The sequence below is a fragment of the Arachis hypogaea genome, chromosome 1 (genome assembly GCF_003086295.3).
Source record: "Arachis hypogaea cultivar Tifrunner chromosome 1, arahy.Tifrunner.gnm2.J5K5, whole genome shotgun sequence".
Lineage (NCBI taxonomy): Eukaryota > Viridiplantae > Streptophyta > Magnoliopsida > Fabales > Fabaceae > Arachis > Arachis hypogaea.
This window is the reverse complement of record NC_092036.1, coordinates 9,220,584-9,279,081: the sequence shown is the minus strand read 5'-3', so window position 1 is coordinate 9,279,081 and position 58,498 is coordinate 9,220,584. Positions and strand designations below refer to the sequence as shown.

General features: G+C 31.3%; 4 protein-coding genes across 7 annotated transcripts; 2 read left to right on the top strand and 2 right to left on the bottom strand.

Moving 5' to 3' along the window:
• Positions 1–2,569: 2,569 nt before the first annotated feature.
• Positions 2,570–5,088, bottom strand: LOC112795224 (uncharacterized). The gene is made up of 3 exons (XM_025837168.3): positions 4,841–5,088; positions 3,848–4,106; positions 2,570–3,177 (listed from the first exon to the last, which is right to left on the bottom strand). The coding sequence occupies exons 1-3, from the start codon at positions 5,067–5,069 to the stop codon at positions 2,847–2,849; spliced, it is 819 nt and encodes a 272-aa protein (XP_025692953.1). The 5' UTR covers positions 5,070–5,088; the 3' UTR covers positions 2,570–2,846.
• Positions 5,089–12,859: 7,771 nt separating this feature from the next.
• Positions 12,860–14,710, top strand: LOC112795151 (xyloglucan endotransglucosylase protein 1-like). Its single transcript, XM_025837104.3, has 3 exons — positions 12,860–13,267; positions 13,697–13,890; positions 14,145–14,710. The coding sequence occupies exons 1-3, from the start codon at positions 12,992–12,994 to the stop codon at positions 14,548–14,550; spliced, it is 876 nt and encodes a 291-aa protein (XP_025692889.1). The 5' UTR covers positions 12,860–12,991; the 3' UTR covers positions 14,551–14,710.
• A 2,127-nt stretch (positions 14,711–16,837) lies between these two features.
• LOC112795137 (mitogen-activated protein kinase 20) lies at positions 16,838–22,016 on the bottom strand. Of its 2 annotated transcripts, none has more exons than XM_025837090.3 (10): positions 21,327–22,016; positions 19,980–20,388; positions 19,687–19,814; positions 19,488–19,547; positions 19,014–19,163; positions 18,753–18,908; positions 18,442–18,653; positions 18,258–18,356; positions 17,838–17,995; positions 16,838–17,746 (listed from the first exon to the last, which is right to left on the bottom strand). In XM_025837090.3, exons 1-10 carry the CDS (start codon positions 21,348–21,350, stop codon positions 17,304–17,306), a joined length of 1,839 nt encoding a protein of 612 aa, XP_025692875.1. In that variant the 5' UTR covers positions 21,351–22,016; the 3' UTR covers positions 16,838–17,303. The 2 variants fall into 2 exon arrangements, with proteins under 2 accessions (XP_025692875.1, XP_025692880.1); XM_025837095.3 differs by having other exon boundaries at positions 21,277–21,985.
• A 5,912-nt stretch (positions 22,017–27,928) lies between these two features.
• On the top strand, positions 27,929–35,834 carry LOC112795124 (protein MEI2-like 2). 3 transcript variants are annotated; one of them, XM_072237015.1, is made up of 14 exons: positions 28,583–28,619; positions 29,498–29,570; positions 29,680–29,738; positions 29,963–30,106; positions 30,204–30,670; positions 31,233–31,391; positions 31,476–31,592; positions 31,700–31,851; positions 33,129–33,220; positions 33,331–34,255; positions 34,355–34,439; positions 34,522–34,590; positions 34,845–35,024; positions 35,217–35,834. In XM_072237015.1, exons 3-14 carry the CDS (start codon positions 29,693–29,695, stop codon positions 35,331–35,333), a joined length of 2,553 nt encoding a protein of 850 aa, XP_072093116.1. In that variant the 5' UTR covers positions 28,583–28,619; positions 29,498–29,570; positions 29,680–29,692; the 3' UTR covers positions 35,334–35,834. The 3 variants fall into 3 exon arrangements, with proteins under 3 accessions (XP_025692864.1, XP_025692869.1, XP_072093116.1); XM_025837079.3 differs by lacking the exons at positions 28,583–28,619; positions 29,498–29,570 and adding an exon at positions 27,929–28,332; XM_025837084.3 differs by lacking the exons at positions 28,583–28,619; positions 29,498–29,570 and adding an exon at positions 27,951–28,332 and having other exon boundaries at positions 29,684–29,738.
• Positions 35,835–58,498: the final 22,664 nt, after the last annotated feature.

The following is a 58,498-nucleotide window of genomic DNA, read 5'->3' as shown; positions in this document are numbered from 1 at the left end:
CTTTTTCTACCCTTCCCCTTTCTTTTTCTTCCTTTCCCCTTTCGCATGAGCAAAAACACTCTTTTTCTCTTTTGTTTTATTTTATAATTTTTTTGTTATGGTAACTTGGTCCAAAATTTTAATATTTATGTAAAAATGACGATTTTAAAACTTAGTTTTAAACCTTAGGGACGATTTTGTATGCAAAAAAAGTTGGAAACAAAAAAATTTGTCAACCTATACCTTAAGGATAAAAATCGTACTTAATCCTAATTATTAAAGTAGAGAGACATATGTCTGATTTTTTAAATTACTCAAAAAAGTGATTTATGTGGCAAATTAGTTTTTTTTTTAAATATAAATTGAAACACAAATTGCAAATTAATTTTTCTCACCACTGTCGTTCACCACCATTCACCAACACCGTCACATCCCTTCTGTCTTTTACTTCTTCATTTATCTCCTTACTGTCTCTCGCGTCCTTAGCCTCTGTGATCACGTTCCATTGCCCCTGTGTCCGCCTCCTCTACCAGCGCCATCGTGTCTCGCCACCGTCTCTCACATCCTGAGCCTTTGTGATCCTTGTGTCCGCCTCCTCCAAACCACTAGCATCATCGCGTCTTCATCACCGTTTTTCATGTCCACCCATGACTCCTGTTTGCACCGCCTTCGTCCGCCTCTTTTAGCAGTACCGTCGAGTCTTGTTGCTATTCGCCGTGTCTATTGTGTTTGCCATCTCTGTTGGAACAGCAGTTTATTTCTCCTTCTTGAGCTAGGGATACAGAGCCAACGATGATATTAAGTTATTATTATTACCAGTACATCATTTTGGAGGGAACTATTTCTAAAATTTCTATATAAGACGCATAAAATTATTTTTAAATTTTATAGTACATAAATCATCAGTTGAATTCTAAGTGTATATATATGAACACATATAATTATTATTAGAAACCAATCAGTTGAAACCAATAAAAAATCACGTAAGGCAAATATTATATTAAAATCAGTTATCAAAACCAACAATAATATAAAATATAAATTAAAATATAAAATATATATTAAAAATAAATTAAAATATATATATTTATATATAAATATATTATAATTAATTTTAATGATTGATTTTAATATGCAAATACCATTTTTTTATAACAATTAAAAAAAGAAAAGTAGGTCTATTCAATAGCATATTTAATTTTGAACCTGAACTTTAATGCAATGGATTTATAAGCCCTTTCAAAGATTGCATTTGAAAAATTTTACAAGACATAAATAAAAAAGTATTACAAAACTATTGGATTCAAGTGGTTATAGAGAACCCAAAAATTGGAGAAGTACAAATGTTGAAAAATCACTAATGGAAACAAAAATCATGACTCAAATCTAATGCAACAATGATTTATATATAGGTCTTCTTTTCCAAAAGTTCTATCTTTTTTTTAAAAAAAATAAGAATCATTGAAATAAATACAAAAAATATCTCTATTGCTCTTACATTACCTTTGGTCATTGTCCACAAAGTTGACATGTGTATGTGGATCCAAATTGAAAAGCTTGCATATATCCATAGCCACATCAATATATATTTCTTCTCTCTTTTTGGTCCCAATGTTGTAAACATGGCCAACCTGACCCTTACATATGAATAATGATCTCATCAAATAATGCCTCAGCAACATCATTGCCAATACCATGAACTTTATTTGGTATCAACTTCTCAGGGAACTGGTTAGGCCCATAATTAAACATAATTAAATAAGTCAAGTTATACAGTGCATGCATGCTTATTGCTTAGTGTGTTGCTGTAACATTAATATATCTCTTATTCACTACTAATTAATTAAGTCTAATATAGTGTAGTTTAATTTCTTTTTCTTGAGGGGGAAGGATTGGTGGTTTGATTTTATAGGTTGTAGCTATCCTTATAAATGTTCTGAACCAAACGACAGCCTTGTACCCCTTCCTTTTCCGAACAATTAAATGGTCACCAATTAGATATTATAGGGTACCCTACTCTACCTCATGGTTAGAAATAGAACACTATCATCATGCATGCATTTTTTTTTCTTCTTCACTACACACTAAGAAACAATGCAAAGCTTTTAACTTTAACATATAATGTATGTATGTGGTCCTTGCTCTATAGTGTCAAATATATGAGAAATAATTTTTATGTATTTTATTTTACAATAAATAGACTCTTTTTTGTAACTATTAAATCAAATATAATGTAACAATTAATTATTATTATTATTACAAGTCCTATATCTCGTTACAAAAAAATAACATTAAAAGTAAAGAAGAAAAAAATTACAAATATCATGAGTGATTGAAAAAGCAATTCAAAATCAATATAGATCCATCATTAATTAATTGACACTTCATTGTAGACCTATTCCTGCATCTTTGTCTGGGATAATCAGTCCATCATATAACACAATGTTTCATTTGTGGGGGATTGCTATGTTATGAAGTAGTTGGATCTTATTATGAATGAAGACAAGGTCAATATATATAGCTAGCTAGAACTATCAATTGTAACAATAAATGAACTTTATTAAATACTACCGAAAGTCCGAAACCATAATAATAAAAAAAAACCTTGCATTAAATTGAAAAACATATGATGTCCATATCTCAAAAGATAATAGTACTCGTAGATAGCCTTAATTAAATGACATAATAACAAACTAGCACAAAATCCAAAACATCAAATGTACTTAAATAACTCAATAATTAAACAGACATACCAAATTAAACAAATTTAATCTATTTCAAAAGACAAGACAAGAACCAACAATTCTTCAGAATTCGACTCTATTTAATGGGATAAGACTTAGTTACTGAAACTCGTTGTAATTGTTTTAGAAATTAGGCTTCGATCGGCCTTCGTTGGCCATCTTGAAGAGCTGCGCCTGGGCGGCGGCCGCCTTGTTGGAGGTGATTGAGGCGGCAAATTGGTCTCTGACTTGGGAGGTTGTGTATGGAAACTTGTGGTTGACAAGAGAGTTGAGGTATGAAGCAGTACCTTCCCTAAGGAGTGCTCCAATTCCATCTTTTCTTGTGTTGGAGAGTGCTTGTGGCAATGTGATTCCAGAACTCATCCCTGGAATACTTGTCACACCAAATGCATTTCCTAGAGTTCCCCACCATCCAAGAACTCCGAAAATTAGTCCTGGATGATTGCTCCAAAAGCTGAAAGTTTATTTAGAAGAAAAAAAAAATTAATTATCATGTTATTATATATATTGCCTATTTTGGAATATTACATATTACATAATACTGTACTATAAATTATTGAAAAAAAATATTGAATAAATAGTTTAACAAACAAAAAAAGTTAATGAAATAAAAAATAACTGAATATATCTTAAAAAGGTTTGCATTTGTTTTAACTTATTTTGGTAAAAAAAAAAACCCTTTAAAATGAAAAAGAGCATAGTTGTATCCTCATGTTCAATAAATCTTAAAAAATAAATAACATTTCAAAAACTTAAGTTATTGCATGAAAATAATAACTTCCTAAAATAATAATATAAAAGAAAAAGTTTCTAGTATTTTTTTTAGTAATAATAATAATACAGAGAATAATTTATTTTTAAAACAAGCACATCCTTAATCTGATTTCAGTAATTTATTATAAATGTTCTTAAATATTAAATTGTTATCTATGATATTTTAAAAAAATTATATTATATCAAATTACTAAATTAGTTATTAATATAAAATATATATTAAAAATAAATCGAATAATATATATATATTTATATACAAATATAATGACTGATTTAGTAGTTGATTTTTTGTGTCTAAAAAATATTTTTTAATAAGGTAATTAATATGTATATGAAATTAATTAGCTTACTTGCAGGTACCACCAGAGAAGGGAGATGGTGTAGGAAGGAAAGGTGGTGAGGGGATGCTGGGGGTGCCAGGGTCAATTGGGGTGGTTGGTGTTGGTGTCGACGGCGGCGAGTTGTAGTAACCACCACCTCCTGAGTGTGATGGTGGTGGTGAGCCACAGTTGCTGCTGCTTCCTCCATGTGATGGGCTTCCATGAGAGGGTGATGATCCATGCCCAGATCCATGGGATGGAGATGATGGAGTTTGTGGTGATAATGAACCTACAATTAATTAATTAACATTAATGTTTATATTACAAGATTAGGAATAATATAATATAAACATCATTAAAATAAAAATATATAGCATGCAACTTTAACTTTAAATAATGCTATATAACTAATAAAATTTATTATTTTATATTAATATTTTAAATATTAAATATTAAATTCTAATAATAATATAAAAATAAAATATTTATCAAAAATTAACTAATACTGATAAAAAGTATTGTCCTTTAAGATTTTTCTCTAACTTTTGCTAAGATAGACTTTTCAGGGATTATTTTGCAAGTCAGTGCTAATCTAGGACACTGGTTAAATATAATTAAATAGAAAAGCTTTAAATAAAATAAAATAAAAAGATAAGTTAATTCAAAATGCATTAAATAAATTACATTAAAATTTTAATCCTTTTTAGCTGTAGTTATATTCTCAATCAGTCTCATGCATTAACAAAACTGAAGTCATCATCAGAGGAGAACTATATTTTTATTTTCATGATTTTTTGAGTAGCTAGTAATGTATACTAGTTACTACTATATAATATATACATATGGTATAATAATATCTAAAATGGAGAGAAAAATGTTGTAAAAAATTTTGACAAAAAAAAAATATGACCCTTGTTATCATTTTCTAACATTTTATAGATATAAGATAAACAAAAACTTTTATATATAACATTATATTACAAATTAAAGATAGAATGTTAGAGAAAAAAAAAAGAACTAAACCTGATGAGGGAGGAGTTCCTATACTTGGATCTGGAGTAGGAGTAATGTAGTAGTTCTTGTTATCTTCAAAGGTGGTGGTTGATGATATAACAGGGACTACAATGTTGTGTGAGAAGAAACAAAATGTAGCAAGCAATGGAAGAAAGAAATGAATTGTTTTGGTCTCCATTTTTGTTGTAGAAGAAGAAGAAGAAGAAATGTGGTGTGTGGAGAAAGGGAACAAAAGCATGGAATAAATATAAAATGGTTTGAAGGTAATAAGAGAGAAGGGAAGTTAATAGTAGCAGGTGGGGTTTTATGTGGTTAGTTGATATTGGTGTACGCTGCATTTACTCCTTACTATTTAAATTATTTACTACTTACTCCAACAGTAAATAAATAAAATAATAATAATAATAATAATAATGATTTATTATTTTAATGTCTTGTCAGTGTAAATTAGTTTATATGTATAATTAATTATGAAATATTATATCAATAAAAATAATTATTTTTTATATTAACTATATCGTCTACATAAATAGTCATACAAAAACGGATGTAATTAAATGATTATCAGTCACTAAGGCTGTGCTTGTTTACAGATATAAGATATTGAGACAGAGATATAAAATTGTGTTTGACAGAAGAGATATATGGACAGAGACAATGTGTTCAGACACTGAACTAGTGTATTTTAATTTATGTCCATCCTAACAAGAAGGGCACGGAGACACTAACAAATGACATAACTTATTTTTCATTTTTTCTTTCATTATTCTTGTTAATTTCTTATAATTATATTTTTTTATTATTATATTTTTCGTCTCAAATTTTTTGAATAAAAAAAAATGAGAATAAATTAGATTTTTATAATTTGTTCTAATTTATCACCAAATAAGATATAAAAATACAAAATTTTGTATCTCTGTTTTTTATGTCTTGTTCTCAATATCTTATTTTATTCTGTTTTCAAAAACAAACGCTTAATGTATTTATGTATAAATATATGTATAATTTAATTTATTTTTAATATATATTTTATATACTAATAACTAATTTTAATAACTAATTTTAGTATATACATACATAATATAGTCCAATATTATTACATTGTTAGGATCTCAAAATTAAATTCTAATCTAAAATGTTTTATTAGTGTATTACGTTTACTTTGTAAGGATTAAATTATGTATATATGCATATAACTTTTTATTATTAAGGATTATTTTAACCGGTATCTCTTTTTTAACTAATCAAGCTTTAATTTATTAATATCCCAATTGAGTGGTTTAAATATGTTACTAATTGTTTCATAGGTATTATTTAGTCACGCCAATTTCTTTAATTTGTTATGCTTATTGTAAATTTTTGTTAATATATTGAAAAAGTTCGTTGAGAGTAACTTACATTTCTCTTTTAATATCCACTTAGATAAAATTAGGAAAGCCTTCTACTTTAGATATATACACTGTATATATGATATGATATCCATCACTTGTTGTTGACAATGAAGTGTTCAATGCCCCAATATTTATGGGAGCTGATGGAGACACACCCAATGCAAGAACATCAATTTATCCATAGTATATAGATACTCTTATTATAACATATCTGATCCAACCAACTTGAAATAAAAAGGTCGAATAATCAATTTAATCATTTGTTTAAATCAATATTAAAAATTTAAATTTTATATTATATATATAATAATTTATTGACTAATAATAAATTTTTAAATATAAAATTTAAATTTACGATAAATTAATTAATATTTAATTGGTTAGATTAAAAAATACCATAATAACAAAAATATTTTTCGGTATATATTATTCAATTAAATAGGATAGAAATGCATCAATTTCAGTACAAATTAAATTATAAATATTTCTTAAAAATATATATGACTTTTTATATATTAATTAATATATAATAAATATTCAAAATTTGATGTTACATATTATTATTTTAATAATTTGTTTGAATTTCAATGTAAATATAAAAAATATATTAATAAAAATTATTTTTTTTGGGTGAATATTTAGCTAACATTATCTTTATACTTTAAGACTTAAGTATTAAATTTTAAAATTTAAATATTAAAATTTAATTCTTAATAGTATAAAATTAAATCATTAATTAAAAATATTGATTAATATTAATAAAAAATATTTATTTTTTATTTTTTTTAAATATGTTATACGTAATCCACTGTTCTTATTACGTTCATAGGCACCCTTAAAAAAAAGTCTTTATTGATATTAAACAGTATAAAGACCAAAAGTTTTTTTTCTTTAGTCTTCTTCCATTATGTGTCAATAATATTTTGTCTGTATTTAGTATTCAATAAAACTAGACATCTAAATATATTTTGGATCAAGTATGGATGTGAGCTCTATTTCAGAGTCTGTTGCTGATCAATGGGTTGCTGCATGCATAAGGCAGGATTCGAATCTAAACATTTAGTTAAGTGAACGAGTAAACTGACTACTCGACCAACCCAAATTGATACTTCTTCTTCCTTTTTTATTATCTTTTTTTACGTTTCTTTTTTCGATGTCAGTCGTCGTAGTCGCTGCCACCTTTCTTTTTCTCCTTCTCTTTTTTTTTTCTCATCTTTCTTTATTATTATCTTTTTCTTATTTTTTGTCCTTTTTTTTATATATATATTCAGCAAAAATATCAAGCATATAAATTTTGATACACAATATAAAAATTTTAGTGCATAAAAAAGTTGGTGCACAATATTAATAAATTTATATATTATATTAAATAAATTTTTATATTATGTGTAAAAATTTATGTATTATAATTTATATCCATAAAAATTTTTTTGTATTGTGTATAAAAATTTATATATGCTCTATAATTAAATTTTTATGCTAAAGAAGTCTAGAAATTAAATAAAAAATTACATAATAGACATGCATTTTTGTTTTTGTTGAATTTATATCAATCTGGTTGAATTTTAGTTAAAAAAATGTTTGTACATATCAGGTCATAGTTAGTATTTATGTCTTAGACTTTCACATGATCTAAAATCTATAACAGATTTAGTTTGCCAATAGAATACTACCCAACCCCACCGAAATAAATAAATAAATAAAAACAAACAAGTTAAACAAAACCAGATTGGCTTTCCTCTATATAGGTAGCCAGTTCCAAACTTCCTATAAATTATGTTGATGCATGCATGGGCTGTCACTAATAATTGTCTTCTCTGTAAGAAGCAACAAACCAGCTCACACCCGATCTTTTTCTATCATACCAAACTTATCCATGATTTTAAATTCCTCATATTTAAAATTTACAATAATATAATCCAAATAAAGTGGAAAAAAAATCACAGATATATTTTAAGAAAATAAAAAGGTACCCTGAGTTCATGTATATATATTAAAATATATTTTTTATCTGTAAAATTTATTAAGAATTTTAAAAATATTTTTAGATTTTATTTTATTTAAGTTTTTTAAAAAAAATTTATTTATATCAAATATTTTTATTGACTAATTTTTGAAAAAATTTAGAACCAATTCAATAACAATTTTATAAGAACAATTATCAATACAAATAAATTAAAGATAATTTTCATATATTATTGTTGGATTAGTTTGATTTTTTTAAAAATTTTAACTGTCAGGAATATATTTAATGTAAAATAAAAAATTTTAAGATAAAATTAAAATAAAATAAAAATTAAAAATATTTATAAATTTTTTGTCAAAATTTTAAAAAAATAATATATATATATATATATATAGAAAAATATTAAAAAATAATAATAATTGAGTCCAACGGATGGCTAGCTAATAAAAGATGAGTCAATGGAAGGTTTGAATTTGATAGGGATTGAATAGATTACTAAGAGTGGCACCAAAGTTCCAACTCGTATTTACTTCTCACCCCAACATTTTTGTGCAATCTCACCTAATGTCTGCAATTCTCATTTATTTCAGAATAACAACTCAATCACTTCTTATTTGTGATTTCTGAACACAAATTCATTCTTCTGTGTCACGTACTCACACTAGATCACACCCCTTCTTTCATTAAATTTATATGAGGGTTTTGCTGAAAAAAAATTAAAAATGCTAAATTATCATCTTTATTCTAAATAAAATTGATTTTGTTATTGTTCTGATATTTTTAAAAATTAAATATACATTTAAATTATTACCTTTTTAAGAACTAAGAGAATAATTACAAAAATAAATTAGGACTCCTAATTTACTAATAATTGTCTTAATGATATTCTCAAAATTATTACCAAATTTAAAAACATTGGTTAAGAGAGTAAACTAAAAAAGAAAAGTTTTATTTTCTTCTTGTTTACCAAATACATAAAAATACTTTAAAATGAACTTTTTTTTTTCTTTTACATTTTCTATTAAGAGTACTTGTTAGAAAAGTAAAAGTTTTTGAAACTTCACTACATTATTAAATACTAATACTATTATTCCATCCATTCTCGAATACTAATTGTCTAGTTTTGAGTTTTTACATAAATAACAAAATAGTTAAATGTGCTGGAAATCTGGAATTATATTATAAAAATTAATTAAAAAGTAAATTACATAATTGCTCTTAATATCAATAATTATTCTGTTTAATTATTTTACTGTTTTTTTTTTCTCTTTCATCCTATCCCTTAATTTAGAGCTATGACTATAAAATACAAAAACAATGCTCTATTGGTTTTCTAATTAATGGACCTTTATTTGTGGAAGAAAAAAATTCTAGAAAGTAGACACTTATTTAAGAAAGGAGGAAACAGCATTTTAGTTTCATTTGGACATAAATATATAGATAAATTAATTATAAATGTCGTTTTACTTTGGTTTTTATTAATATATATATATATATATATATGTTAATATTAATTCCATTTTGACATCCCTATTACTTTCCGTTGTTACAGACTCTCTTTTCCATTGTTTAAGGCTTTAGGAGCTAAAAGGCCTGAACTTTTATTTAAGTGGACCTCTTTTTCTCTTTATTATTTCTCATACTTTTCAAAGTATTAGTCTGGGAGAACAATTGTGAATATAATGTGTTAATAATATTCTATATTGCGTATATATTTGAAATGATAATATATTTATTTATATAGTGCATAAATAAATAAAATAAAAAATTTACATATAAATTAAAGATTTTTAAAGTATTTTTATGTTATACATTTTTATATGTACAATTTTTATGTAATATATTGCATAATTTATTTAGTTGATTTCGTTAAAAATTAAGAGGAGGAAACAGAAGTTCTTAAAGGTTTATAATAAGCACCAACTATTAGTAATTTAATATAATCGAGTATTGAAACTAATTCATTCCAAATTGAAGAACACCCATCTATAATTATCATTTTAAAATGTTATTCCCACACCATCTATAGGGATTTTTTATTTTAATAAATAAATTAAATATAATAATTATTAAAATAAAATTTAAAAAATATTTACCAAAATAAATATCTTTCTCTTATCTTGTAAACAAGATAATTTTGCACGTATCTCATAAACGAGATATATGTAGCGGGAAAATAAATGGTATTTCTCAAGTTTCAATACTCAACACTTATTTAAACTAGTGAATTAACCACTCTATCGATCTACATTTCTGTGTGTATAATTGTATATGTATATAGAAATATTTATTGGGCCCAACATGCAAAAGCTAAAGTTTGAGATCCAAACATGGTAACTCTACTACAGTCCATAGGCCTACGAGAACAGCAAAATGTTTCACTGTCTCTAAATTTTGGAGACAAATTGGACAAATAGGGTCTTTACTCTTTACTCAATTACTCTTTACTGACCCAATTATACTCTCTAGCTCTATAGCTAAATTTTAAATAATTATTTCCAACAATTTTAAATTTTATGTTCCTTATTAGATAACAGAACCATTAATAAGTTTAATATGTACATATTTAACAAAAAGTACGGATTCAACATCATTCCGTCGAACTAATTTGAAAATCAACCAATAATTAGGGAGAAAAAAAAACTAAAATGAAAAAAATTAAATAAAAAATTTAAAACTCAGATGAAAGAACATTATTTGAAAATTAAACAAAATAAATTAATTTAAGGTATAAAATTTTAGATTTAAGATTTATAATTTAAGACTAAAAATTTAGAATTTAGAATTCAGAATGAAAAAGTCTAGGGGTTAACAACTTTATTAAATTTTGGCCAGCATGTAACTAGTAAAGAAAAGTGAGTCATTGGATGAAATCTCACAACATCAAAATCATCATTTATGTTGGGGGCAAAAATAATACACATTACTATCAAAATATATATTAATTTAAATTTAAAAATATAAAAATGCACATTAATTATTCGAATACAAAAAAAAAACTAAAAATTACATTAGCCACTAACTTTTAATATATTAATTCATCTCTGTCATTTGGATCATAATTTGAAATTTTGGGTCGTCGTTGTCCAGGATCAGCTACCAAACTTTTCACATTGAATTCTTTTTATTAGAAGAGACTAATGGAGTGACTTTAGATTCTAGTAGTAGCTTCTTTTTGAAATATTTTTTCATTAATATTTCTAAAAATAAAAATATATATATTCTAAATTAGTAAATTGATCAATTCACTTAAAAAATTTATATACAATATAATTACATATAATAAAATAGAACGAAAGATAAACAAATAAATAATAAGGATCACTAAATTGAGAATAAAATAGAATATATAAATTCATGAAGAGAATAAAAAAATAGATTAATACCTAAACTATAATTGTTTGAATTAAAATTTTAAATTGAAAATATCAAAAAGAGAAATAATGAAATTGGAAGATACATATAGTCATAGAGAATTATCTAAAACAAAATAGAGAATTTTAAAATTTACCTTTTGATGAAGAAAAGATGACCACTAGACAAGGAATAGAAAAAGAAGGTTGAAAATATGAACCTAAAAAAGGATTTAAGAGAATAAATGAGTGATGACTGAAATTTGAAAACAAAAAAGACTAAATTTAATTAAGTTAACTAATAGTCAAAATCATAAAAAGATAAAATGGGCTTAGACTTTTAATAATTGGGCTTAGTTTATTTGTAGTTGGGTCATTTAAAATTTAAAATGAGGGCATATTATATATATATATATATATATATATATATATATATATTTATTTATTTAAAAAATTATCAAATGGCACCGGGGCAAGTGCCCCATTAAACATGGATCCTGTCTAAATGGCTATTTGATAGTTATAAATTACAAAAATTACTAATCTCTAACACTAATCGTTTAAAATAGCGAAAATAAAAGATGACTGATCAATTCAGAGAGTATAACAAAGACTTTGCAATTGACCAAGGACAGTGATGGCTGAAATTATAATGTTTGGAGGTTGAAAAAAGAAGTAAAAAAATAATTAAAATAAAGTTAAATGAGTGTGTTTGTTTAGTTGTGGCCCAATAATTATTTTTCAGCTGAAGTCAACTTCTTAATGGGTTTAATTATTAAAATAAAAAATGTTTTATCTATTTTTATATGGTAATTTTATGCTAAGTTGACATGTCACAGAACACACCACACTTTGGCGAATTGTTGTCACTTTAATATTTTTACTAATGGTGATTAAAAATAAAAAAATGAACTAAATTAAATGTTAATACGGAATATTTGTAAAATTTTTCGATAATTGTAAAGAAAAAAAAAAATGTATCCTCGTTGAAAAAGGGTACAACTATTAAACGGTTTCTTAACATAGAATTTATCTTAATATATGCGTGTGCATGTATACCTAATTATTCTTATTTATTACAAACAACATAATCATAGTTTAGCATTTTTCTATTTAAGGAAGTACCTAATTTTGAGGTTTGACTCTTTGTCCAACGTCAAAATGTCAAGAGACACCAACAACTATCTTCATATCCCTCTCGTCATCTTTGTTAAACAAAACAAAAAGAAACAACATTTTTTTTCAAATTTTCAAATTGTTGTTTGCAACTGCAATTGCAACAGCAACATTGCGGTTGTATTCGACAGATTAGACACCTTCATTTGCAACAATTTGTCACACCCCAAATGTTTTAATTTCATACAAATTTTTTATATAAATAATCATTAATAATTCCCCTAATAATCAATTTCTCCAAAAAAAAAAAAATTGAATTATAAATTAAAAAAAAATGGCTCCTTCATGGGGTGGTTCATATTTTCTCTTTCTTTGTATGTTGTTAGGGTTCAGCACAATTGCATATGGTGGGAATTTCAGCACTGATTTTGACCTTCTATTTGGAGATGATAGGGTTAAGATTTCTGATGGTGGACAAAGCATGTCCCTTGCAATGGATAAATATTCTGGTTCTGGGGTTGCTACCAAGGATCAATTCTTGTTTGGAAGATTTGACATGAAGATCAAGCTTGTTGGAGGAAACTCTGCAGGAACTGTTACTGCATTTTATGTATGTATTTCTTTCTTTTCATTAATTCCTAATTTAATTACCTTCATATTTATATAAAGGTTTAACTAATTAAAGTGATGGTTTCTGTAGTTTTATCAATTTTGTAAATAAATTCATATATTTTAAAAATTTATAACTAAACTTTTATATTTTACAAAAATTTGTGATTAGGTTCTTGTCCCATACAAGAATATTAAAAAATAATTATTTTTAAGCATAATTTTGTAAGAATTTGACCGAAAAAGTTATTAAATAAAGATATAATCACAAATAAAAGTAATTTACAATTATATATATAATTTATAGTAACTGATTTTAGTGTACAAATAATATTTTTGAATATAAATATACTCGAAGCGTGTAGCATTACCATATGTTAGTTTTGATTATTTGACATGTAATGTGGATGTTGATGGTGCGTGCATGCAGCTAAGCTCCACAGGAGATCACCATGATGAGGTTGATCTTGAGTTCTTGGGGAACTTAACCGGAGATCCATATATGCTATCAACAAATGTGTTTGCAAATGGTGTTGGGGGTCGTGAGGTTCAATACTATCTTTGGTTTGATCCAACAGCAGATTATCACACCTATTCCATTGATTGGAGCCCTACCCGCATAATGTAAGCTAATTACACAGTGAAAACTCAAGTACAGTTGAAAGACGTTTGACGATAATTTAGTCAAATCTGTCAAATCATTTAACTACTCTTAACTATTAACTTCATATTAAATTAGGTGCATCTGAGTTTCTACCTAACAAAACACTATACATTAATTTCCATTCATGCAACTTCATCTTCTAATAATATAAACATTTGTGGATTAGTTCATACAATAATATATATCTTGTTTTGTGGTGTATTTGGGATTGCAGACTCTGGGTGGACGACACTCCAATCAGAGTGATAAACAACAAAGAAATAATCGGTGTTCCATTCCCAACAAAGCAACCAATGAGGCTGTACACAACACTCTGGAATGGGGATGCATGGGCAACAAGATGGGGCCAAGTGAAGATTGACTTGTCACAAGCACCATTTATAGCAAGGTTCAAGAACTACAATGGCACTGCTTGTGTTCCAAAGAAAGGCATAGCAGATTGCAAGGGTTTTGGTGCTTCAATGAAGAGAGGTCTTGACAATGAAAACAAGAAAAAGTTGAAGCAAGTTAACTCAAAGTGGGTTGTTTATCACTATTGCCGTGATTTGAGGCGTTATGCTCATGGATTACCCTTTGAATGCCGTAGGGACAACATGGCACACAGTGATAATAATCAATAAATAATACATTAATTTAAGGGAAATGGGAATTTTGGGGAATCAATTTATTACTTTCTTAGCCTACTAAATCCTTTATTTGGTGTTTGAGGGATATATATATATATATATAATATTACTTATATCATCAAAAGAGGATCATATTCGATTTTACTCTTTTAAATTGTATTATTGCTCCATATTTTATACTTAAAATATAATATATTTAGTTCTAAAAATTATAATATTTTTCAATCATGTTAGTATATACAAAAAATCAACTACCAATCATACTCTATCAGGTACTTCAAGAAGAAAATTGTATGTTCTATAGTTCTATTATACTAAATACTATCCACTTCAGTAATCATACTATATAAATGTATGTAGTACAAGAAGTTAAAAAGCTCACTCCATCATCACTTGACACTAATTGCAAGAAGATGACCAAAAAAGAAAAATAACAACTAATACTACAAAATTGAAGTGTGGAATGCTACATGAAACAAAACCAGCACTTTTCTCTTTTATGTATAAGCACATCTAAGCACTTTTCTTTAACACTAGTTGAGTTCTACAATTCATTTTGAAGAGTAAATCAGTTCACTATGTAATAAAAGAATGAATATAAGAATGTTTCTCATTTTTCAAAGGATTGAACGTAAACATTTTCTTACTTTGAGAGCTCGTTGAAGTTCTTGAATTTGATCAAATCACATGCAACCATGCATGCATCTATGGATCCATGCATTTCATCTTCTAGATTTGTGTCTTCCAAACCAAAAATAGATCATAGCAGCCACAGCAGCACTAATAGCTCCTGCTAACCCTAATCCCTTCACCACCACCGGCCACGGCGGCAACTCCAACTCCTCCTCTTCGCCGCCACATCGAGAACCTCTGCGGCCATCAAGCCCTGCCACTCCTATCGCTCTCTCTGCCTCCCTAACCCTCTCTCTCAAACCAATCGCAACCCACTCCATGCACCTTGCTCTCTCCTCGCAATTCCTCAACGCCTTCTCCAATTTCTCGATCTTCTCCGTTAGGATCCCAATTTCCCCCAATTTCTCATGGATTTTCTCCATCAGCGATTGTTCAACCCTAAATCTCTTGCTTCTCTCTTTGATCTCATTTATCTCTGTGACTATGAGCTTCCGCTCCAGCTCCCTCGCCTTCATCTCACTCCGCGCGTTCTCTTGCTTCAACGCCTTCCTTTCTCTCTCTAGAACCTCAGCCAGAGTTTTTCTCTCTTCTAGAAGCTTCCGCAGCTCCGCTATGGCTTCCGACTCCGCCTCATCCTGAACCTCGTCCTCTATAATCTCCGCCACCTCCGGCACCGATTCCAAGGTCAAGTCCGACATGGAATGGTGGCGGCGAAGCGTCATTGCCCTCGCCACCTTCGCCACCGCCGCAATCTCCGGCTCCGCCTCCATCATCTTAGCATCGTCGATCTCGTTCTATCTTATTGATGCGTTTTCTCGATCGATCACGATTTTCACGAATTCTTCAACTGCTGCAAACGAACGGATTCTGCTGCGGCGACGCGAAGGAGCGCTCTTACGATCGAAAAGTGATATATCAGAGATCGGAAAAAAAAAACTCGGCGTTTGGTTGCCGAGAAAATCAAAAAGAAAAAAAAAATGACGGAGGAAACTGTAATGTAGTAAGTTTAAGTTCTTGACTTTTTATTTTTTCGAGTATTAAAAAATGCGAATTTTTTATTTTCGATACATAAAAAGATAACAATTCATATAAAAAAAAAAGAGAAAAATAATTTTTTTTTGATATGGTACTCTCTGTATATTTTGATAAGCATGAAAAAGAAACAATTGTAGGTTGTATCTTCAATTTCTTTTTATCCAGACATATTTTTTATATTTTTTATTTAACTATCATATACTTTAATAATATATTTTAAGAGTATAATAAAAAAAGTACTTTTTTTGTATTTTATAAGTTCAATACATTGAAAAATGAAAATATAAAAATATTTTTTAATAAACTATTTGTTTTTTATATACGTTAACAAAATCTTTTTATTTATTTATTTTTTGTCTATTAGAAACACACAGCATTTCAACAGAAATTAAAGCAAAATTCTGTTGAGAAACATAGGTTTGACATCTTGTCGGTCCACACTACTAACTATATCAATACATTGAAATTCCAAATGTATTCATAATTTACCAATACAAGATACTTTGACAATGAATCAATTTGATGTGTTAAGTTCATAGAACTTCATTAATCTTCCAGAGATTTAGGTCTCACTTGAAATCAACAGCACTCCAAGGAGGCAAATAAGAAGAAGAAAGGAAAATAGAATGGTATGGATTAACTTGCAAATTAGGATTCTGTTTCATAGTTACAGTTTGCTGACAATTGTAACCAAAGTTTACAGCTTTTAACCACAGAATGCTGGCTCTTCATAGGGAAAGCATTGCCTCATTATGGCCCTTACCATCCCTCATATTATACAAACCACAAGAGACTAAGCATTTTTTTCCGCAGATACGAATACGATTCCTTTAGTGTATAGTTTCTCCCTAAGGATGTGTTTCTGAGTTGGATTTCTGAAGCGAAAGAATGGAACGGTTCCATTTCTCTCTCTCCAGAACCCCAACTCAGGAACACCCCTTAAAATGAGAAAATAAGAATATATCCACCTTAAAGTTAAGTCTTCTCACTTTAGAGATTCAGTTCAGTTTAGAGGGGGAACTTTTCTTTTTGCTCTACAAGAGATTGCTCTTTCCATATTTTGAAATCTTACTTAGAAGTTAGAACATTCTTGTCATACCATACTGAACAGGTCCAACTTTTCTATGAGCAGTGGCTCCAGCTGCAGCACTAATCCCACCATATTGAGCCTTAGATTGCAGCAAATTTGTTTCTATGGCTATTTGATCATCTTGTTCTAGCTTGTTCACTCCGACACGTGTCATGAAAAATGGGTTCTTGTCGATATTGATTGCTATATCGGGCGCTATCTTGGCATTAACTCCACATTGTTGACCATGTGTTGTTGCCTGCAAAGGAACGCCCTTATCGGCTTCTGTTGCCGGTCGATTACTGGTGCTAGAACTATGGTAATAGAATGCTGTGGGAACAGGTTGAGAAGGAACCACAGAACCTCTTACTAATGTTCTTGGATCATAAGAATCCTTGACAACACTCGCATACTCATATGGTCCAACCGGCCCAACAACTTTACCAGGTTTTGCTGAAAATATAAATGCAAGTATAACTTATTATAAATCATGCATGTAAAACTATAAACTTACTTAAAAGGAACAATGATGACAAATCTATACCTAGTGGAATTCTTTGGGCACCTGGCATCGGCCGTGGCACTGTAATTTCTGTATCTCTCGAGCTCTTGTTATAGTCTTCAGCTGTTTGCCGGTTTTTCGAGGAAGCAATACTCGTCTGCTCTTTGGTGGGTGCAATGTTTGAATGAATAATTGTTGACCTGTCAAAATAATATCAGAGCATGATGAAGTGAAAATCTGACTATGCCTCCTTGTTGATGTTAAACATTCATAATCATAACATATATGCAAACAAAGACAATGCTGCGGTGAACCGAAGATAATGTTGGTTTATGATGCACTAGGTTAGTGATTATAATTCTGCAAGATTCAATTTTATATATGGTTACCACAACTACAATGGCAATGCATAAAATGCCTAACAAATGCAAATGAGAAATTGCAACTATAGATTAGAATTACCTTGGAAGAGAAACATGCTTTCTATCAAGTGGCACTGCTGGTCCATTTTTACCATTTTCCTCTAAATGAGCAAACTGCTTCCGGAATTGATCAACGGCACTGTACAGAAATTGTAAAAACTATCAAGAGAGGAAAAGAGAAAAGATGGCGAAAACAGTTGAAATGCAATGAAGAAAATAGAAACCTTGGATAAAGAAAATTAGTTCTCTCTGTTCCATTCATGTAGTCTTTCAATAATTGCGGATGATACTCTAGAATCTCACGGAAAATCAGCTCACGAATTTCCTCCTTTGTGACTCTTCGCCTTTCGAATTCGAACTCCATTTTTGTGATTGGCTGGCAGGACGGTTCTCTCTCAACTTTAGCCAGTCCCTTGAAGTAAGGATCAGCCAATGCCTGAAGACACCAAAAACCATTATATATCTCAAGAAAGAAGGTCAAGATAACATATTACAGATCGTTATACATGATCTACAATGTCACAATGTCACAAACCTCTGCAGCAGTAGGTCGGTCTTTCGGATCAAAAGCCAGCAATCTCTCTAGTAGTCGTAGCGCTAAAGGGTCTGCATTAGGAAACTTATGTGCAAATGGCACAGGCTGTTTTTTCCTCATGCTAGTAAGGTATCTCCGTGCCTTCTCATTGCGTACCTGCATCCAACTCAAAAAATTTGATGCAAGCCTGTAAGCTTTGGTTCAGAATTGTGCTTATAGTGCAATAGATGGTTTCGTGCACAACTGCAAGGAAGAAGTTACCCGTGATATGGTATCCAGTGAGGGTGTCCCAAGCAGATCTGTCATCAGATCCAACTGGTGGACAACATTTTTTCCAGGAAAAAGTGGCTTTCCTGTGAGCACTTCGGCAAAGATGCACCCGATGCTCCATATATCAATTGCTGGTGTATACTGCACCAAGAATTACAAAAGGAGAAAAAAGGAAAAAAATGTTACAGCTGCAGAAATCTCAAAATCCAAAGCCAACCAGAAAAATATCAAAATGAACACAAAAGTGATAGTTCAACATAAGAAGCAAAGAAAACAAATGCATATATGACTACACTATTAGTAAGACAAAACATAATGATAACAGTCTTCAATCTTAAGTGATAACCAAATAAATGTATCATTGGCGTAACGCAATTTAAATTAAGGTGTGGTAAGTAGGCTAGAGGCATTTTTATACTATCACCAGTTTCTACAGATGTCCAAAAGAATCTAGAAATGCCATACCTTAGAATAAAATGATCCACAAAGCTCCGGAGCTCTATACCACCTTGTTGCAACATAATCCTACACAACATGCAATAAGCAAAGCTCGAAACATCAGTCCCTACTTTCCAAATCAAGTGATAAGTTTAGATAAATAAATGAATTAAAAGCAAAGCTGGTCGCGAAAAAAAGGTATAAAGGAGATGTATTAAAGGCGTACCGTCCAAAAAATGGTAGTTGGTGTGTCATTGAAGGCAACTCTAGCTAACCCGAAATCACAAATTTTAAGTTTACAGTTTGCATTTGCTAGTATATTCTTTGGCTTCAAATCTCTATGATAAACGTTTGCTGTATTGTGTAGCAAATTATTAGTTAGAATAGGCAATATTGAAATCAATATCAACAAAATCACTAAGAAACTTACAAGACAATATATATTCAAAAGTACTTTTTTCATAAAATAAGCACAGAAACACCCAAAATCAGTAAGCACGGCTACATATGGATAATTACCGGTGTGAATATACTTCAATGCTCGAAGTAATTGGTAAAGGAAAAACTGATAGTGCTCTTTTGTTAAGTCATCATTGGCTTTGATGACTTGATGAAGATCAGACTCCATAAGCTCAAAAACAACATAAATATCTTTGAAGTCCTTCCTAGAAGGTGGCAGCATGATGTGTTTGATTTCAACTATATCAGGATGTCGTAGAAGCCTAAGAAGCTTTATTTCACGGAGGATACGCGCGGCATCAGATATATGCTCGAAGATGTCATGAATCTTCTTAATCGCCACTTTTTCACCTGTATGAGTGTCAATGGCCGAACAGACAACACCATAACTTCCTTTCCCAATGACTTCTTGAATTTTGTACCGGTTGGCATCACCATATTCGGAGAAAAAATCCATCTCTGTTGAATTCTGTATCAAAATCAGGAAAGTTAGCTTTTATGGTGTAAAACAAGTTACAAATTGGCCCCGAAGCATCAAATAAATACAAAAAGGAAATTAGATCACAGGTAGAAATATAAATTAGAAACAAACTTGAATTTTCTTTGTTGTCTTAAAAAGATAAATTTACATTAGACATATTTCAGAACTCATCAATAAAATTAATAGGCATAATACAAATTCGTATGTTAACATAAAAGTCAAATCATGGAATTATCATAGTAGCAAAGATTCAAAAACTCAACAAAAAGATGAGTTCAATTATATTTATAGGACTATGATTATTAGTATGTCACAGATTGAAATAAAGCAATCAAGCAAACAGATAATAAACATGAAGTGACATATTGCCTCCATAAGAAGGAATTATATTAGAAGACAAAATTTGATTTGTTAACAGAGGACAAAGGAAACTAAAATACCAATAATATCACACAATCACAAAAAGTCTGATCTGATACTGTATGCATTTAGATTAGGAGTTCAATCTTGAACTGAGACAGATTGCATAAATCACAAATCAAGAGGGGCAGAAAAGATTATTTAAAAAAGAAAAGAAAATATCTTGCCAAACCATGCCGTTATGCTCTCATTAGTAACAGATGCATACAGAAACCAAACCACATGAAGGACTAAAACTGAAAAAATATGAGTCTCAAGTTAACAGAGTTAAGAACAAAATCAACGCATTAATAACTCTCAGTAACCACCATTCTCCAACATAATCTTCATGATCTCATTAGGGTGGTGCCTTCATCATAACTCTCACCAATCATCACAACCACAAAGATCAATAAATAAGCCTGATAGATTCATTGATGACATAATAAGTTATGAACTAAATCATGATTACTTTACCAATCTCAATTGCACAATTTTCAGAAATGATGAGCTGAAAAAAAATCCACCTTTTTCCTGTGATCTTGCTGCATTTTCTGCTGAGCCCAACAAAATTATTGACACCTCTTGAAGATCAAACACAAACTGAACAAAACAAAGACCTTAGAATTTTCAAAAAATTCAAACTTTGACCATTCAAATCAGCCACATTTATCCCCACCTACCCTCTCTCCTTATCACAAATCCACAAGAACAATCCCAGCTTATTATTATTATTATTATCCTTCTCTTCACCAAACATAGAAGAAAAATGGAATCACTGATAAACAATTAAACACACACACACACACTGGCTCACTCTTCTCCAAATCCCACAAACACCAACCTCACCAAGTTTTTGGAAGAACCAAGATTTCTAAAGCCACAAATTTCCAATTTGGCAACAAAAAGTCCTTATTTTTTTGAATTTTCTGACAACCCCACCAAAGATCCCGAGGTGGAAGAAACACACCGCTATAGCTTTGTTGATTGAAGTTAAAAACCAAGTGATACCCACGATTTGTTGCAGGTGAATAAGCCGAAATGAGAAGAATAGTGACACAAAAAGAAGAAGAAGAACGTTGGAAGTGCGCAAGATCTGTGTACACCGACAGGGAGAGGAGAGAGGAGAGAGAAAATAGAGATACGTGAAAAATAAAATATTGAGAGGCTTAAGCCTTAAATCTAGGTTGGTGCCTTTTTTGTGTATCTTCTTATCCTTAACGTATATTTAGTGCTGCATGTATACTCTCTACGGATAGGGTATTTTTATACGAAATTGGCGTATATTTTTTGTTTCTTCACGGTATTTACTAATTTCACATGTCAAGAATTAATAAAAAGATAACTAAATTTTTTATTTTTTTTACAAATATTTAAATTTTTTAAAATTTAAAAATATATTTAAATTTTTAATTTTTTTTAAAATAAACATATCAATTTTTTTATTCATTTGTGTCTGTTAAATCTAATAAAAAATTAAATATAATTCTAATTGTACTAATTTGGTCTATACAGATGTATATATATAAGAGAATTTTATAAATAAAATAAATTAAATTAAGAGATTAATATATTCAATTTTTAAAAAGATAAAAAATTTAAATATATTTTTAAATTTTTATAAATTTAAATATTTATAGACCAAAATGTTAGAGATTAATTTATTATTTTTTTAAATTAATTTATTACGAATCTGAGTTTTAATTAAAAATTTATTATTAATTAATAAATAAATTATTATATATAAAAAATAGAATTTAAATGTTCGATATTTATTTAAACAAATTGACTATTTGATCTATCTAAATTAATTAATTACGTATGAATTATTTTAAGAAATGTATAAGAGCGTGTTTTGCACTTTTGCTTGGATTTTTTTATTTTAAAGAGCATATATGATGCCTCTTGATGAGTTACTTCAAGTGAATTGATGAAATTTAGAAGGTTAAATTGCATAATTAAGATGAAAAGAGTTGTACATTTGTAAAAAAAGGAATGCAGACGAAAATTAAAATGCAAAAAATTAAATTAAACTTTTAAATATTCGGGTCCATTTGCAGTTTTGCACTCCATTTTCCTCATGTTATAATCAGTGTGTCTGGGAATTTGTGTGTGTTATATAATTAAGTGGAAATAATTGTAGTTTTACTTTTAATAATAAAGAACATATTCAATTATGATACATTGTTAATTCGCTCGAATGTTTATTAGTCAAAGTACTTATATAACAGAGATCATCAGTTAAGTTAATTTATTAAATATTAAATAAAATTTTGTAGTAAAATTCATTTGTTTAATTAATATTCAATGTGCTTTATTATCATAAGCATAATCAAAGTTTAAGACTAAGTGTTGAGTTGAATTTAAACATATACTACTAGCTAGCATTTTGGATATTAACACTACTTAATTAAATAATAAGAACTAAATATTCTAAGAGCCACCTAACCTCATTGTGGGAATTAACTTAGTTTTGTTGTCCATTAATTAATTTAGAATCATAAAGAATATCATTAACATAAAAATATTTTAAATATTTTTTGTAAAAGTTTTAAAACCAACCTTTGTAAAAGAGAAATATATTAACAATACCTTACTAGCATTTTTTTTTTTGGTTTGGAATTTCCTGTCCCATCTGTGAATTACAAATTTGTGAACAAGAAAATTTTAGTGTGACGTGGGACCGGGATTGTTCAACACGTGGCATGTTTATAGAGGTTAACCGTGATAGTTAGGTGGCCCACGTGGCAGTGCCAAAATGTTTGGAGTAATTGTACCTTGTTTCAGTGTAATGTTATCACCTTATTGTGTTATTCACTTATCATGATCTTATCATTTGTTTTTTGTCTATATGTAAAAGTTTGTGGTACCACCGGAGATTCTACCTCTTTTTTAATTAATATTATCATACAATTAATTAAAAAAATTCACGTTAAATTTTTTATATATGAAATTGATAATAAAAAATTATTATATAATTTAATATATTTGATTAAATTATTATTTAATAATTTTTAATTATTAATTACTTCACATAAAAATAATTACATTTAAATTTTTATTTTAATTAAAAGAAAAATGATGTTTATGTAATCTTTTATATATATTTTTTATGATATAAAAAAATATTTTTATTTTGTATTAATTATTTTAAGATAAAAATTACAATATATATATATATATGTATTTTTTAGTTAAAAGTGGGGGAAATTAATAAATTATGGTTTGAGTAGCAAGCTAAAGCTACTGCCTACTGCCTACTGCCTACTGCCTATTGGTATTGATTAATAATAATAATAATAATAATAATAATAATAATAATAATAATAATAATAATAATAATAATAATAATAATAATAATGTAGAAATATCATTAAAAATAAGGATGAAACTATTACCACATTTCACTTTCAAAATATCTTTTCAATCCGCCATATGGTGTGGCTAAGCGCTTTTTGAGTTATTTTGTTGGCCCTCCATTCAATCCAAACCTTCTATCTATATCTATCTATATATACATGGAATATACCATATATCTAATATAAACTATGCTTTATGTAAAAAAAAAAAAAAACTATGCTTATTAGAAAAAAAAAAGTAAAAAATTATGCTAAGATTTGAGCATTTGCAAATTCATATATAGATCCTAATATCTAAAGCTATATACATTGAACTATGGAAGGGGAACAAAAAGGATACCAAATCCTAACTAAAGGAAAGGATAAATTATATTTTTTTGTTTCTAAAGTTTGATAAGAATTTTAAAAATATTCATAAGTTTTATTTTATTTTAATTTTATCTCAAAAGTTTTCGATTTGCATCAAATATATTTCTGCCGGCTAATTTTTTAAAAAATTTAAGATCAATTCAACAACAATTTCATAAGAATAACTCTCAAAACAAACAAATCAAGCACAATTTTCGTGCATTATTATTGAATTAGTCTTAAATTTTTTGAAAATTTAGCCGTCGAAAGTATATTTGATGCAAATCGAAAACTTTTGGGACAAAATTGAAATAAAATAAAATTTAGGGATATTTTTAAAACTTTTATCAAACTTCAGAGATAAAAAATATACTATACCCCTAAAGAAAAAGAAGGACAAACTATTGTTGTATATATAGTAGGATTGAGAATTACTAATCACCAAACTCATTTAATTTTAAAAGTGTTTAAAAAATAAAAAATTTCATGCTACGGCTATAAAGTAATGGTGCAACTAATAAGTTAGGAAATTAAATTTGATTTATTTGAAATTCATTAAAATTTTAATTAGTAATTCTTTGTAGCCATGCTAAATTAATTATATTCTCCAACAAAATCAATAGCCGGATATACCAAAAATTCAAAGCTCATATGTCATTTAAAAAAAAATATCCTATATATCTGAATTTTCTTTAGTTTAATCCAAATAAATAAAGGGCCCATAATATATCATGATACCAATCAATATCACCTTAAGGTTTATATTTTATTAGTGCATATTAAAGAAAAATTAAAGCTTTCATTGTGTGAAAAAGATATTTGAAATAAACAAGTCTATATCATTCATAAATCATAACTCCTAAAAGGTGTATATATATATATATATATATATATATATATATATATATATATATATATATATATATATATAGTTTGTGGCTTACACACATTGCTATAAGTTCAATGAATAATAAATAAAAAAAAAACACATCAACAAAATAAATGCTCCATTTTTCGATAATATGAGTGGATGAATTAGGTTCCATATATATATATATCTAGCAATTTCTAGCTCATAGTACAAGTTTCATTATCCACGGGATATACATAACTTTATTATTTATGATGTTACCTTTTTTCTATACCATAACGTGCATAATATAACTAGTTTGATAAATTCATAATTGGCCATTTAATTTGCCATAATAATAATAATAATAATGATATGTATACTTTAACCTACCTTTACAATTACGATGCTTGCACAAGAATACATGATAACGTTCCAACCCCAACATATATATGTGCCAATAATATGAGACAATCAAGGAAAGTGAATCACACTTTCAAAAGTGAAATGGTACCCACTTCTTTTACATTATTGGTAGATGATTAGGAATTTAACTAGTAAACTATAGTATACAATTATCTTGTGGGGAAATAAAGATGTTGAGTTCAATTCCTTCACTAATTCAATAAAAAAAGTTCACTTAGAACACTTCTTTTATAAATTTGAAATATATGTATATATATTAGAGTAGTAAAATAAGGAAAACTTGTTAAACTTTTTTGAGATACTTAATTAGTAAGAATAACATTTTTTTTTTAATTAAAAATAGGTATGGATGTTATGTCATAGAGAATTCGACTAGCAACCAATTATTTTGCTACTAATATCAGCAACTTTTTTTAAAATGATAATTTTATCTCAAATTATATATTAACTATAGATATATTAAATTCTCTAAAAAGTGAGGGTTAAAAACTAATTTTAGAATTCATAAATTGTTAAATCTTGAGTGATAAATTGATTATTCACACATAGATTACAAATAAATAGTACGAAAGCCTAACTAATCAAAATGATCATTTAATGAGCCTAAACCTAATAGAATAATTTGGTACTTACCCTTTCAAATCAACTTTATCCTCAATGTAGGAAAAGGAAAAGAAAATTACATAATTATGTGATTGTTATTAAAGTGACAACTAGTTATGAATCCACCTTTTTCATTATTTAATGTCAATGACATTATGTATGGAATTGTGAAGAAGATAGAGTATAATAAAAGTTGCAAACTACTAAACTGAATTTCCTATTGCAATTTTTTTCAAGTGTTTCTTTAACTTGACAGGTAAATAATTAATTCGTCACAAATTTAAACTCAATTTAAATGTTTATTGTTTATTAATAAATTATTATATGTACAAAATAAAATTTAATTTTTAACATTTATTTAAAACGAGTAAACTAAAGACTCACCAATCTAAGTTGGTTACAATTTTTTTACCTGGTAGGCAAAGATAATACCGCCAGTATCCAAAAGCATGAAGGTCCCGTTGTTTAAGTCCAAGACTATACACTTGTCTATACTTTTTTGGTCAGAAGACTATACACACTTTTTTTTTTGGGTCATTAAAAGACTATATACACTTGTCTATCATCCCATCTTCTTTTTGGGCCTTGCACTGATATTAAAATGGGCTTCTCTGTTGTTCATTTTAGGCAATGCACATAATTATTTGGGCCATCACTAATCCAATCTGATTGTTACTATAAAATAAGCAGTGCAAAAAAATTAAAAACAGCCAATAAGCTATAGCCCACACGGCATTCCGCCCCCTCTCTATCTCAAAGGTCTTGGATTCGAGTCTTACCAACTGCAATCGAGAAAAAAAATTGATAAGTATATAAGAAGTGTGTGAGTATGTATTGTATACTTAAGATTGGGAGTTATCCAATCTATTAGGATACCTAAAATTGATAAATATACGAGGATTAATCGTTGAACTCGGAGATAATGTGAAAAATAAAAAAATAATACTAATCAATACGGATAAAATCCTTAAATATTATATATGAACATGTTACGAGTGAATTTATAATATTTAAAATTAGACTGAAATTTTATTGGACCCAAACAAAAGAGTATCATTCCTGTATTAGAATTTGTCAAAAGTCAATATAATTTTCAAACAAAAACAAAACACTGAAGAAAATAAAAAATATTAATGAGTAGTGATTATCAATAATAAGTAAATAAAAAATATTAATGAGTAGTGATTATCAATAATAAGTAGTCGTTTAATATAAGTAAGTAACCTTTATATTTTTTTTTTCAAAAATCTCTTCCAATTCACCCTATAACTTTATTGTTAGCGATTTATGGTGAATAATAAATTAATAATATAATATAGATTAAATAATAATGTAGGTGTAATTTGATGGCCAATAACTTAATTAAAAGGTCAGAAATTGAAATTCTAAAAATGCATCAAATTTAATTACAGTGGAAAAAAAAATCATTTTTGCTTGGCACCATTTGGTTTCTTAAAATTATAAAATTATCCGAATTCCAAAATATATTATATTTTACAAAGATTTTTATTTATTAATTATCTCATTAAATATATTAAGAACTGCTTACTTTGTTAATTTTGTCTTTTCTTACCTCCAATCATTTTCCTTTCTGTTTATTTCTTTTCCTTTTCCTTTTTCTTTCTTCTCTTTTTCTTTTCTTTTTCGTTCCTTTTTCTCACTGATTTTCCGGGAAAATTTTCTCTCACTGCTGATTTCCTTCGCTCTCTACTTTCCCGGCGATAGAGGAGGAAGTAGAAGAGTATAAGGATGAAATTTCTCTGCTTCTACGGAAACTCTTTCTCTTCACTTCACTTCACTTCTCTTCCCTTCAATCTTCCGTGATCAACACGAACTCTTTCTTCTTCATTCAAACAACAAGCACCACTCTTAATAACATTCCTAATCCAAGAAAACCTTCTAGCACAACAACAATATTCTCTCTTTATTCTTCTTTTTCAACAAAAGGTACTTTCTTTCTTCTTTTATTATTATTTTTTTAATTTTTCCTTAGTTCTCATGTACCTTCACCTTTTTTCTTTTTTTTTTTAAGGAATAGTAAAATGACAAAATTTCTCTGTTTTTATGATTTTTAAGTATATAGTTGACTCAAATTTTGCTCCTTTTTTTTCTTCCCCTTTTTGAAGTTGTTTTTGTGTTTGATCGGTTAGCTTTGGTGCAAAAGCTTATTCTGATGATGACGAACTGTGTTACTATAGTTTGGGGCTTAGTGGTGGTGGGGGCATAATTTGAGAGTAACTGTAGTTTTTTTTTATTATTATTTTAAATCTTTTTGGGGTCAAGTTGAAGAATTTTGACTGCAATTTTTCTTTTTTGACCATAAGTTGACTATGTAGATTGTAGGGTGTAGTCTTAACCTGGTTTTGCAATGCATGATCTGCTGAATATTCTCTATTTTTAATATCTGTTATTTGTTTATCTTTACTGGTATTTAATGTTATGCGTTTATGACTACTATGCTGGTGATCTTGTGATTAAGGTTGATGGTAGACTGTGTTTGGATTTTGGAACTAATTTGATTGTATGGTCCTTTGTCAATTTGGGAATAATTTGGCTGCTAAATTTTCAAAGCATCTTTTCTGTGATTTATGCTGTGTTTGTTACCTTCCTATATGTGCTAATAGATATAGAATCTGTTGCTTTTTGTTCTGGTCAGTCAAAAATTTTTACCTAGTCACAATTATTGAGAGCTTGTTTGAAATGATTTGAATAACATGAATGGAATTGGTACTAGAAAAAGGGTAGTGGTGTATTGGTGTGGGCGTCTTCATTTGATGATTCTTTTATAGGGAAAGATAAAAGGGTACGAGTTTTATTGTTTGAAAGCTTAAAGGATAGAAAGAATATTTTAACGGGTAGGAGGAAAGTGTTACAATTGACTTGCTATTGTGTTCTGTTTTTTCGTAATATGTGACCGAACCAACCAAGGAATAATCTTTGCTTGGCTAATAATAATTATTCCTTCTGTGTTATGCATTCCAAAGTAGGACTATTTTGTCCAACAGAATGCTTGAGTATGATTGCTGGTTAATTCAACTTGGTAGATATAATAGTGATTATATTATATGGTATCCAAATTATTGCTTCTTACCTTTCCCTTGGGGCTCTTTAGGAAAACCGAAATTATGTAAGATAGAGTAGAACTACGAAAAGACCTCTTCCTGTATTTGAAAGACTAAATTATGGTACACACTTACATGGTTGTGGCAACTTTTATCTCTGTATGGCAATTTTTACCAAAACATTGATATTAAGAAGTCGTCTACTTTTCATTCATCTCACTATGTTTTCTAGGCAGTAGCTGAAAATGGAGACACAATACAGGGATTCTTTGTCCTCCCATGGTGTTGCAGGTACTTCCTCTTCATATTTCGTATTTTGTAGTTAGGGTGAGTTTGATATATGGGGTAAAAATAGATGTGAAGACTTCTTTGGTTAGGTTATTTGTGAATCTAATATATGGGGTTTTTTTACCTCCGTATTAACTAATTACAGTACCAAATTGACCCTCAATAGTTATATATACACTCATCTGTAGAGAATGATTATGAAACAAGTTTTCTTGCTGATTTTGTAGGCTCATTTAAGACTTCTTCACTTAATGTTCCGAAAAAGGTGGAAAGCAATGCTTGGGGAATACCGCACAAGAGTAATGTACTTCATGCTTCTAATGATGTTAGCTTGTTTTCCAGCTCACTACCTGTTCTTCCACATGAGAAGTGTAAGCTTGAGATTATGCTTTTGGTATCATAAATTGGAACAGTTGGAGCAATTATTGAGAACATTTTTCTTCGTCCTATTTTGTTGTTGATATGCAGTAAATTTGACTGATTCTGAACGTTATGGCCAACCTATTGATGATCACTTGCTAACGATAGATAAAGTGGACAAAGAGAATGAGGAAAATGATCCTTTTGAAGATTTTGAAGCCAATGTAGTTGGAAACATACTTCCTGATGAAGAGGAGCTTTTAGCTGGGATAATGGACGATTTCGACCTTAGTAGGTTGCCAAGCCAAGTGGAGGATCTGGATGACAATGATTTGTTTGGCAGTGGAGGGGGGTTCGAAATGGACTTTGAACCCCAAGAGAGTCTTAATGTTGGCATGTCAAAGCTAAGCGTTTCAGATGGAGTTGCTTCAAATGGTTTTGGTCATTATTCAATCCCAAATGGTATGGGAACGGTGGCTGGTGAGCATCCTTATGGAGAGCATCCATCAAGGACATTATTTGTTCGAAACATCAATAGTAATGTTGAGGACTCTGAATTACGGACCTTATTTGAGGTATTGTACATTTACCTAATGCTTCAGTATAATTGTTTATGTAATTCAGCCCTTGCTTCTTTAGCTGCATATATATACTCAATCTATGACTTAAGATCACTAATTGAGTTGTTGAGCATTAAGCCGATCCTTCAATGTTTATTTTTTAACACAGAATGTGTTGATCATTATACTTTTGCTTTAGTAATACATGAGCCAATTGTCTCATTTTAATTTTTGTCCTCAACTGCTTCCTTCATCCCCTACCAAAATTATACTTCTGCAAAATGGGAGGCAGATTAGAAGTAGATTTTTTCTTTTTTTGGGGGACGTAAAATTAGCAGAAGTTTCTGACTTAGAAACAGAGAGGTGTTGGTTTATTTGGAGAGGTTTGATTTACTTCTTTGTTTTTAGTGACCTTTTGAGCATGTACCTATTAGAATTGTTATGAGAAAATTCTGATTAGAGTTTAAATAGTTTATGTTTTAACTATTAATTTTTTATTTACATACAACGTCAGAAGATCTTGTATTTCTCTGTTTTATTTTGTGATAATTCTTTTTCTTTCTTTCTTATTTGATAGCAATATGGGGATATCAGAACTTTGTACACTGCATGCAAGCATAGAGGCTTTGTGATGATATCTTACTATGACATTCGAGATGCTCGCACTGCAATGCGTGCCTTACAAAACAAGCCCTTGAGACGAAGAAAACTTGATATTCATTTTTCAATTCCCAAGGTTTGATTTTAGAGCATAAATCTTAAGGTATGATTATCCTTGACATTACAGTTGTGTAACACGTGTTTCGTCTGCTGATTTCAGGATAACCCCTCAGAGAAAGATATTAATCAAGGAACCCTTGTAGCATTCAATTTGGATCCTTCAGTGTCAAATGAGGACCTTCGATTAATCTTTGGTGCTTATGGAGAGGTCAAGGAGGTAAAAGCTTAATTGCTTATATGTTTACCTGTTCATTTGTGCATTTACTTGGTCTTTACCTAAAGTTTGTCCAGTGCTGGTAGTAATTTTCTGTGATGAAATTTCAGATTAGGGAAACACCGCATAAGAGGCACCATAAATTTATTGAGTTTTATGATGTTAGAGCGGCAGAAGCAGCTCTTAAAGCATTAAATCGAAGGGATATTGCTGGGAAACGCATAAAACTTGAACCCAGTCGCCCTGGCGGAGCACGTAGAAAGTAAGTTGTAATTTATCTTTCGCTGTTCAGAACTTCTTCTTTTTCCAACATAAGTTTGTTCGTTAACCGTTTCATTTATTCTCATGTATACGGTAGAAAAGTAATGATATGGTTGAAAGATTGCACAAAAGTGGTAGACCCATGCATATTACGTTATATTACTATTTATCCCTTGAGATGTTAGCTAGTTGCTTGCAAGCAGCTTGATTGGTTAATTGAAGTTGTTTTCATGGAGAAAAACTTGGATAATTAACCGACTACAAAATAAAATGTGATAATATGTTTGAAATAATCAACCCTACTCTTAAATTAACTCCTCAGATAAGCTGGCTTTAACTCGTTAGCAATTTGTTATATCTTTTGTGAATGGAAATTTTATTATTTACATATTATAAATTATAAAGAGTAAAGTATCGTTTTTGTCCCCAATGTTTGGGATAAGTCTCAAAGTTGTCCCTAACGTTTGAATCGTCCTATTTAAGTCCCTAACGTTTCAAAATTGACGGCGGGACAAAATTGAGACGATTTTAAAACGTTAGGGACTTAAATAGGACGAAAACGTTGGGGACAAAAACGATACATAGAAATAGATTTTAATTTTATCCTTCATCAATATCAATCTTTTTCGGTACATAGTTATTCAATTATTTTTGAATCACATTTAAGTAAATTGCACTTAATCACATTACTTTGATTCTAAATAAATTTATTTTTTTTTTATAATTTTACTCTTAAAGATTTTTTCTCATCATGAAATGTTTGTAAAATGACTAGAATCACATTACTTTATTGTATATGCATCATTTTTTTTCCCTCAAGTTTATGTACTAGTCATTCTACAAACATTTTATGCTGAGTAAACATTTTTAAGAGTAAAATTGTAAAAGAATAAATTTCTTTAGAATAAAATTAATGTGATTAAGTGTAATTTACTTAGATGTGATAAAAAAAATAATTGAATAACTATGTACCGTAAAAAATTGATATTATTGAAGAATAAAATTAAAATTTATTTCTATGTATCGTTTTTGTTCCCAACGTGTTCGTCCTATTTAAGTCTATAACGTTTCAAAATCGTCTCAATTTTGTCCTGCCATCAATTCCGTTAACAGATTCCTAACGGCAGGACAACATAGAATCAATTTTGAAACGTTAGGGACTTAAATAGGACGATTCAAACGTTAGGAACAACTTTGAGACTTACCCCAAACGTTGGGGACAAAAACGATACTTTACTCAATTATAAAAAACTAACATAATGATGCATTTCTTGCTAGCTTGATGCAACAACTGAGTCAAGAGTTGGAGCAAGATGAAGCTCGAACTTTTAGACATCAAGTAGGTTCACCTGTGGCCAATTCTCCTCCCGGTAAACAACTCTTACTGCAGTCTTATTAATCAAATGCCATTGTAGCTATATCGTTTTAGAAAAGCACCTTCAGTTACAAGCTAAAATATCTCGTGCAATTGTCTTGCTAGGTAACTGGGCACATTTTGGTAGTCCAGTTGAGCATAATCAACTAGGTTCATTTAGCAAGTCGCCTGGTTTGGGCCATGCCAGCCCTGTCAATACTAACCATTTTTCTGGATTGGCTGCAATTCTTTCCCCACATGCATCTAACAAGATTGCGCCGATTGGTAAGGACCCTGGAAGGGCTGCAAATCAGATATTTGTGAACTCTGGATCAATGCAAGGAACAGCTTTTCAGCATTCCATGTCTTTCCCTGAGCAAAAAGTGAATGCAAGTCCTAGGCCTATATCTTCCTTTGGCGAATCAAGTTCAAGCTCATCAAGTATTGGAACATTGTCTGGCCCTCAATTTCTTTGGGGGAGCCCAACTCTTTATACTGAGCATTCAACCACATCTGGTTGGTCTTCGTCTTCTTTGGGGCATCCATTTACTTCTAGTGGCCAAAGGCAGGGTTTTCCATATTCAAGTCATCGCAGTTCTTTTCTTGGTTCCCAGCCCCATCATCATATAGGATCTGCTCCATCTGGCCTTCATTTTGATAGGCATTTTAACTACTTCCCAGAATCACCCGATGCTTCTTTAATGAGCCCAGTTGGATTTGGGAATTTAAATCTCAGTGACAGGAGTTTTATGATGAACAGGAGCAGTCATGCATCTTTAGGTGGTTCTGCTGGCCTTTCAGGAAATACTGCTGAAAATGGTTCACCTAATTTCGGGGTGCTGTCACTGCCTAGGCATGGTTCTTTGCTTCTCGGAAGCAGTTCTTATTCTGGACCAGGAGCAACTAACACTGAAGGCTTGTCTCGAAGTAGGCGACCCGAGAATAGTGGAAACCCAATTGATTCAAAGAAGCTGTACCAACTTGATCTTGATAAAATCCTCAGTGGTGAAGATACAAGGACGACTTTAATGATTAAAAATATTCCTAACAAGTGAGAACAATTAAAGAAGTATCCTAGTCAAGTGTTTTCTATTGTAGCAATTTAATACGAACAGTTATTAATGAGTTTTGCTCATTGTGATTGTTTAAGGTACACATCGAAGATGCTGCTTGCTGCAATTGATGAGAATCACCGGGGTGCTTATGACTTTCTCTACTTGCCAATTGATTTTAAGGTATATGAATCCAATAATTTTTTTAATCAACGATAATGGAGTCTTTTGGCCAGGTTGACTTATTGTCTATTTCTTCTTGCAGAACAAGTGTAATGTGGGTTATGCCTTTATCAATATGGTGTCTCCTTCACACATCATTCCATTCTATGAGGTTTAAAATCTATGCCATGACCTTCTATTTGTCTGTTAAATAATTAACTTTCTTCTGCATTGTTTGTGATGCAAGGATTTGTTAACGTGGCGGGCATTGTTTAACACATGCCTGTATGAAACATTTGATTTCTTTTCTTTTTAACAATGAAAATATAAATACAAGGTTAAAAGTTTTTTAACTGGTACTCCTAATTTGCAAGTATTTTTAACTTGTCATGGTCTAGAGAAATATTAATATGAAAGTCTATGTAGGCATTTAATGGGAAGAAGTGGGAGAAGTTTAATAGCGAAAAAGTTGCCTCACTGGCGTATGCAAGGATACAAGGAAAGGCTGCACTTGTGACACATTTTCAGAATTCAAGCTTAATGAATGAGGATAAGCGGTGTCGGCCAATTCTCTTTCATTCGGAGGGCCAAGAGACGAATGATCAGGTAACTTCTGACGACAATAGAGTTGTTAAGAGAGCCGAGCCGACCGGACACATTCATCCTGATCTTATACATACGTCTTGCAAACTTGATTGTGAAAAGTAGACTTTAGAATTGGAAATGGTTTAATTTATATATTGATCAATTATTTCTTTTTTCAAGTGTTTTTCTGATTGTTTCTCTCTTACCATCCAGGAGAATTTTCTATCCAGCAATTTGAATATATGTATTCGTCAACCAGACGGGTCTTACTCGGGTGATTTATTGGAGAGCCCAAAGGGGGATTGGGACGAGAAAATAGAAAAAGATTAACCGTTTTCTAGCTATTTATATGTTCCTAGCCACAATAATAAATGGGGGTTGGGAATGCTAACAACTGCATAGGGCAATGTTAAGGTGTACAAAGCTAATTGATTTAAAAGAACAAAAAAGTTGGTGTACAAAGGTGAGGAAGCAGCATTGCTTTCAGCTGCAGGGGACTCTGAATATGTCAATATTTCATAATAATCATCAATGGAGGAAGCAGCAAGGAACAGTTTCTTGTGTGTAGAGAAATCAATTGTCATTGGAAGTGGAAGAGAATAAGATGGCATTTCTTTGTCAGCTTGCATGCCAGAGTTTGCAGATTTGACTAATGTGTATATTATTAAAATGAGGTACTGTCATATTAGCTTTGTCAATGTTGTCATGAAACCTAAAAAACTTGTGCAATGTATATATGTGAACCAGTTTCTTTGCCTTATTCTTATGTTAGATCAGCCATCTAGAATATTGTTACTTGATACACTGAAATGTTGGAATATCCTTAAAGAACCTCTTATTTTTCTCTGGAGTTTATCCTTAGATTTATGCTATGGAATTCTGATATTTATAATTTTTTTATACTTTTTGTAGTATATTTTTTATATTATATAGTAATTTTTTTAATATTTTTGGCAAATATTTCACTAATTATAAATACTAAAAACTAAATTCTAAATCTTAAAAGTATAAAAAATTATAAAAAAAATATACTACAAAAAGTATAAAAAAATTATAAATATCAGTTGAACCGAACGTGAATTCCATAGCATAAATTTAATGCATGCAATTATTTTAATACATCAACCATTATATCTATATGGAGCCAATATTAAATTGAATTCAATTAGTTTGATAATGAGTCTATGAAAAAAATTGCATTTTATAAAGTTTAAAAATTTTTATTATATGATAGGTTAGTAACAAGTACATTACAAATTTTTATAGTATTCATTATAATAATGTTTAATTTAATAATTGTTATTAAAATTTTAGTTGTATTCGTTATAAAATAAATAATTACAATATATAAATATAAAATGAATTAACCGATTTAAAAATAGGATAATTTAATAATATTGAAAGTCATTTAATTTAAAAAATAAATGCTTCACATACTTACATAATTATGAATTTATAATATGATAAATACTTTTTAAAAAATTATTCTAATACTTGACTTCTAAACACCAAATTATTTATTTAAATAGTTTAATTTTTATCTAACGTAATATAATAAAGTATGTTTAAACCATATTATTATTATTATTATTATTATTATTATTATTATTATTATTATTATTATTATTATTCAAATGGGCTCAATTCAAATTACATACACATAAATCGAATCAAATAGATTCGAACTTCACTTTGCATAGTTTGAATGAGGGTGATTCGAACTATTCACATGGCAAACTTTTTCACTAATTCGAACATGGTTGATTCAAACTATTCACCGTGCAAATTTCCTCACTAATTCGAACAGGATTGATTCGAATTACTAAGCATTTTAGTTTGAATATGTTTGATTCGAATTACATAGAGACATGTTTTTGGTTGATTTATGTCTCATTTTTTCGTTTGGTTTAATCACGTAAATTCTGATACAAACTGGCTTAATACTGTCATTTGCCCTTTTTCTATTATTATTAAATCAAAATTTATTATTTTTAATTATCAATTAGTTATTAATATTTAAAAATATAGAATAAAATATATTATTAAATTATTAAGATAAAATATTAGGGGTGGCAATGGGTAGGATATGGTAGGGTTTGAAGTCAATCCTAATCCTATCTGCGGGTTGAGATTTTTATATAAACTCAACCCTACTCTATCTGCGGGTTGAGAATATCCCAACCCTAACCTTACCCGTTCTCAACCCGTGGGTACCCGACCCTACACGCGGGTTACAAAAAAGATGCAAAATTATTATATAATTTCATAATAATTTAAAATAGAACTGACTTTTATATAAAAAAATATTAAATTATCAATTAATGATATTCTTTTAGAGGTTAAGGATCTTTTACATTTAGTGAGAGGTCTTTAGTTCAATATCCACTTGAAACATATTTTTATATAAATATATAATATATAGAGTGCGGGTTGGTCGGGTAGGATTGAAGCTCAACCTGCACCCTACCCGACCCGCACGAAAATCCAACCCGCATCCTACCCTATCTGCTATAAATCGAGTTGACAACTCTATCCGATCGGATGGGATCGAATTGAATACGCTGTATGCAAGTAGGTGTATGTTATTACTCCTATAAAATATATTATTAAATTATTAAACTAGAAGAATTGAATTAATGACTAACTGATAATTAAAAATAATAAATTTTTACGATGTTTTAACATTTTTCCAATAATAATTCTCAAACTAGGTATATCTGATTATCTGTATATAATATATTTACTTTTTTAGTTTTATAGATCAGTGGCCAACAGTAATGAAGATAAAGCTGCTCAAGCTTGATTCATATTAGATTATTCTTGTGCCAAACTTCCGATCCTTCTAGAATATTTATGCCATAGTTATCCTCCTACATATTTGACAATTATTGATTCAGAGTATGTATCTCTTCCTGTAATATAAAATCATCAATTCTTGTCATAGGTATGAACTATCTTAGTGAATTTCTTTGGGCATTTATGTTGCCTTTCAATTTTAATTATATTAATGAATTTAACTAAGAAACTATTTTCCAGCGCGCATATTAAAAATCTCAATATAAATACATGTATTATTTAATTAGTATATATATATATATATATATATGATTTTTTAGTTAATGCTAAAATATGTTAATAATTTTTTAAAAAATATTTTTTATTTTTAATTTTATATTTAAATTATAAATTATAAATTATAAATTTTAATATTTAAAAAATTTAATTATTTTATTAATTTTTATAATTTTACTAAATTTATAATTAAAAAGTCCCAATACATTTTTTTAATTAATTAAATTTTTATATTATTTTTAATTTTATAATTAGGTCTTTTTTAGTGTAAAAAAGGTTAAAATTAACTAAATATTTTTTTAAAAATTAAAAATATTCATAATTAAAAACATAATTATATCTTTAACCGCATGTATTTTCGAAAAAATATTTTATTAATTTTAATGTTTTTAACATGAAAATGACCTAATTATAAAATTAAAAGTAGTATAGAGATCTAATTGAAAAGAAAAAAAAGTATAAGAACCTAATTAAAAATTTAATAAAAATTATAGAGACTAACAGAATAATTAAACCTATCTAAAATCTAAATTATTTATTCTATAATATAAATTATAAAGAGAAATACTAGAAGGCCATCAAAATTTATTTTTTTAGCCATCAGTTAGTCATTAATATTTAAAAGTATGAGATACAATATAGTGTTAGATTACTAAAATAAAAGAATTAAAGTAAAAAAATTAAGTTGATGGCTAAGTGAATAAATAATGGCCAAAAACAATATGTTCCCTTAATATTTTCCAATTATAAATTCTAGCCCTAAATTAAACTCTAAACTCTCTAAAAAAGATGGGTTATAAAAAATAAATTTACCATAAAAAATTACTAATATTAGTTAATTAAAAATTAATTTCTTATACTTATACTAGGTTAATGTAGTTACTTATGATTATTATTAAAAATGAGCCTATTATGTAGGGTGGGCAAATTAAAAATCATAGACACCAGAAAATTGATTTTGTTACCGAACGCAAAAGGCGAATTTCTTAGTGAATTTCTTAGAGAATTTCTCAATTAGAAATATACTTTTTTTTTCCAATAAATGATTATGGTTTAACTCTTAAAAAAGAGAAGTTAGATAATCACAAAGTTTATAGTCTACCGTATTCTACAACTTTCACAAATTAAGAACTAATTCATTGAGAGTTAAATTGGTTACCTATTAGTATATTATAGTATAATATAGTCTCAAAGACTATATATAATAGAATAATACCACCTCATTTTAGTAAAATTTTAGCAAAAAACTATTAGTATATACAATATGAAGGGTATTTATAAATTTAATTAATTAATATTATTGATATTATTATTAATATTAATTTTTAATATTAATAAACGGTTATTAATCGTTTAGTATTATTTGATTGAAGGGATATAATTTTTTAAGGATTATGTATATTTAAAACATTATATTTATTGGCTAAAAGGACACAACTCTTGAAGAATTGTGTATGTTCAAAATATTGTATCTATTGACAATAAAAAAGACACAACCATTTGTATACGTAACTAATCATAATTCCTATGTACAATATGTATAAAGAAGTTCTTGTCCACCATTTCAGAAACACAAGTACTAAGTATACATTTTAATCAACTATTAAGAGATTTTTTTGTTCAAGAGAGTTGAGAATTTTTTACTATTGCTAATTAAGAAATTCTTAGGTTTCATTGTGTCTTGGGAGAGTATTGTCATTAACCCTATAGCAACTAAGTGTGGGGACAAATATCTCTCTAAAGAAAGCGATCTAATCGTGCCTTGAAACCACTACACAAATATAAGATTTTGTCATCTTCTCATACAAATATACCCAACAATTTTAGAGAGATATTTCTTGAAGATGGCACAAGATCAAAACACTACGATCAAGGTTATGAATCAAGAGTTTGTTAAATTAGATCGCTTTGATGGAACGAACTTCAACCGTTGGAAAGACAAGATGATGTTTCTTCTTTCAGTTCTCAATCTTGCATATGTGATTGACCCAAAGACCACCAATTGCCGATGCCGCTGAAAATTCCACACCGGAAGAGAAAAATTGTTCAATTGAAGAAGAAACGTGATGAAGATACTTTTGCATGTCGAGGTCATATTCTTAATACTTTATCCGACCGACTCTATGATCTCTACATATCAATTCAATCACCATTAGAGATTTGAAAATTTTTGGAAGAAAAGTACAATACCGAACGACAAGGAACAGATAAGTTTATTATGATGAAATATTTTGAATTTATTATGAATGATACTATGCCTGTCATGGATCAAATTCATGAATTGCAAATCCTTGTAAGTAGACTTCGTGATCTACAAGTGATGATCTCTGAATCATTACAAGTTGGAGCAATTATTTTAAAATTGCCTTCATCTTGGAATGGTTATAGGAAGAAAATTTTACATTTTGGTGAGGACTTCACAATTGAGAAATTACTAAGGCATATACGTATACAGGAGGAAACTCGAAAACGTGATACTGTGTATCTTTCTCAAAGTTCTAAAGTGAATCATATTGGTGAAAACAACACCAATAAGAAAAAAAGAAAGTTATCTAAAGATTCAAAGCAAGATAAGAAGAGACAAAGAGAGTGTTATCATTGTCACAAGAAAGGACACTATATCAAAGAATATAGACTTCTGAAAAAGAAAGCATCAAAGACCAATTTAGTGGAAGAGAAAGATCTAATTGCTATTGTTGCAGAAAAAGTACAAAACATGCATATTGGCATGGTTACAGAAGTTAACATAGCAACACAAGGAAAATCACTTGACTGGTGGTGAGATTTAGGGGCTACTATTCACGTTTGCAATGATCGCAACCAATTCAAAACATATAAAGAAGTGAACAATAGAGAGGTCTTAATGGGCAATGACAACTCAGCCAAAGTTTGTGGTCAAGGAACTGTGGAATTAAATTTTACATCTGGAAAGAAATTAAGTTTAATAAATATACTTCATGTTCCATATTTGAGAAAAAATTTAGTTTCTATTAGTCTCTTGTATAAGAGAGGATTCAAAGTTGTAATGGAATCCGATAAAGTGATCTTGCTTAAGAATGATGTATTCGTAAGAAAAGGATATTGCACTGAAGGCATGTTTAAACTTAGTATTAATAAAGTGAATGTTTCATTGTATGTTGTTGATTCTTGTGATTTATGGCATAGTAGATTAGCACACTTAAATTACAAATCAATTGAATATATGCAAAAGAATAACTATATTGATCTTAATAACAAGGATTTTAATAAGAAATGTGATATTTGCATACAATCCAAAATTACTAAGAAACCTTTTTCCTAAAGTTGAAAGAAATACACATTTATTAGAATTGATTCATAGTGATATTTGTGAACTAAATGGCAATATCACTAGAGGAGAAAAAAGATATTTTATAACCTTTATTGATGATAGTTCTATATTTACTTATGTGTATTTGCTTAGAAATAAAGATGAACCTTTTGAAATGTTTAAGAAATATAAAATGGAAGTAGAAAATATACATGATAAGAAAATAAAAGTTCTTCGTAGTGATCGAGATGGAGAATATTTTTCTAATGAATTTGATAACTTTTGTGAATTACATGGTATTGTGCATGAATCTTCCGCTCTATATACTCCGCAACAAAATGGTTTGGCGGAAAAAAAAACTGTACCTTAGTGGATATGGTTAATTCAATGTTACTAAATGCAAAATTGCCTTACAATTTATAGGGTGAAGCATTATTGACATCATGTCATATCCATAATAGGATACCATCAAGACATAGAAAGGTTTCTCCTTATGAAATTTGGAAAAGAAGGAAACCTAATTTAAATTATCTCAAAGTGTGGGGGTGTTTAACCTTTTATCGAGTTCTTGATCAAAAGATAACCAAATTGGGGCCAAGAGGCGTAAAAGGCACTTTTATAGGATATGCTCAAAATTCTAAAGCATATAAAATATTAGACTTAGTGTCTAATGTAGTTGTTGAATAAAGAGAGGTAGAATTTATTGAAAATAGATTTATCAATGATTCAACTTCTAATTCAGAGTATCCCCAAAATGATACTAATATTTCACAAGAAATAAATAATCAAAATAATAAGCGTCTAAGCGACAAAGAGTTGATTGAACCAAGGAAAAGCTTGAGAGTAAGAAAAGAAAAGGATTTGGGTCTTGATTTTATTTCTTATCAGGCTATTACCTTTTTGGTAGAAGGAATTAGGAATTCTGTAACAAACAAGATTCCTATTATTATGAACATAGAGGGTGATCCTCAAACATTCAAAGAGGCTATGGCTTCAAGAGATTCTGCTTTTTGGAAAGAAGCAATAAATGATGAAATGGACTTAATATTATCTAACAATACTTGGGGCTTGGTTGATTTGCCTCCAGGATCAAAGCCTATAGGATGTAAGTGGGTATTTAGAAGAAAGTATAACACTGATGGTTCATTACAAACCTTTAAAGAAAGGTTAGTGGCCAAGGGATTTAGACAACAAGAAGGTTTAGAATATTTTGATACCTACGCACCTGTGGCAAGAATGACTTCTATTAGGACTCTTATAGTATTAGCATCCATACATAAGTTTCATATACATCAAATGGATGTTAAAACGGCTTTTCTAAATGGAGATTTTAATGAAAAATTTTATATGGAGCAATCGGAAGGCTATGTGCTATCCGGAAATGAAAAGAAAGTTTGCAAATTAATTAAGTCTTTGTTTTGGCTAAAACAAGCGCCTAAACAATGGCATGAGAAGTTTGATTCAGTGGTGTTATCAAATGGCTTCTCATATAATAGTGCGGATAAATGTATTTACTCAAAATTTACTATAGATTATGGAGTAATCATTTGTTTATATATTGATGATATGTTAATAATCGGAACAAATTTAGAAGGAATTTATGTAACAAAGGAGTATCTAACTTCTAAATTCAAGATGAAGGATTTGAATGAAATAGATACAATATTAGGTATAAAGGTGCATAAGAATGAAGTTGGCTTTACTTTAAGTCAATCTCATTATATAAAAAAGATATTGAAAAAGTTTGATCATCTCACTATTAAAGAATCTAACACACCCTATAAATTAGAAGGAAACATGGGAAGCCCTATAGCACAATTAGAATATGCTAGTGCTATAGAAAGTTTAATGTATGTAATGCATTGTACTAGACCTGATATAGCATTTGCTGTGTGCAAATTATCAACGTTTACAAGAAAGCCTAGCAATCAACATTGAAAAGTTATAACAAGAGTTCTTGGTTATTTCAAGAAAACCATAAACTTGGGATTACATTATAGTGATTATCCCGCAGTTTTAGAAGGTTATTCCAACGCAAGTTGGATTACAAATCTTAGTGACAACAAATTCACTTCAGGATAGATTTTTACTATAGGTGGTGGAGCAATAAGTTGGGCCTCAAAGAAACAAACATGTATTACATATTCTACTATGCAGGAAAAGAAGCGGAATGGTTAAGAAACTTGTTATATGATATAAAGCTGTGGCCACATCAGACTACAGCCATTTCAATCTTCTGTGATAGTAAATCAACCATGTCTCAAGCATATAATAAAGTTTATAATGGAAAGTATAGACATATAAGTTTGAGACATGAATTTGTGAGGCAACTAATAGATGATTGTGTAATTACCATTACTTATGTAAGATCTCAAGGAAATTTAGCAGACCTTTTAACTAAAGGTTTGTCAAGGGATAAAATCAAAGAGACTACTGCTAAAATGGGATTAAAACCTATTATTGCTAAATGATGGGAAACCAACCTTATTCTAGTAGACCACTAGTTTCAAGGTTTAATGGGTAATAACAAGTTATTTAGCAATTGGAGCACTAAGGTATATGATTTAGTGCTATTTACAATAAATTAGGAGGGTGAGTTAAAACTCTTAATGGAATGATAATATTATTTATCAAAAGATTCCACCTATATGAATATAAGAGTGGTGCCGCTCTAATCGAGAATTTTAGAGGTTTTATTCTCGTAAATATTCATGAAACCAGGATGAGCACAAGGCCATATAAGTGCTTAAAATGATAAACTCTTGAACTTGGAGGGTATAAGTAATGTGTGTGATTTTTTATACTAGCAAATTGAGTATATGTTTAATCGATTAGACACCTATTATTTCATTAAAACTTTAAAATTTACACTAAAAGAATGTTTAATCTTAGTGACACATTCTTTATGCATATACTTGCATTGTATGACATTTAAATTTTGTAAATAGTGGGGGATTGAAGAGTATTTACAAATTTAATTAATTAATATTATTAATATTATTGATATTATTAATAATATTATTATTAATATTAATAAACGGTTATTAACCGTTTAGTACCATTTGGTTGAAGGGACACAACCTTTTAAGGATTGTGTATGTTCAAAACATTATGTCTATTGGCTAAAGGGACACAACTCTTTAAGAATTGTGCATGTTCAAAACATTGTATCTTGTAACACCCTACCATACAGAGTCTTATGCTTAAATCATAATTCAGAGATGGCAACGTATTACGACCTTAAAAATAAAAATTTAGTATGTATAATAGTATGAATGATTGATTATAACTAGGAGCCTTTGTAGAAAAAGGGGTAAACAAAAATCGAAATCCTAAAGCGCAACACTCCGATCGATAACGTAATGAACAAAGGATAAACCAACGCGAGATTATATATATACAAAGGAGTGTCAAAAATAGGAATATCAAGACTCAAAATCCGGCTGCGAAGATAACCGGTCCGAGCATAGCAATATATACATATGATAAAATAAGGAAAACCCTAAAGAAAACCCAAAGGGACACAAATACATAAAACCTATTCTCCAAAATCTCCCATAAGAGGAGTCATCTCAGTTTGTATTATTTAATGGAGATAAAAGTATCTAAGCAAAACATATAAACCAAAACATAGTCCCGAGAACAAAGGATCTTCGCAAATCCAGAAGTCTCCAGCAGGCCTCAGCGAGAAACCTCACGTCCTGCATCTGAAAACCACAAAATCCGCATGGGTGAGAACCAGAGGTCCCCAGCATGGTAACAGCTTCCACATATATAATACATAATAATAGAGGAAAGCCGAAGGCAATCCTAGAACTTCCTCCACATAATATCAAAGCTTATATACAAGCTAAACCATATGTGGCGACTGACTAAAGATTCTTCAGTCTAACTAATACTTCCCTTTCCAATTCCTTCACACCTCCCAACCACCAAGAGGAGTATAACGTAGCAAACACAGTTATATCAAATAAGAAATATACAAATAGGAACAGTTAAGGCATTTAGATAATTAGCAAGTAATATGCAGTCAAATAGGCAATCTCAAACAATTCATATAGTATGCATATGATGAATGCCTGTCCCTAGTGGCTGATGATATCATCTGTCGGTTATAGAGCCAACCCGACAAGTCCTGGTAGCTAACCATTGGACTGTCCCTCTGTCGCGCATCCCCAACTCGAGTTATACTCATCATAAACTTGATCATAATCATGATCCATATCCATCACCTTCACTGGTGAATATTTACGGGGGCGAGCTCATCCGGGGCTTTCACAGTGCCCGGCCACCCTTACGACATAGGGTCAAAAGAGCTTCGAGTCTCAACTTGGAGCACGTGGTGGCTAGTCACTGCTTCCATCCAGGGAAACTCTCATCTCCAACAGTGGAAGTGCAACATTCACAATTTATTCAACAACATATATGCATTTATACTTAGCCATAATCATGGCTCCGCCATAACACGGCAATAATCTAGCCATCCGACTCACGGTTAAATCCATAACCAGCCAATTCATCAACAATTATGGCCCTTCAGCCCATGACATAACAAGCACTTCCACCGCCATCCTCCGCCTCTCACATAATCATCTTTGATCCTCATTGATCATTCATTTTTCCCTTGCTTCACTCGCAAGTTACCACATCCCCTAGCTCCTTTTCTAATTGCTAGGCATATCATAATGATTTAAGAGATAAGTAGTGAGATCGGAGGCTTAGAAGTATGAGATTTGGCTTTTAAAACTGAAAAATTAACTTTGGGATGAAAACAGGGCCCCGCGTACGCGCACTCCACGTGCACGTGTGGATGGCCACAAAACTCATCGACGCGTATGCGTCATGCAGGCTAACGCGAGGATTGAAAAATAGCCAAGCAACGCGCACGTGTCAACCACGCATACGCGTGGGTGCTCTTGTGCCTCAGGCACAAAACTGGCACAGTTCTGGCACAACTCTCTGGAAAATGGCTGGGCATTGGGTGCAGCACATTCGGCATGCCCGCGCACATCACGCGCACGTGTGGATGGCGTTTTCGAGAAGAACGGCATGTACGCGCCAAGTGCACCTACGCACGGGGGTCATGCTAAAAATTTTCTAAGTTAAAAACTGTAGAATTCACAGATTCAACCCCCAATCTTCCGATGGACATAACTTCCTCATTTTAAATCGTTTTTCACCCGTTCTTCGAACGGCATGGACATCCTGAATCCAATTTTATTTCTAAACAGATTTGGCACAAAACAGAGATCCGTAATACAAGTTATGTCCCGTCAAAGTATGCCCAAAAAACCATATTTTTCATACAAAACCACAAAGTACCATTTTTAAAACAAGTCATTTTTAACTCTTTTCAAAATCAATCAAAACATGCCAATTTCATCCATTTTCTTTGAAATCAATCAAAATATATCAAATTCAACATCAAGCCTCCTCAACTCACACATTGACACTTTGCCACAATTTACAAAATCACTATCCCATCATTTTAACCCACTTCCCCCAAGTGGCTCAAACTCAAACGCATTGACATATCATATACTCTTCCTCATGCCAATTTTCAACAACACCACTTCCAATAAATCATCATTGTACACAATTAATATCATACTCACCATCAACATGGTTCAGTCCACAATTCAACCATAACCAATCATCAAGCATATATCACAACATGCATATTTCTCATACATCATACCATCAAGGCATCAATAATCATCATCACATATATGACCACATCATATATTTCAATCATCCAACAACATCAACAATTCAACGCCTATCTTAGGGCCTCTAGCCTAAGTATTTCCTACCACATTACATATTAGATACGAGAAACCGAGACCACACCTTAGCCGATTTTCCAAGCTCAACCGGAGCACTTCCAAACCACTTTTCCTCAAGCTCTCAAGGCCTCAACACCTCCAAGAACAGATTTTTCACCACCAAACCTTTTTCAAGCTTTTTAATATCACCAATCAAGCTCCAATATTCACATATACAAAACCTAAGCCACAATCATCACACCCATACACAACATCTCAAAACCCAAACATCATAGAACCACAAATTACACTAGGGTTGAGAATCTTACCATACCCAAAGTCCAAGAAGACAAGATTAACCTTCTTCTTCAAGAGAGTTGGGTCCTATAACATCAAAGAGCCCAAAATCTCAACCTTTTTGCTCATAAAACTCGAAAATAAGGCTGGAAATTCGAGGAGCAAAACATGGCTTACCTCAAGATTGATTGTATGGTTTTTGTAGAGCTCTCCGCGGTGAATGCGTGGCCGCAAACGGTGCGACAATCGGAGCTCTAGATCAAAAGTTATGGTGGTTTGAAGATCAAGTGAGAGAAAGAACTTGAGAGAGTGTTCTTCTCTTCATGGCCTCCATTTCAGCGTGTTTAGTGTCTCAAATGAGGAGAGAGAGTGCTGAAAACTAGGGTTTTGGTTTAGTTATGTTGGGCTAAGGGCCCACTTTGGGTCCGGTTGGCCCGGTTTGGCCCGTTCGGTCCAATCTTGGTCCGAATTCTATAAAATTGGTACCAAAATTCTCGTCTCAATCTCCTTTATCACATTTAGCCATAAAAATCACATTTAAAACTTTCTAGAATAAATTCTCATTTACGGGTTAATTAGCCGTTAATTAACCGGGTTTTATATATCTATTGGCAATAGAAAAGATACAACCATTTATATACGTAACTAATCATAATTGCTACGTGCAATATGTATAATAAGTCCTTGTCCACCATTTAAAAAACACAAGTACTAAATGTACATTTTAATCAACTATTAAGAGATTTTCTTTGTTCAAAAGAGTTGAGAATTTTTTACTATTACTAATTAAAAAATTCTTAGATTCATTGTATCTTAAAAGAATATTGTCATTAATCTTATAACAACTAATTGTAAGAACAAATATCTCTCTAATAAAACTGCCTTAAAACTATTACACAAATATAAAATTTTGTCATTTTCTCGTACTAATATACCCAACACAATATACTATAGCATTTTCCTTATCATAATGGAAAACATTTGTTCTGCTGCCTTTACAAAAGATTGCATCCTCCCAGACGCGTTCCATCTGAAGAAGGAAATTCATGGCCATTTTCTGAGTTGTTGCCTTGTTGGTTTGAGTCAATGATTTAATGTAAAATTATTGTGGCGTCAAGAAAATTTAATAACTAAAGTATAGTGGTATAGTGGAAATTCATAGTCATTTTCTTTTAATATTTTAAAAAAAATAGTGGTATAATTTTATTTTGGTTAACAAATATAAATTTTGATTTTGAGCATATAATTTTGTTTAAGTTAATAAATACATACATTTCAATTTTGATATATATATATATATATATATATATATATATATATATTCCAACAAAATATAATAATGTAAGAAAAATATTTTAAAATAGAAAAAAATAAGAGAGATTTTGAGAAGAATTAAAGAAGAGAGATAATTTTATTGAAAAAAATTTTAAGAAGAAAAGATATAATTACTAATTTTTTGTTTGTCAATTACATTTTTATTAAAATTAGTAGTATCAAAAAATATTTCAAATTAAATATTATAAAAAAAATTAATAAGATTTGATTAATTTTTAAAATTTTAGGGATGAAAATGACTTACCTTTGAACTTTCAAGAACTATTTTGATTATAAATAATTTTTTTACATGTCAAGTGACACGTCACGTGATGTGTCACGTGTCACTAATCTAATATATCAACCAATCATCTTGTGACACGTGGTATTAACCCACCACATCATCATGCCACGTGGTACTTAACGTGACACATCATCATCCAACTAACGAAAAGACTAACGTGATCAAATTGTATATCTTTCGGAGATGATTTCGATTAATTTTGTCTTTCGAAAACCAAAATAAAAATCAAAATATCTTTCAGAAATAATTTTAGCTATTAACTCATAAGAATAAAGTAGACACAAATGATGATAATAATATTTGACAAATTCATAATAACATTATCTATCGATTCATCCATCTTAATAATACTAATGTCATACTAACTATATATACACCAAACTCAATTATTAAAATTAACTATAATATAAAATATATATTAAAAATAAATTAAATTATATATATTTATATATAAATATATAATAATTAATTTTAGTATATAAATAATATTTTTATAATAATAATAATAATAATAATAATAATAATAATAATAAGCATATTAATTATTATAAGTAACAAATGAATGAATAATAATAACTTTTAACTAATAATATCTTTTATAAAAAATTTATTAGAGTTCTTTTGAAGTATTTATTTTATAGAAATATTTGATAAATAAAAAATAATTTTTTTTAAAATAAAATAAAAAATATTTATTTCTCTAAACAAGATTTTTGAATTTTAATTTTTTGAATACGATTTTTTTAATTTTTTTGTGCATTTAGGGCAAGTTTGTTGCATCCCCAACAAACTCTATAATTTATATAGAGTTTGTCGCACCCTGGCAAACTTCAGGTTGAATTTCCAAAATAAAAGCATCATTGCTGGAGAACAGAACTTAAAACCACAATTTCATTCTCCACTTTCATTCTCATTCTTGGTATTTTTTTCCTATAATGTCAATGAATACATTGTTATCCATTCATTATAATGGTGAAATAGTGTATAATGAAGAAGACTCTATTGTTTTTAGGTTTGGACAACCAATAATTACATATATGACACCGAAAGTCAACAGTCTAACAGCGTTAAAGAATCTGATAATGCATTTCGTTGGACAGCAATAGATAAAAAGAGTGAAAAAATTTACTACAGATATCCGATTGAAGTTGATGACAATTTGTTTTATAAATGGTATGTCACAATTGGCTTGTCTCTGTTGTTAGTATGTTTATTAGACCACAGTTTTGAGAAATATTTCTGTCGCTTTGAATTAGGTATCGGTTACGTGACGACGAGGACGTACGTCTTATAAGGTCGTGGCACAACCGATGAACAAATATTCATCTATTGAAATTATTCGTGTTCCTCGTTGAGTTGGGTGGACGAAGATCATCTGTGGATATTGTCGATGATAGTCTGTCAAGTGGAGCTGTTAGACGGAATATTAGAAGAACGATGATCGATCTAAATATGCCACCTGAAGGTAGCCCAGAGGGGTCTAACATTTAAGTTGGTAATGCTGACATGATGGAAGATAATGTTGAAAGTCATGAGGATTCTGCCATCAGAGATCTGATGATGGATCAGTATAAAGTTAACCCCGATGACAGAGACGATGCTATTTGATGAGTTTGAAAAACTCTAATTTAAATTAATGATGATCAAACATTATTAACATAATTAATTGAAAAATTATTAATTTGATCTTTGATCATATGTACTAAACTAAATAATTTTGCTGTGCAGATTATGCTTGTTGGGCCGAAAAGAAAGAGAAAAATAAAGCAAGCCCATTAAAATATTTTCAACATTGATACAATTTTTTATTGTGGCTGAAACAATGATTTCTATATTGGGCCAGATTCATTTACTATTATTCTTAGCCCAAGTTAATATTTCTACTAGAAACTAGCTTGTTTGGTCCGAAACCAATATTGAGAGAAAGCAAGAAATACTTCCAACGGATCTTTTTTTTTCATCATGTGATGGAATTCAAATTTTATCAAGGAGAGTTTATACAGACATTGGGAATAAGAAAGAGAAAAAGGAATTGATTAGATAGCACTTAATGCTACACGTTACCTAAAGCAAAGGGAAGTAAAATCAACTCATCTTTAATTAATTTGTTCAAATTTATTTGATTGCTTTTCTTTCTACTTTCTCTTCTCTCTCATCTCTCTTAAACTCTCGGTCATTTCACAGAGGAAACATGGAAGCTATAGCAAGCTACCTGAAAGAAGAAGAAGCAAGCAACAAGACCATCACAATGATGGCAAGAAAAAGAAAATAAAAAGTATGTTGTGGTTGAGATCTTCACCAAGAAAGGTAAGCTTTGGTGAAGTAAGATCAAACTCTCCATACCAAAAATGAAAGAGGAGATTTCGGTCAGAGGAAGAAGATCCTCAAGGGATGGCTTGTCTCAACTACCACAGGAGGTAGCTACTGTAGCTACGTGGAGAAGATGCAGAAGTTAGAGAAGAAGAAGCTGTCATCATCAAGAACTCATCAAGGGCTAGGAGTCCTTCTTGGTGTGCAAGCAAAGAGGGATGGCTCGGATTGATGAAGCTTGGTGTAAAGGGAAGACTCAGATGTAATTGCATGTTGGATAAAGTATTCAATTTCCTCTCCTCTCTCTCTGGCCGAACCGATTTTCTTGAAGAAGAAGAATTTTAGCTTGGTTCAAATGTTTTCAACCGTGGAGGCTTCCCCTTCTATAAATAAGGGAGAACAGCCAGGACTTGAAGCAAGGAGTGAGAGTGTAAGGCACAGTGTTCACATAGCTACTTAAGCTAACAGAAGTTCTTCTCCTTCAATGTTTTTCATTTTGTAATTTTCTATTTAATTTTTTCTGTCTTGAGTCTCATGAAAAAAGGCAAACAGTGAGGTTTGTAAGAAAAATCCATAGAGCGAAAAAAGGCAGAATGCACAAAATTAAAAGAAAAAGCCATAGATGTCCTTAGAGTTCCTTTGTACATCTGTGTTGTGTTACATGATTCTGTGGAAATCCCCTTGCAAGTTGGGTTAGCACTTAGCAGTTGAAAGCTTGGCAGTGACCAAGTCAAGTTCAGGATTGGAGATTAGATTCTGAACTTGTCCCAGATAGAAAGGGTAGTTCTTAGGGAGAATTGATGTTTGTAATCAAAGATGATTATAGTGAAATTTCATCATTGTTGTGATAGAGACTGGATGTAGGCTGCACTGTGGTAGCGCGAAATTGTGAACAATACTTTTTCACAACTCTCATAATCCCCGGTAATGGCTCCAAAAACGTGGTAGCTCAATACCATGGCATTACACAACTTCGCACAACTAACCAGTAAGTGCACTGGGTCGTCCAAGTAATAAACCTTACGTGAGTAAGGGTCGATCCCACGGAGATTGTTAGTATTGAAGCAAGCTATGGTCATCTTGTAAATCTTAGTCAGGCAAACTCAAATGGATATGGTGATGAACGAAAATAACATAAAAGATAAAGATAGAGATACTTATGTAATTCATTGGTAGGAACTTCAGATAAGCGTATGAAGACGCCTTCCCTTCCGTCTCTCTGCTTTCCTACTGCCTTCATCCAATTCTTCTTACTCCTTTCCATGGCAAGCTCGTGTAGGGTTTCACTGTTGTCAGCAGCTACCTCCCATCCTCGCAGTGAAAACTAATGCTCATGCACTCTGTCACAGTGCGGCTAATCACCGGTTTGGTTCCCTCCCCTACCGGAATAGAATCACTCTTTTGCGTCTGTCACTAACGCCCAGTAGGTTACAGGTTTGAAGCACGTCACAGTCATTCAATCATTGAATCCTACTCAGAATACCACAGACAAGGTTTAGACCTTCCGGATTCTCTTGAATGCCGCCATCAGGTCCTGCCTATACCACGAAGACTCTGATCTCACGGAATGGTTGGCTCGTTTGTCAGGCGAGCAACCATGCATCGTGCAATCAGGAATCCAAGAGATATTCACCAAGCCTCAAATGCTTGTAGAACAAGAGTGGTTGTCAGTCACTTTGTTCATGAGTGAGAATGGTGATGGGCGTCAATCATCACCTTCATCAAGTTGAAGAACAAGTGATATCTTGGAACAAGAACAAGCGAAATTGAATGGAAGAACAATAGTAATTGCATTAATACTCGAGGTACAGCAGAGCTCCACACCTTAATCTATGGTGTGTAGAAGCTCCACCGTTGAAAATACATAAGCATAAGGTCTAGGCATGGCCGAATGGCCAGCCTCCCAATGATCTAAGATAGCATAAAAATGGAGATAGCTACCAAAGTCTCTCTATCATGATCTAAGAACTAGATGTCCAAAGATGAAAATACCATAGTAAAAGGTCCTACTTATAGAAAACTAGTAGCCTAAGGTGTACAGAAATGAGTAACTGACATAAAAATCCTCTTCCGGGCCCACTTGGTGTGTTCTTGGGCTGAGCAATGAAGCAAATTTCGTGCAGAGACTCTTCTTGGAGTTAAACGCCAGCTTTAGTGCCAGTTTGGGCGTTTAACTCCCATTTGGGTGCCAGTTCTAGCGTTTAACGCTGGGATTTCTTGAGGTGACTTTGAACGCCGGTTTGGGCCATCAAATCTTGGGCAAAGTATGGACTATCATATATTGCTGGAAAGCCCAGGATGTCTACTTTCCAACGCCGTTGAGAGCGCGCCAATTGGGCTTCTGTAGCTCCAGAAAATCCACTTCGAGTGCAGGGAGGTCAGAATCCAACAGCATCTGCAGTCCTTTTTGGTCTCTGAATCAGATTTTTGCTCAGGTCCCTCAATTTCAGCCAGAAAATACCTGAAATCACAGAAAAACACACAAACTCATAGTAAAGTCCAGAAAAGTGAATTTTAACTAAAAACTAATAAAAATATACTAAAAACTAACTAGATCATATCAAAAACATACTAAAAACAATGCCAAAAAGTATACAAATTATCCGCTCATCACAACACCAAACTTAAATTGTTGCTTGTCCCCAAGCAACTGAAAATCAAATAAGATAAAAAGAAGAGAATATGCAATGAATTCCAAAAACATCTGTGAAGATCAGTATTAATTAGATGAGCGGGGCTTTTAACTTTTTGCCTCTGAATAGTTTTGGCATCTCACTCTATCCTTTGAAATTCAGAATGGTTGGCTTCTTTAGGAACTCAGAGTCCAGATAGTGCTAATGATTCTCTTAGTGAAGTATGATGATTCTTGAACATAGCTATTTATTGAGTCTTGGCTGTGGCCCAAAGCACTCTGTCTTCCAGTATTACCACCGGATACATACATGCCACAGACACATAATTGGGTGAACCTTTTCAGATTGTGACTCAGCTTTGCTAAAGTCCCCAATTAGAGGTGTCCAGGGTTCTTAAGCACACTCTTATTTGCCTTGGATCACAACTCTTTATTTTCCTATTTTTTTCATTTTCTCTTTTTCTCTCTTTTTTTTTTGAAAGTGCTTTTTCTTGCTTCAAGAATCATTTTAATGATTTTTCAGATCCTCATTAACATGTCTCCTTTTTCATCATTCTTTCAAGAGCCAACATTCATGAACCACAAATTCAAGATACATATGCACTGTTTAAGCATACATTCAGAGAACAAAAATATTACCACCACATCAAATTAATTAAACTATTATAAAATTCAAAATTCATGCAATTCTTTCTTTTATCAATTAAGCACATTTTTATTTAAGAAAGGTGATGGATTCATAGGACATTCATAACTTTAAGGCATAGACACTAAGACACTAATGATCACAAGACACAAACATGGATAAACATAAGCATAAATTTTCGAAAAAAAGAAGAACAAAGAACAAGGAAATCAAAGAACGGGTCCACCTTAGTGATGGCGGCTCTTTCTTGCTCTTGAAGATCCTATGGAGTGCTTGAGCTCCTCAATGTCTCTTCCTTGTCTTTGTTGCTCCTCCCTCATGATTCTTTGATCTTCTCTAATCTCATGAAGGACGATGGAGTGTTCTTGATGCTCCACCCTCAGTTGTCCCATGTTGGAACTCAACTCTCCTAGGGAGGTGTGTAGTTGCTCCCAATAGTTTTGTGGAGGAAAATTCATCCCTTGAGGAATTTCAGGGGTTTCATGATGAGTGGGATCTCTTGTGTACTCCATCCTTTTCTTGGTGACGGGCTTGTCCTCATCAATGGGGATGTCTCCCTCTATGTCAACTCCAACTGAATAACAGAGGTGACAAATGAGATAAGGAAAGGCTAACCTTGCCAAGGTGGAGGTCTTGTCCGCCACTTTATAGAGTTCTTGGGCTATAACCTCATGAACTTCTACTTCTTCTCCAATCAGGATGCTATGGATCATGATGGCCCGGTCTATGGTAACTTCGGACCGGTTGCTAGTGGGAATGATTGAGCGTTGAATGAACTCTAACCATCCTCTAGCCACGGGCTTGAGGTCATGCCTTCTCAATTGAACCGGCTTTCCCCTTGAATCTTGCTTCCATTGTGCGCCCTTTTCACATATAACTGTGAGGACTTGGTCCAACCTTTGATCAAAGTTGACCCTTCTAGTGTAAGGATGCTCATCTCCTTGCATCATAGGCAAGTTGAACGCCACCCTCACACTCTCCGGACTAAAATCCAAGTATTTTCCCCGAACCATAGTAAGATAATTCTTTGGATTCGGGTTCACACTTTGGTCATGGTTCTTGGTGATCCATGCATTGGCATAGAACTCTTGAACCATCAAGATTCTGACTTGTTGAATGGGGTTGGTAAGAACTTCCCAACCTCTTCTTCGGATCTCATGTCGGATCTCCGGATATTCACCCTTTTTGAGTGAAAAAGGGACCTCGGGGATCACCTTCTTCAAGGCCACAACTTCATAGAAGTGGACTTGATGCACCTTTGAGAGGAATCTATCCATCTCCCATGACTCGGAGGTGGAAGCCTTTGCCTTCCCTTTCCTCTTTCTAGAGGTTTCTCCGGCCTTGGATGCCATAATGGTTATGGAAAAACGAAAAAGCAACGCTTTTACCACACCAAACTTAAAATGTTTGCTTGTCCTCGAGCAAAAGAAGAAAGAAGAGAGTAGAAGAAGAAGAAATGAGGAAGAGGGAGATGGTGGTGTGTTCGGCCAAAGAGGGGGAGAAGTGGTGTTTAGGTTGTGTGAAAATGAAGGGTAGAAGAAGGGTATATATAGGAGAGAGGGGGTGAATGGTTCGGCCATGATGGGTGGGTTTGGGAGGGAAAGTGGTTTGAATTTGAAGGGTGAGGTTGGTGGGGATTTATGAAGGATGGATGTGAGTGGTGAAGAGAAAGATGGGATTTGATAGGTGAGGGGTTTTTGGGGAAGAGGTGTTGAGGTGATTGGTGAATGGGGGAAGAAGAGAGAGAGTGATGGTAGGATCCTGTGGGGTCCACAGATCCTGTGGTGTCAAGGAAAAGGCATCCTTGCACCAAATGGCATCAAAATCCACGTTTTGAGCCATTTCTGGCGTTAAACGCCGGGCTGGTGCCCATTCCTGGCGTTTAACGCCAGGTTCTTGCCCTTTACTGGCGTTTGACGCCAGTCTGGTGCCCCTTTCTGGCGTTAAACGCCCAGAAGGGTGCCAGACTGGGCGTTAAACGCCCAACTGCTAGGCTGACTGGCGTTTAAACGCCAGCAGCATCTTCCTCCAGGGTGTGCTGTTTTTCTTCCTGTTTTTCATTTTGTTTTTGCTTTTTTCATTGTTTTTGTGACTTCTTATGATCATCAACCTACAAAAAAGATAAAATAACAAAAGAAAATAATTAATTATAAAACATTGGGTTGCCTCCCAACAAGCGCTTCTTTATTGTCATTAGCTTGACAGAGGACTCTCATGGAGCCTCAGAAATGCTCAGAACCATGTTGGAACCTCCCAACACCAAACTTAGAGTTTGAATGTGGGGGTTCAACACCAAACTTAGAGTTTGGTTGTGGCCTCCCAACACCAAACTTAGAGTTTGGTTGTGGGGGCTCTGTTTGGCTCTGTTTTGAGAGAAGCTCTTCATGCTTCCTCTCCATGATGACAGAGGGATACCCTTGGGCCTTAAACACCAAGGATTCTTCATTCACTTGAATGATCAACTCTCCTCTATCAACATCAATCACAGCCTTTGCTGTGGCTAGGAAGGGTCTGCCAAGGATGATGGATTCATCCATGCACTTCCCAGTCTCTAGGACTATGAAATCAGTAGGGATGTAATGGTTTTCAACTTTAACCAGAACACCCTCTACAAGTCCATAGGCTTGTTTTCTTGAGTTGTCTGCCATCTCTAGTGAGATTTTTGCAGCTTGCACCTCTAAGATCCCTAATTTCTCCATTACAGAGAGGGGCATGAGGTTTACACTTGACCCTAAGTCACACAAGGCCTTCTTGAAGGTCATGGTGCCTATGGTACAAGGTATAGAAAACTTCCCAGGGTCCTGCCTCTTTTGAGGCAATTGCTGCCTAGACAAGTTTTCCAGTTCTTTGGTGAGCAAAGGGGGTTCATCCTCCCAAGTCTCATTTCCAAATAACTTGTCATTTAGCTTCATGATTGCTCCAAGGTATTTAGCAACTTGCTCTTCAGTGACATACTCATCCTCTTCAGAAGAAGAATACTCATCAGAGCTCATGAATGGCAGAAGTAAGTCCAATGGAATCTCTATGGTCTCATCTTGAGCCTCAGATTCCCAAGGTTCCTCATTGGGGAACTCATTGGAGGTCAGTGGACGCCCAGTGAGGCCTTCCTCAGTGGCGTTCACTGCCTCTTCTTCCTCCCAGAATTCGGCCATGTTGATGGCCTTGCACTCTCCTTTTGGATTTTCTTCTGTGTTGCTTGGAAGAGTACTTGAAGGGAGTTCAGTAATTTTCTTGCTCAGCTGACCCACTTGTCCTTCCAGATTCCTAATGGAAGATCTAGTTTCAGTCATGAAACTTTGAGTGGTTTTGATTAGATCAGAGACCATGGTTGCCAAGTCAGAATTACTCTGCTTGGAACTCTCTGTCTGTTGCTGAGAAGATGATGGAAAAGGCTTGCTATTGCTAAACCTGTTTCTTCCACCATTATTGTTATTGAAACCTTGTTGAGGTCTCTGTTGATCCTTCCATGAAAGATTTGGATGATTCCTCCATGAAGGATTATAGGTGTTTCCATAGGGTTCTCCCATGTAATTCACCTCTTCTATTGAAGGGTTCTCAGGATCATAAGCTTCTTCCTCAGATGAAGCTTCCTTAGTACTGCTTGGTGCATTTTGCATTCCAGACAGACTTTGAGAAATCATATTGACTTGTTGGGTCAATATTTTATTCTGAGCCAAAATGGCATTCAGAGTGTCAATCTCAAGAACTCCTTTCTTCTGACTAGTCCCATTGTTCACAGGATTTCTTTCAGAAGTGTACATGAATTGGTTATTTGCAACCATTTCAATTAGTTCTTGAGCTTCAGTAGGTGTCTTCTTCAGATGAAGAGATCCTCCAGAGGAGCTATCCAAAGACATCTTGGACAG

Bases quoted from the DNA above. Each gene is read 5' to 3' on its own strand.
- LOC112795137 (XM_025837090.3), bottom strand. From the start codon at position 21,350: ATGCAGCAAGATCACAGGAAAAAG. The intron at 20,389-21,326 runs GTGGATTTTTTT...ATTTTGATACAG, and splicing joins AGCAAGATCACAGGAAAAAG to AATTCAACAGAGATGGATTT. The intron at 18,909-19,013 runs GTAACTTCTTCC...AGTTGGATGCAG, and splicing joins CACTGGATACCATATCACGG to GTACGCAATGAGAAGGCACG.
- LOC112795124 (XM_025837079.3), top strand. From the start codon at position 29,693: ATGGAGACACAATACAGGGATTCTTTGTCCTCCCATGGTGTTGCAG. The intron at 33,221-33,330 runs GTAAACAACTCT...TTGTCTTGCTAG, and splicing joins TGTGGCCAATTCTCCTCCCG to GTAACTGGGCACATTTTGGT. The intron at 34,440-34,521 runs GTATATGAATCC...TTCTTCTTGCAG, and splicing joins ACTTGCCAATTGATTTTAAG to AACAAGTGTAATGTGGGTTA.
- LOC112795224 (XM_025837168.3), bottom strand. From the start codon at position 5,069: ATGCTTTTGTTCCCTTTCTCCACACACCACATTTCTTCTTCTTCTTCT. The intron at 4,107-4,840 runs GTTTAGTTCTTT...AATTAATTGTAG, and splicing joins AGGAACTCCTCCCTCATCAG to GTTCATTATCACCACAAACT. The intron at 3,178-3,847 runs GTAAGCTAATTA...ATAAACTTTCAG, and splicing joins TTCTCTGGTGGTACCTGCAA to CTTTTGGAGCAATCATCCAG.
- LOC112795151 (XM_025837104.3), top strand. From the start codon at position 12,992: ATGGCTCCTTCATGGGGTGGTTCATATTTTCTCTTTCTTTGTATGTTG. The intron at 13,268-13,696 runs GTATGTATTTCT...GCGTGCATGCAG, and splicing joins GAACTGTTACTGCATTTTAT to CTAAGCTCCACAGGAGATCA. The intron at 13,891-14,144 runs GTAAGCTAATTA...TTGGGATTGCAG, and splicing joins TGGAGCCCTACCCGCATAAT to ACTCTGGGTGGACGACACTC.